This window comes from Dipteris shenzhenensis, chromosome 6 (genome assembly GCF_047967505.1).
Source record: "Dipteris shenzhenensis isolate YYH24624 ecotype China chromosome 6, Dip_SZ_1.0, whole genome shotgun sequence".
NCBI classification, from domain to species: Eukaryota; Viridiplantae; Streptophyta; class Polypodiopsida; order Gleicheniales; family Dipteridaceae; genus Dipteris; species Dipteris shenzhenensis.
This window is the reverse complement of record NC_141601.1, coordinates 25,667,102-25,739,190: the sequence shown is the minus strand read 5'-3', so window position 1 is coordinate 25,739,190 and position 72,089 is coordinate 25,667,102. Positions and strand designations below refer to the sequence as shown.

The window sequence follows — 72,089 nt, the reverse complement described above, 5'->3', positions numbered from 1 at the left end:
TTAAATTTAATTTCCTCCTATTCGGGTCATATACCACGATTTCTAAACCGAAATGGCTTGGACATAATGTGATTGTTGGAAACCAACCCAGTGCTAGTTCACAACAAACAACAAGTAGTTACTGACATAAATTGTGAAATTCAGAAATGAAAAGCAATATATTGTCATTTTCTAATTATGAAATGCAGAAACGAAAAGCAATATACTTGTTATTTTCTAATATGTGAAGTTGAGACGGTCATGCTAAACTAGCCCAGTAGTTGAAATTGTGACTGTGTCCTTAACCATCCCGATGGTTGAAATTGTGATTGTCCTAAACGTGTCCTAAACCAGCCCAGTGGTCAACTATCCTAAACAAGTCCTAAACCAGCCCGATGGTTGACTGTCCTAAACCAGCCCGATGAGGGCCCGATGATTAAAATTGTGATTAACCTAAACCAACGTAGTGGTTGAAAATCATTTTTCTTCATTATATACTTTAATTAGACTGTGTATTGTGTTATTTTAGTAGTGCAAAAACGGGGCTTAATGTTCTGTTGTTCTCGCATGTTGGGTCAGTAGAGATGGAGTTGTATCTTAAGTTTATGGATCAGAATCTAGACATTTCAATTGGGCAGAGGAGCTTTGAGCATTGTAAGCCCTAGTACGTCAGGAAACTCAAAGACAAGAATGTTTTTTGTTGTAAAACACACATAGACTTTGACCTGGCCCAGCAAGCTATGACTAACTTGAGATATGGTCGTGTTTGAGCATTTCTCCATGGGGATCGATGCCCATGCCTCCCTGACGAATGCGTAGTCTGTAGGCCAACTGGATCCTCATCGTGTGTTGCAGGGAGGGCAGGTTTTGTAGCCTAATGTCTCTGTGGGAGCCAGTGGTTTGTCCAAAGGGAGACCGTGAGTGGCACCGCATTGAATGCATTCTTGGCACATGCAAGCATTGCAGTTTGAAGCTGAAGAAGAAGACATTTAATGCCTGTCCAAACGAAATGAGGGAAGGCAACCATGTTGCTCTAAAATGGAGGAGATAAGGATCCGATAAAAAGAGATGGCTACTGTCATATAAGAGCACTCCGCCAACGGAGCTTATAGGTCACATGGTTCAATCCATCTCAAAATATGAGTTTCATAGTTTCATGGCCAGCTAGTAGGATAAGCGGTTCAGGATATGCCTTGCGAGTTTTTCCCATGATGCGATTGTCTTTGTCATAGATTTTGCTGAAAATCATTCATTTCAAGAACAAGATGAGATACAAAGTGCTCACTTATACAACAAGCAGATAACAATTCTTGTGCATATCACATACATTCATTTTCTTGATTCTTCCATGCCTGATGCCAATCTGCTTGCTGACTCATAGGAGTCCAAATCAATGCAATGCACATGCCATTTCTAAATTTCAGATGATAGGGAACATGACACCTTATTTGTGCAGCATGCTTTTCTACTGCATTAGGAATGGATGAAAAATGAAAATCCCCATGCAAAAAATATAAAACAACATTGGGTGTCATCAGATGGTGCTACCTCTCAATTTAAATCAGCCCGTGGATTCTACTTTGTCTTCATTGGAGTTGTTGAAGGGTTGGTTGTTGGCATTCACGGAAGCATGGCTTATGGCGTCGATAATGCATCTATGGCATTGCTAGGTGCTCAGTCTAAGGAGTCTTTGAGGTCTCGCTCATTTGTTTGGGCATTGAAGCACCATGGCTGAGTGTCGCTCCTATTGCTTGTGGCTTGTCGCCCATGTTGGATGAGATGCGCTACAAGTTGTGGGAGCCAGCATATGGAGCTTTGGTGCTGGTCATGTGAAGCTGGTGTTGCCCATGTACTAGCTCAGTGTTGGGTATAGAAGGAGACACCTCTTTGCCTGCAAGACTATCGTGATTGCAGCATTGGGCTTTACATCTACGTGAGATCTCTAGTCATTGAGCTAGTGTTGGAGGTTGTGTGCATGTCATTGGGACGCACTTGAGGCCGATATGCTTTGTAGCCAACTTGCTTCTAGGTCCCTATAGCTGTAGGTTCTATCTCCCATCGGTTGTTGCATAGGTGGAGTCGAGTAGGTTGTAGAAACTCATAGTTGCTTGATAGTCAAACACAACGGATTGAAACACACAAGATTGTGGCGTCATTGCTAGCTTTGAGGGAGCCAATGGAGCCATGGATGATTATTGTGGCATTATCCAGGATATTATTAAGATTGACTTTCAATGCTTCTTTGTGTATGTTTTGGATGTAAAGTGGTTTAAGGACATGGTGGAAAGAGGCCCTAATGCAACAATCAAACACCATGCAAGTGGCTTTGTAACTGTTGACTCCACAAAGTTTTGGCAAAGTAAGAAGGGCACACTAGAACTACCACAACAATGTGAACAGGTATTGTACAAACATATAAAAATACTCACTTTTAAATATTTGATATCTTTCATGCAAAGAAAATAACATGATTGTATTTGTGTTTGAATTAGGTTGTCTATCAACCAATGGTGGATAATAATAGGTGGTGGCATGTCATACCTATTACACCACATTCCAAAGTGATGTATAGTACATTTACTAATATGGAGCGTATGGAGGATGATCATGGCCATGGAGGTGATGATGACCGTGATACGAGAGAGGACGATGATCATGAGATAGGAGATACAGATATTGAGGCCATTACCCATGAGGACGAGCCTACCATTGGTGATGCTAATTTCGATGAGTACATGAGTAGCACAAGTAGTAGTGGGCTGTCTCCTCACCTCACTTAATTTTGTATATGTGGGTTTGCCAAAAAGCATTGACATTTTTATTAAAATTATGTGCTTTGGTAATCATGGGAAATGTTTGGAAAGCATTGATGTACATTTATCAGCCTGTACCAAAATCTCACTTTTTGTATTCTCTGTTTTGCATCTATAAAGGCGTCTAAATCCGCATCGAATTCACAGTGTAGACGCGCTAATAGACGTGCTATTAGATGCGCTATTAGATGCACAAATAGACGCGCTATTAGACGCACCCATATTTTTACTATTCTAGCAATGCCTATAGACGCGCCCGCTATTTTGCGCATCTATCAAGCGCGTCTATAGTTGCTTTGTCTTGTTGTGTAAGTCAAGGACTTAGAAAGGCAACTAATCAACATGAAGAAGGGAGACAATGATTCAATTACAATTCACTTTATCAAGTTTGTATCTACCTGAATCGTATGGGCACCAAACTGTAATGCTAAGTGCTGATATCATGGAACAGATAACCCACTCCATTGAAACAGTCAATAGGATGAAATTCCATTGATTCTATATGAGGCATTATCAATTCATGCAAAATACTCCACCACTCCCACAAAATATCAAGTGACATCACCCTTAGTAAAAATCAAACAATCATTCTTCATCCACCATTGTCAAACACCTTCATCCACTATTTGTCAAACACCTTCATCCCACTAATTTGTCTAGGCTCTTTGAAATCTCTCAACACTGTGTGAAGCTCAGGATCATTCGATGCACTCTAACGCCATGATGATTGCTCACCAAAGATTACATATGATCAAGCAAGGAGAAGCAAAACAAAGATGCATGAGTGCATAAGCAAAATCGAGTTTCAATTATTCCAAAATCTAACTTACATGAAAGCCCATGGGGCTGTCACAGTGTCTCGATCCACCATTAGACATGGTGTTTTGTATCTTTATTTAAATTAATTTGTTGTGCTTAACGTAAGCTATTCTAATAATATATTGAACAATGTTTAGCTCTTGAATTGAGCTCAAGGGGGAGACATACCCCATACCAAGTGCATAAGGTGCTTGAAAGACCCCTATCATAGAACACACATTCTAGGGCTGCAAATGTTTGAGATTGAGTAGGTGTTGGGTGGATTGTAATCTAGGGATTGGCAAACAACTCATGATTTTGGAAACGTGGGGGTTCATGTGTTGAGGCACAAGAGGGCATCCCATTGGGAGGCAATGGAGGCCTTTGCAAACCATGTAGAGCCTCTCTTCATCTTCTACTCCTCTTGGCAATTCTTCCTCTACTCCTCTGGGAGCTCCACTATCCAATAGCAAGTATTTGCTTAGATCCATGCCAAACCCACCTATGGTGCACTCTTCTGTGACCGTGCCCCCAAAAATGGTGTTACTTTGGTTACTTGGGACAATTAGAATTCCTATCTTATGGAGCTCCTCCTTGTTCTCCAAGCACACCATTATTAGGACCATTTTATCATCTTCGATGCACCCCAGCCACACCATACAAACATCCAAACATGCTAAAACTCTAGCCGCTTGCTTGTTTGCATCTTTAGGAAGCCTCTCAATAGCCACTGTCATGCTGAATCATGAAATTTTATAACAATATGTGCATGTGATATCACGAGAACATGGAGTTGGTGATTGACTTCATGAGGAGGATGGGCTTGATAGTTTAGTGCTAGAAGGTCTTTCTTGCCGAGACACATTCTTTTTGCCACGAAATGCTTAGGGTGATCGTGAGCTTTAGCATCATTGTCTTTCCATGTAGTAATGTTAGCTTGATTAGTAGGAGTTGAGCCTTGTGTTGCACCGGCAACAAAGATAGGTCGCAGAGATGGTGTGGTACCATCTACATACTTCCACAAACCTTCTCGAATGAGCAACATTTGCATACGCATGGACCATGTACGATAGTTAGTGTTGGTGAGACAGTTAATTTTATAAGATGAGAAGCCTCTAGATGTGGAGGCCATGGTGATGTGGACAAAAGTTCTCCACAACGAGTAGCCAAATGATATGGCAGTTTCATTGCCTTGGATAGCCTTAAAAGAGTAGGCAGTTCCAAGTAGAGAGTGGATAAATCTCGTAGTTGGACCTCGGGGTGGGGTGAGCGATCTTCCTCTTTTGGCGTGCACTGGTCGCTCCATTCTTTCTGTTGGGGACATGCTCTTGGCCTTAGTTGCCTAGGATGTGGATTTGGCAATCTTACTTTGAAAAAATTAGAGTGCTCAAAGCAAGCCTATGCTCTGAATACATATGGAATAACATGATAGGACTCTGGTCCTATTGTGTTGGTCTTCGAGACCGGAGTAATGATTAATGGGGGCATTCGTATTTCATTGTCAGAGGTAAAATTCTTGGATTAGATCACCGATCGCACCAATCGTGCCCAATCTCGCAAGATGGGCACACACAAAAACGGCCAAAACGTTCGGCGGAGAGAAGGGTTCACCCACCCATGGAGCCTTCGGTAGTCACAAGAGGGGTGGAGGACCAGACGCCTCACCACACCATGACCCTCATTCAACGGTCAGCCTTTGCCCACAAGCAAGAGAACCACTCCCCATAATATAGTTGCTGGCAACTAAGCAGGGTGGCAACTCCCCACTCGTCAAAGATTCCCCTAAACACTCACGGCAGGGGGGGCATGGAGTGCGGGGGTGGGGGGGATGTCGCGCAAGGGAGGGGGGGCATGGTGGGTTGGGGGGGGCGGGCATCAGGTGGGGGGTGGGGGGAGGGGGTATGCGACATGCACGCAAAGGGGGGGGGGCATGGGCATCTTCATCCATATGATGGCATAGATCTCAGTGAGTCTTGGAGTTTACTGGCATGGTCCAATCACGACCAGATACTGCATGTGACATTTTGATTTGCAATTGTTTCCAAAGTATGCGTATTCTTCCTTGAAGGTGATCCTCTTGCTGGAGGATTGCAACAAGTTCTTGGTATAATGTAGTGATGCCTTGTAGTAGAAGATCTTGTGCTGACCCCTCCGCATCGTCATCGGCTTGACCTAGTAGTTGAATTTCCAACTTTGAAATTATTACCTTTTGATTTTGCCACTCCATGCACTTGCCATTATACTTACCCAATGTGGAGGTGTATGTAAGCTTTAGACTATTGAATTGTTGAGCTACTTTTGTATGCCCTGGAAATTGATCATTAAGCACGCGGAGTTGGAGTATCTCTTGAACTTGATCATTAAGCACACAAATATCTCTCTTGATGCCATGCATTCCTTCTCTAGAGCTTGAATTTGACATTTACCTTCTTTGAGATTGTTCTGCATGTGGCCTTGGCAACTTCTTCTTTCCTAGCTTGTCGACACTACGACAGCTTCTTGCTTTTGCTCGTAGGCCATTGGTGGAGCATAGCACTTTCACTGTCTTCGGCTTCTGCAACTGGACTGCTCTCTTCTCTCTTTCGCTTTGCTTGATGACCAACTCTATTTGCTTACCCACCGGCTCGCTCTTGGGTTGGCTATGTCTAGGCATGCCTTTGGTCACGCTATCTTGGGTTTTTTTCTCATTATGTATACTTGTTTTATAGTGTTGATTTTTCCCCCTTTTTACTTATTACTTATGCTAATTTATTTCCCTTTATTTTCCTAAATTACCTCTCTTTTTTATGTATGTAATTACTCCACCTATAATTACTTTCCCATTACTCTAACTCCTCCTTATCCCTTGTATTGATTTGTATTCCCCCCCCCCCCCATTTTTTTGTATATTTAGACAGATATACTCACACTAGATTTTCTATTATTCTATTAATAATTTTTTAATTGTTCCTTATATAGATATAAACTTTATGTATTATTATATTTGTCTTTGTAGTCTATTTATATTTATGTGTTTAGGTGTAATTTGTTTATTTATTTATTTAAGTTTTCAGGTTTCTTACTCTTTTTTTCTTTTCATTAAATGTTTTTTCTTGCCTAAATATTTCTTCTAAAGCAAGAAAAATTTCCTAAAGCAATTCCTTATAAATCTCTTATTAAATGATAAATTTAGTTGACTTTAAAACTTAACCAATTTATCATACAAATTCCTTTTAAATTTCTTATGTAGCCTTAACTTTTTATTGAAATCTTTTTATATTTTCATTTATTTACACTCATATTAACATTTCACTATGCAAATAAGTTATGCCTCCTATGTTATGGTTTAAACCCTCATTGCTAGCTTAGAATAGGAGTTCATTTTTAGTCATTCATTTCTTTTGAAAATTCTTAGAAGTTTTTGACCATATACTTAGGCAAGCATTTTTTTCACTAAGAATTTGTTTTAAATGGTTTATGGTCTTCTAACTTTTCTATATCATTTTATAACTAGATATGATTTGCTTTTGAATTCAACATTAGAATCTTGATGGTTGTCTTAAGTCTCTAGGTAAAGCAATAACAAGCCAGGGTGCACATGCATTACCTGTCTACCCTTATCAAGCTATGTTGTTCTAACACATGGTTTGTTTGGATGGCGGTAGGTAAGTGAACCTTGACCTCGGAGCTTGGACTACCGGATGGATTCTACACTTTTGTAAACCTACCTTGTTTGGCTGTAATACCTTTGAAATAAAATTATATCTCATTTCTTTTAAATGCTTAAATCTCCATATTTGAATTATCTTTAAATTTTAATTGTTTAGTTTAAGGCCAATCTATGACTGAATCGATTGTATGGTTCAATTATTGAGGGGATAATGAATTCTAAATACACATTCTATTAACATTTTATGTTGGTTTGATGCAGCTTACATAATGGATATGATGGTAGTATTTCTTCATACGGAAGATGGTACAGTATTCAAGCATCGATGTAACTAGCAGCTTCTTTCAATTAACCCCCCCCCCTTTTTTTTGTATGTACCTTTAATTGATCAACCCCAATTCTATACATTTGGAACCTTGTAAATTCTATGAACTACAAGAATTTCTCTATTATGCAATTTTAATAATGATAATTATTCCAAGAACTCTACACTAACACACAATGATTGTCAATATGTGGTATGCCTTTGCCTACTGTAATAATATGTCTATCTTGCAAAGTTTCGAAGAATAAGGGGGTTCTTCATTACAACCGAAAAATATCCTATTTTACATTTTACTCCTAATATGTGACCATAGGAGTTCAATTGGCTCTACTTTCTCTAGTTAATTACGTGATAAGGTTGATGACCTACTGGCGGTGCCTTTACTTTGTGCAATAGCTAACTATCTAAAAACCCCTACTTTGACTAAATCCTCCTCTACCTACGTTGCCTATATCTGCCTCTGCTGTGACTTATGTAGCCACCTCTATGCTCTACCTTTCTTCCTAAGCATCGCCTCTAGTCTATCCCCCTATCATCCAAAGCTTCTTCTCCATCCCTTACCTTTCCTCCATTCGTTCCTCTTCTATGCATAACCAAAGCCTAGCTTACCTTTACGTGACCCAGGTACTTGGCTGCTTCGCTTGAACTTGCTGGTTCCCATGCTACCACTTTGCTTTGGGATTTGAGTAATAAGGGTCTCAATTGTCTTACCTCGGCTGACTTATTGGTTGCTCTTTCTTATTTCCATGTAATAGCCTTTGGTGCTTATCCCGTATTCTTTTAGACTAGTATTTGGCAATAAGTGGCAGTTTGTTGCATGGTGATTTGCTTCGGTGTTGTCTACGCTCCTCCCTTTAGCTCTATGCACATAGTCAACCCGTACCCTTAGCTTAGAGTATTACTACTTACTAGCTCTCAGCTTGGTCTCTTCGAAGGTATAGAGTTCGTAGCTATAGTGTCGTTGTCTTAGTGGTTGATTCAATGATGTTGCTTTGTTGTCAGTTGTTGCTTGTGGCCTTACCTTGGCGTAGGGTGCTACGTCCCTTTGGTTCTATATAATCCCATACTTACATGAGAGTCATGCTACATAAACTAAACCCTCTTGCTATGCAAAGCTCTTATGGTAGTGCTTACTCTCCTTGCCCGCTCTCCCGTGAGCTCTCCTTCTTCTAATCACATAAGTTTTCATAGGGAAATCTTTTAGGTTGTCTCTTTTCCAGTAGCTATGTTGCTTTTATATTCTACCAACTGTGAACCATTCTTGAAACAGCTGTGAACCATTTATAGGGATAGGAGGATGCCATTCATTGTGAATACATTGCTCTTCTATGCTTCCTCCATTACGTAGGCTTCTCTATAGTTACACATAGATGAGCTTATTTTATTGTTTCATAGTTATTGATCATTATACTATTACCTTCCTTGGATAATTGTCCCTGTCTTGCTTATTACATGGCCATTTCATTTTATGATTGTCTCCCTCTTTCTTATTTCATGGACATAATTGATTCTAGGTGATAAATTCCTAATAGTTGTATCCTTGTGTATTTTGTCAATAATTAATTCCTTGTCAGTCTTGCATCTCTATACACTTCCCACCACTTATTATATAATTAATCTCTAATTATTTGCTAACTTTCTAACTAACACTCTTATAAGATTTTTTTTCTTTTCACTAAATTATTTCTTGTCTTACAGGAAGAATTGGGCATGAAAACCCTTATGGACAAAAAAACTGCTAGAATTAATGCGAATCAAAAGCTTAGTTATATAGCTTTTGTCAATCATAAAATGCAGAAAGCCTGTGAAGAAGAAGCTAAATATAAGCTTCAGCCATATTTGGCAAGAAAAGCCAAGAAACATGTTGATGAACTCTGATTGGGAAGCACCTTTGTTAGAATACTTGTTTATTGAAAATTTTCCTTGAGTATATTTCTTTCTTCTTGTCTATTTTCCTAATAGTCTCACTCTCCATAAATGACAAGCAATATGGCAGAGCTTATGCAATGGACACCCATGTAATGAAATTCTAGCTTTGATCTATTTCTTTAATTTGTTTCCAACATTTATTGTGCCTCCTCTATGGAAGTCTTAGCAATTACATTATTTGTAATGCCTCCTTTATGGTAGGCTAGAAAATTATTTCACTTAACTCTAATTTATTGTGCCTCCTACACTCCTCTATGGAAGGCTTAGCATTACATTATCTGTAATGCCTCCTTTATGGTAGGCTAGAAAATTATTTCACTTAACTCTAATTTATTGTGCCTCCTACATGGTAGGCTTTTTTCCTTTATCTTGTATCATGCCTCCTCTATGGAAGGCTAGGAAATTCAGTAAGGATCGATTAAGGATTTTTTTTTATTTAACAGTTATTGTGGCTCCTCTATGGAAGACTTAATAATTACATGATCGGTAATGCCTCCTTTATGGTAGGCTAGGAAGTTATTTCACTAACCTCTAATATATTATGCCTCCTACATGGTAGGCTTCTTTCCTCTATCTTGTATCATGCCACCTTTATGGAAGGCTAGGAAATGTTTTTTCCATATAAGTCAACTTTGTTTTTTCTTGTACCTAATATGTTCTTACCCTTTCCTCTATATTTTTAGCTCATGGTCTACAACATTTACTAGCCTTGGTTCTTGTATATTTGATTTATATTATTCGTGAAAGAAATGACAAGCGAGGGAAGAATGCTTGGATACTTGGCACCCATTCAATAACCATTAAAGTTCTACTTTTGTTATTGTCTGGTTGGTTGGTAGGTATAGTTCTTCCTTCCTCGAATAATTGTTATCAAATACATGACTACCTTGGCTACCCCTTGAAGATACATTGTTATCTCCTTTGGATTTTATCAAAATTCAATAAATTTTCTTTTAATGTTTGAAGTATATGTATTTGTTTAAAGTCTTATTTCAATTATTGGTAATATTACTTGGAAATAAATATATGGTTAATTTATATGATGGGATACTGAATTATTTACATGCACACACACATGAATACTTCCCCAACTACGAATTATTCTTTTATGTACCCCCATGAAATCTTCCCTTTACACTTTCTTTTTAACCACACCACATACCAAGCCCACTAATACCTCCTCTAATCCCTTCTCAACCCATGCACTAATTTTCTCCTTACTCCACTTGTGACTTAAACTTCACTTGTGGCAATTTTTTTTAAATATAAATAAAATTATCTAAGAATCCATATGGTTGTCTATATTCCTAGGTAAAACGATAACAAGCCGGGGAAAACAAGCATTACCAGACTACCCAAACATAACTATGATGTTCAAACACCTAGTTCATTTTGATGGTGGCAAGTAAGTGGACCCCGGCCTGGACCCCGGCCTCGAAGCCTAGGCTACTAGATGGATTCGACAGTTTTTTATACTGATTGTACTCATACATTTTGAGCATCCATATAATAAAAATCTTTTTATCCACATTTATCTGAGCATTGTGTGCCGTGTTGTTAATAGGTTTCTATCTTTTAAACACACACACACACCCAAACCTTGTTAACCTTTGGCCAAGTTAACCATGGTTCATGTTGGTAACCCTTGGTGGGGCTGCCACATGTCACATGCCATGTGCCACGTTGCTCGTTAAACACTTATTGGGTTAGGTAAGAATGCTAGTTTTTGCATAACTCAGAATGGATTAAACTTTCCAGGTTTATGGATGTTCTCTCACTTTTCTAAGATGTGTACAGGAATCCTAGAATGATTTCCTATGGCATCTTGGTTTCAAGGATGACACTTGTTCCCCTCTGGCCCAAGGCATCCAAACTGTACTTGCATGTTTTCCAAACAATGGAGTTCATAGACACTGATCAAGTTAGAGGAAGAGGAAAAAGGAAAAGACACACCCTCAGCTATTGGCATTGCTTCTATCAATGATTGATTGCAGTTACTCTTGATCCTCCAAAAGTAACCCCACACCACCAATGCGGCCTTTGATTCTTTTCTTCGGTGTCTCATTGACGTCAACGCTTTTGATGAGCAAGATTTAGAGTTTTACCACAAGGCTCTCCTGGCCATTGTGAACAAACTCCTACTGGTGTAAAACAACTTACCCTTGATTCCATTGCCTGCATTCCCCTTAACCCTGTGGTGGACGTTGGTGTTCTTGATCCAGCCGAGAAAGAAGCCTTAGAAAGCCTAACCCAAGACTTTGCCTCCTTTGAGAATTCTTCTGACAACCTTCTTGCGGAGTTTGCCTCCTTCATCCCTCTTCTTCCCCCTAGACAACTTGAGTTGGATTCCATTGGCCTTGTTCACAAACTTTGGGCTTTTGAGACCATTAACCACTATGCCCCCTTCACTCTTGAGTCTCTCATAACCTTATGTAGTTTCTCTTCTGATGTGGTTGACCAATGTAGGGTATATGTTTGGCAAGGCAAGCATTTCCTCTCAGCTGACCTCAATTTTACCCTCCCTTTGTTTTCCCTCCAAACCTTTGACCAATCCAAATGTTCAAGCCATGGTGTATATTTCCGTACAAAAGCTGTCCCTACTGAGAATTCAGGTAAGAAGTACCTCAAGACCCTTTGGAACATACATAGGCCCTATATGCGAGTGTCACTGTTCTACTTGGGATGGTGGATCTGGTTGTACTATGGTTGGACCAAGTCCTCTGGTACATGATCCACAACCTTGAAAACCTCTTTAAAGTTGAGTCCCCTAAAGGTCAATTTTATGCTTTTATTGCTTGGGTTGCTTCTCTCCCCCTCGAAGCTAGGACGAGTCTGATTGCCTGCTACCTTTTCCAAGAACAACTACTTGAAGGTGCTCGTAATTTAAGTTGTTTTGCTCCTAGTTTCCCTCTCCTTCCAAAAATCAACCATACTCCTCTTGATTTCATTATTAAACAAATCCTAAAACCTAACCTCGCCATTGAGTCCTCCAAGGATCATTCAAGAAATCAAGGTTCTCCACTCCACATGGATCCTCATCATCCCACTCCTCCAAGCGCCCCATGCGTGGAGCCAAGAGATACAATGATGATTTAGACATTGCCAAACAAATCACTTTTGAGTAATGGGCCTTAACGATCATTGGTTACCCAGGTCAATGGTACGAGGACCCTTTTTATGGAAAGGAAGATCTCCAAAAGGTTTATCCATGTTTGTTTTTCCTCAAATTTTTTTGAGTTTATTACACCAAGATGGGTCTTTTGGAAGTTGTTAAGAGTTTTGATCTGTCTAAGATATATATATTTGAAAATATTGGCTTTGCATGGTCCAAATATCTCAAAATGGTTTTATCATCTTATGGACACATTTAGCACTTCTCAAAACACTTCATGCATATGTCGACAAATCAAATGCTTTGCTCCCTTTTTGAATGATGGATTCCTAATGAGTCACATATGCTTACTACAGACATATCTATATGTCATCACCCCAAGATAAAAGAATTTCTTTCTAAAGGTCTTAATCATATTCCCCCACTTCTACCTAACCCATTCATAGCAATTGAATAATTATTTAAGGTGTGGTGTGAGGTATGTAAGGTTTTGAATATCATGCCTAGCACCCATCATAAAGACAAGATTAGGATGCTGTCTTAAGATTATTGATAATTGGTGTCCGAACTAGAATGCTTCCCAACCATGGTATAGAGATAAATGCATAATGGATGAAGTCCATATCTCAACACACATTTGTTTGTAGTAGGATTGGATAAATCACCACAAACGTCTCCTTTCATCTACAAAAGTGTATACCAACTACTAGCTATTGGTAGGATATCTGGGAAAGAATTTTAGGCTACTTGTTAGAATGAGGATAGCATTACGACATGTATTAAAAAAAGACTAAGCTTATTTGAGTTAGGTGAAACATATGTTTTGACTTTACCTTACCTTATGTGTAGCTATAAATGTCACAAAAAGAAATTATGATGGATTACTAATGCTCATGCATGTATTTTCTCACATATTACTGCAAATATTAACTTTGGCCTCTCTAGTATGATTGATGGACTTAAGTGGTTGCTGACTGCATAATGATGCATGGAAATTTGGTCATAAGAAGATTCATGCCTTCTAATAGCTCTTGCAACTTCTTGATTAATCTCCCTCCATCCATTGTCCACTACAAGACATGGGCCTCTTTCTGACGCTCCTCGGTCTCGTCTCTCTCTTTGTCTCTCCTCTTTCTCTCTCTTTGTTGTCTCTCTCTCTCCCTCCCTCCCTTCCTCCCTCCCTCTCTCTCTCTCTCTCTCTCTCTCTCTGTGTGCCCCTATCCTCTACCTTGCCTCTCTCTCTCTCTCTCTTCTCTTTGTCTCTCTCACTCTCACTTTGTTCTCTCTCCGTCTCCCCCCCCCCCCCCCCCTTCTCTCTCTCTCTCTCTCTCTCTCTCTCTCTCTCTCTCTCGCTATATATATATATAATAATTATATATATTATTATAAATTAAATATTGTAATATATTATACGTATTATATAATAAAATATTATATGTACCATATCATATATAATATTATAATTGCGTCGTGCCACATTATCTCTATGCATTTGGCATTACGGCACGCTATGTCATCAAATGCTTAATCTACACTATGTAATGCCACATCCATTTCCCATTGCCATTTCTTGGAAATGTCCTGCGGTAGGCTGTGGTCATGTATTGTTAGGATTCTGGTTGGGACCAATCGTTCCGTCCTTCTTTCACCTTTGGCAACGACCAAGAAACCATGTTCTGCGTTGGATATTGTTGACAGACGTGGCGACGTGCGAAGCTACATATCATCTCGTCTTCCTTAAATGAAGAGCTCCTAATCGAACGGTTGAGATCAACCGCCGTGGGACCTTGACGTAATCTCTTTGGCGCGCTAGAAAATGTCCAAAATTTGGAAGAAGGCCCCCTCCTACTAGTGTATGAGGTTCTCACGTAAAAGAAAGTTTCTAGACGCGTCTCGAGAAAAAGTCACCGTTCCAAGAAGATTGCAGGCAATTTCGAGGAATGTGACTAGACCGTCTATAAATTAAGAACGCTTGACGAAGTAACAGAGTCCAGTTCTGAAAGCCATTCATCTGCTAGTGTTCATCACGTAGCGATTCGTGTTTCAACATCGTTTCTTTCTTGCAAGCTCACCCCAGGTACTCAAGTTTTCCGCACTTGCCTAGATTGCATTCCTCTTATATCTTTTCCAATATACTATACGTTCAAATTCAATCTTGCTGATACTCGTTCAAATCGATATATGGACTGTGGATTGATTCCTGGTGATTCGTGATCTGTACACGATAGTAGATTCCTGTCGATGTTTTAATCAGCCCAGATGTTGCGCGTGTAAGCCTGGTTTACATATGGTTCAGATCATGCAAGTGTAGGCTTGTGGGTGGTGGAGATATTGTAAATATCTCACAAATGCTGATCATGTCGTCCTTGTGAATGCGCAGCTCGAATATCTAAAGTTGTCGTTGTCTCTCCCCACACCTCCCAGTTTTTGACAAAATGGTGAGAACAATGGCTGTGCTGCCAATTCGAGTAATCGATATCCCTGCCACGCTCGCTACCACGGGAGGAATCCGCCTTGAAAAACCAATGGAATGGGATTTCCATGTACTGTCTCATACATGGAGCGCAGATATTCGCGCGTTGTCAGAGAAAGTCGGTAAGATGCTGACGAAGCGAATGGATTTAGATACTATCGAGAGTGCTCCGGCTTACAACCGTGCTTTTGAAAATGCTAATTTCAAATACGATCCTGAGTCCAGTGAAGCTTACGACCATCTGAGAGACCTTCTAATTGTGATCATGAAGGATGGAGTGAAAAGGCTATGGTTTGATGCCCTGTGTATTGATCAAACAAGTAAGGACGAGAAAAGTCGGGAGATCTCTCGCATGGCAGATTACTACAGCCGCAGTCAAGGTTGTTACGTTCTGACTTTTGGTGTTGGCCGAGGTTATAGGCTTTGGAGTGACATTGAGGAAGTGATGCCGAGGTGGTTTCAAAGGGTGTGGACGCTGCAGGAATTTATCCTCCCTAAGAAATTGACCTTCCTTGTGGAAGACTTGGATGCAAGACTGGTTCAAATGGTGGAAGGATTAAGCTGTACATCATGGGACTCCACTTTGGGCTTCTGTAAATGCTGCGTTCCTTCAGACTTGCTGGAGTTTGATCCTCCTTCCATTCGTGAATTTTCGCACCGAGAAAATAATGCTATGTACCGTGCTCCTAAAGATGTTGTCGATTCTGTAGATGGTGTTTGCCCAAAGTGTAAGACGGGTATGCTGGTGAGGGGGCCAAGTTATGTCAATGGAAAGCAGATTCACTACGTCGACAGGGAAGCCTACCTTTTCATAGTGCGAGCCGGTATCATTATAGGACAAGGATCAACAAACAAGAAGCACGAGGAAATGTTGTGCGGTCTATTTGGGCTGTTGCAGGAAGCTGGTAAGGGCGATCCACGGTTGACTATCCTAAAGATTGGCGAGCGGTTTTGTTCCCACCCGGAGGATAGAGTCTTGTCAATATTAGGGCTTCTAGGTGTGAACGTGGAAAGCAATGAGCAGTTGAGAACAAATAAGACCTTGGATGAACAGATCATTGAAGCAGCCCAGAAGTGTCATCCTGACACACTAGTTTTGCTCTTTGCCGCAGATGGGGTGGGCTACCCCACAATCGGAATGTCTTGGGCTCCCAATTTTCGGGACAGTTGGGAGTCACTAATTTGTGGGTGGAATGACAACTCACATTGTCATGTTGATCGTGATACCAAAAAGCCATGGATTGGCGGGATACAATGCTTTCGAAGAAAGGTGGAGGTACAAGGGGTAAGCGCAGCTGGGATTAAGCTAGCGTGCAAGAAGGTGAACGGTTACGTGAGAGCAATCTGCAAAGAGGAGGCAACTGATGCAGCTGGGAGTAGCGCAGCCACCCATGACCTCTTTTGTAGCAATGGCGAACGGATCATGTCACTGGAGGCCAGCACTTGGATGCCTGACTCGGTGCCCACCGAAAAAGGTGAGATTGATCACGTAAAGTGCAGGACAGTAGATGGCAAGTTTCAGATCATCTATCTAGTAAGCACAAGTGACAACCATTCACGATTCAGCATGACAGTGGCTACTAAGAAGCTTCCTAGGGATGCAAATAAGCAAGCGACTAGAGCTTTAGCATGTTTGGATGTTTGTATGGTGCGGCTGGGGTGCGTCGAAGATGATGGAACAGTCCTAATAATGGTGTGCTTGGAGGACAAGGAGGAGCTCCACAAGATAGGAATTATAGCTGTCCCAAGTAACCAAAGTAACACCATTTTTGGGGGCACGGTCACAGAAGAGTGCACCATAGGTGGGTTCGGCAGGGATCTAAGCAAATACGTGCTATTGGATAGTGGGGCTCCAGGAGGAGTAGAGGAAGAAGATGAAGAGAGGCTCTACATGGTTTGCAAAGGCCTCCTTTGCCCCCCTATGGGAGGCCCTCCTGTGCCTGAATGCATCAGCCCCCGTCTTTCAAAAATCATAAAAGGTCGTTTGCCAATCCCTGAATTCCAATCCATCCATCACCAGCTCAATCATTTGTAGCCCTAGAATGTGGCAAAATTCTACGAGAGAGCTCAAGGGGTTCACCATGAGAGAGGTCTCTCTCATGGTGAACCCCTTGAGCTCACTTCAAGAGCTAAACATTATTCAACATATCATTAGAATAATTTACATCAAGCACAACAAATTAATGTAAACAAAGATACAAAACAAACACATCTAATGGTGGATTCAGACACTGTAAAATGGCCCCATGGGCTTTCATGTAACTCGGTTTTGGAATAAATGGTCTTCTCACTATCCATATTATTTTGATTTGTCCTTATAGTTGTTCCACGAGATGGAGGAGTATAAAGTTTTTTGCTTTGTCATGGAACTCTGATTTAAAATGCATCCCCTAATAGTCCTAGAGTGTGGATATGTATAAATGTATGTATAATATTATATATATATTCTTTCACCCTCGACCATTGGGTGCAAGTTCCACAAGCATGGTCAACTCATGCACACATGACACAAACACATGTACACACACAACCACATGTACACAGGAGCGGGTCTCTAACCCATCGTAGACGAGTTATGCAACTTGTATATATAAGTGTGTGTGCATATATATATATTTCATACCCCCACTCGACACTCACCCAAGCTGGACCAGTGTGTTGAAAAATACAAGGGAATGAATCACTCAAACCTCCAGTCAAGATCTCTCCCACTCTTCTTGACACTCAACTCAGATAACTGATCACAGATGCAATAAACACTCACTCAGAGATAACTTAGACAGAGAGAGAGAGAATATATTCATCCACCAGATGGTGGGCAGAAAACTAGCTCCAGGGGAGCAATACAAAACTTAGCCAAGTGCTGAGGAGAACTGAAGGAACTCTCTCTGTCAGAAGAAACCAGCTCTGAGTGCACAGCACAGCCTATGACTGAGGCTTTCTGTCCTACACTGGATGATGGATTGGAGGCAAGTGTGGGCCTTTTATAGGCACTACCCAAGCCTTCTGGACTGGGGCCGACCAGCACGGTCGGTCCCCTAACTGGTGGCCGACCAGAATGTTCTGGAAATCCGACCAGGGTCGGCCCTGATCGGTGGTCCTGGTTGGGCCGACTGGCCCTGCCATAGGCCCCTATAAAAGGGTGCCCTGTGCAGCCAGTCCATGAGACCTTTGTTGCTTCCAGGGAGGCACAGGACCCCCCCCTTAATTTTCTGCTGTTTGCAGACAGCAACCAGCCCGTGTGCTGGTTGCCTATGATGTCTGTCTGGGTCTCTCTTTCCCATCCCTCCTACCTCTCACTGCCCCTTGTCCCCTCAAAACGGGGGCTCACAGGTGGGCACAGTGAGTCTCTAACACCCCCCCTCAATGTCACAACTGTGGGCCAATCCCCATGCGTTTGATGAGGTGCTCCATCTGTTCTCGAGGGAGTGCCTTTGTGAAGAGGTCGGATGAGTTGTCGGCAGTGGGGTAGTAGATAAGCTCGATCACGTCGTCGATGATGAGCTCTCGAACAAAATGGTAATGAACTTCGATGTGCTTGGTCCGCGCATGGTACACAAGATTCTTAGCAATAGCTATGCAACTCTGATTGTCACACATCATCAGCACTGTCGCATCCTCCTGACACACATCCATGTCCTCTAGAATCCACCTCAACCACAGTGTCTCACAAGCTGCTGTACAAGCAGCTCTGTATTCTGCCTCTGTAGATGAAAGGGCCACTGTGGGTTACTTAGCCAAGAGATGGCACCAGATGCAAGTAAGAAACAATATCCTGTTGTCGATCTTCTGGTGTCAGCATCACCTACCTAATCATTGTCACAGAACCTGCCTAGTTCGATGCTTTTGGTGTAGGTGATCCCATAGGTGCAAGTACCCTTTAGATACCTCAGCACCCGTAAACCTGCATCCCAATGACTCTTCCTGGGAGAAGTAGAGAACTAGCATAATAGCCCAACTGCATAACAAATATCAGGTCGTGTATTGGTAAGGTAAAGCAAACTTCCTACCAATCGTTGATACAAGGGAGTATCAACCGGCTGAGATGTGTCGTGAACACTTAGCTTGAGCCCGCCGACCTCCATGGGAGTTAATGCTATTCTACAATCCTCCATCTGAAATCTCTTCAGAATTTCTCTGCAATATTTCTCCTATGAAATGAAGATCCTGTCTTTGGCGTGCTTTACTTCAATCCCAAGGAAGTAATGTAATAACCCAAGGTCAATCATCTCAAACTCAAACATGAGTAGTTCCTTAACCTGTGAAATCTTCTTGACATGATCACCTGTCAAGATAAGATCATCAACATAGAGGATGAGTACCAGTCGCAATCCCTTCTCAATGAACAAGTAAAGGTTTGCCTCAGAAGGACTCCGACTGAAGCCCTATCTTCTAAAAGAATATATCAATCCTTTGGTGCCAAGCTCTGGGGGCCTGTTTCAGCCCGTATAATGCCTTCTTCAACCTGCAGACTTTTAATGGGGACCCTGGATCTTGAAAGCTCGGTGGCTGCTCCACGTATACCTCCTCCTCCAGGGTTCCATTAAGGAATGCGGACTTCACATCCATTTGAAAAATAGACCACTGGAAGTGGGCAGCAAGAGCAATCACTGTCTGGATAGTAACCATGCGGGCAGTGGGAGCAAAAGTTTCATCAAAATCCATACCTTCAGTTTGAGCAAAACCTTTCACCACCAACCTTGCTTTATACTTATCCAAGCTGCCGTCGGATTTGTATTTAAGTTTGTATACCCACTTAGTGCCCATAACTTTCCGTCGCAGGGGCCTGGCCACTAAGTCCCATGTATTGTTCTTCAGGATAGCATCCATCTTTGCCTTCATGGCAGCCTGCCATTCTGGATTGTCCTTCGCCTCCTCGAAGGTCCTTGGCTCATCAAGTTGAGCCACCAAAGCAAAATTCACGGATGGGGCCTTTTGAAGACGTTGAGACCGACGCAATCCGGAACTGCTACTCTCAGGGAATGCGGTGACTTGAGACTCTTCCAATGTCCGTAGGTACCATTGGGGCAATCTTTTCTGCTTCTCTGTGGGAGGAGGAGCGGGAACTTCTTCTAGAACATCCTGCTCTTCCTGAGTATCTTGTGGAACATCAGCTTTTGATTTTGTCACCTCTTGGATGGTCAACCTGGGACGGGGTGGGTTTGGGGGTTGAACAATCTCCTCCTCCTCAATCTGAGGCTCCTCCTGGGGTTCAGGTTCCTTTTCAACGAAGACAACATCCCGACTGATGAGTATTTGCTTCTTTACTGGGTCGAAGAGGCGGTAGGTCTTGGATTCTTCACTATACCCAACAAAGATACATTGTCTGCTTCGGGAATCAAGCTTGGTCCTGTCTTCCTTGTGCACATGCACCCATGCGTTAGAACCAAAAATGCAAAGATGAGAGATAGAGGGCTTCTTACCATAAAATGCCTCATATGGAGTCTTGTTCTTGACAGCCTTTGTCTTGGTCTGGTTGAGAATGTGTACGGCTGTATTGATAGCTTCACTCCAATAGGCTTTAGAAAGATTCCTTCCACGGAGCATAGCAAGCCCTATCTCTGTGGTAGTTCTATGCTTCCTCTCGGCTACCCCATTTTGTTGAGAAGTATGTGCCGTGGTGAGTTGTCGCTTGATCCCATGCTTGCGACAAAATGTGTTGAACTCACTTGAGGTGAATTCTCCCCCCCTGTCTGTGCGGAATGTCTTGACATCCTCCCCTGTCTCCTTTTCAACTCTGGCCTTCCAGTCTTTGAATTTCTCGAAAGCCTGAGACTTTTTAGCCAAACAATATACCCAGGTCATTCTACTGAAATCATCCACAAAGAGAAGTGAGTACCTGGATCCTGCCCATGATGCTGTAGACATTGGACCACAAATGTCGGTGTGAACCAACTCAAGTGGTTTGCTCGCCCGAAACGAGGCCTCTTGTGGGAACTTATCCCTGTGTTGCTTGCCTTCTAGACAAGCCCTACAGACATCATGCTTGCCTGTAATTGGTGGAAGTCCATCCACCATCTTCGACTTTGACATTTTAGCCAAGATTCCATAGCTGACATGACCGAAGCGCTCATGCCAAAGTTTGGACTTTCCATTGTCTTCATGAACCAACATTGCTTGAAGCAGGAGTGGACCAAGCTCTTCAAAGGTGATTGGCTTAGTCCGTTGACCTGCAGTGACCGTAGTCACAAAACTTTTGAAACTCCGTGGTAATTTGTGGAGTGTGAGCAATGCCAATTGACTCGTGTCCACCTTCTAACCAACCGCTACGAGCTGGTCTCGCACAACTTTCACCTTTGTCAGATGATCATGCACACTATCACCCTCATTCATATCAAGATTATAAAGCTGATGCTGAAGCGTAATGATACGAGCTGTATTATCGGTTTCATACAGCTCCTTCAGTATAGTCCACGCCTCTGAAGATGTCTCTGCCAACTGGATATGAGGAATCACAGCATCTGCTGTTGTGCCTATAAGCATTGCTAAGGCTTGAGCATCCCTCTCCTCCCATGCACAGAGTTCATCCGCATTTGCTTCAACTAAAACTTCACCTCTTTTGTCCACAAGGTCCACCGGCTTCTCTTCGGTCCCATTCACAATCTTCCACAACCTCTGTGCCAACAGATGGCTTCGGATCTTGACTTTCTAGATTGGAAAGTTCGTTCCATCGAGCTTTCCAGCTTCACCGAAATTGGGGATAAATGAAGGAGGAAGATGACTGGAGAAGGAGGAAGGACGAGCAATGGATGTAGAGGCTTCTGAACGCTAATCCATCTTAGTGAAGAGCAAAACTGAATAACTGAAACAGAAATAAATGAACTGACCTGAGCTGAAAACAGAGTCGCCTTATTGCCAAGGGACTCCTTCCTTCAGAGAGTGCTTTGATGAGGAAGAGTCGAGACCCTATAGCTCTGATACCATGTTGAAAAATAGAAGGGAATGAATCACTCAAACCTCCAATCAAGATCTCTCCCGCTCTTCTTGACACTCAACTCAGATAACTGATCACAGATGCAATAAACACTCACTCAGAGATAACTTAGACAGAGAGAGAGAATATATTCATCCACCAGATGGTGGGCAGAAAACTGGCTCCAGGGGAGCAATACAAAACTCAGCCAAGTGCTGAGGAGAACTGAAGGAACTCTCTCTGTCAGAAGAAACCAGCTCTGAGTGCACAGCACAGCCTATGACTGACCTGCACTGGATGATGGATTGTAGGCAAGTGTGGGCCTTTTATAGGCACTGCCCAGGCCTTCTGGACTGGCCGACCAGCAGGGTCGGTCCCCTGACTGGTGGCCGACCAGAATGTTCTGGAAATTCGACCAGGGTCGGCTCTTGTCGGTGGTCTTGGTTGGGCCGACTGGCCCTGCCATAGGCCCCTATAAAAGGGTGCCCTGTGCAGCCAGTCCATGAGACCTTTGTTGCTTCCAGGGAGGCACAGGGCCCCCCCCCTTAATTTTCTACTGTTTGCAGACAGCAACCAGCCCGTGTACTGGTTGCCTATGATGTCTGTCTGGGTCTCTCTTTCCCATCCCTCCTACCTCTCACTGCCCCTTGTCCCCTCAAAACGGGGGCTCACAGGTGGGCACAGTGAGTCTCTAACATAGTGGGCATAAGTTCCAAAGGCTAGTCAACTCATGCACACAACACACCAACACACACACACACACACACACACACACACACAAACACGCACACGCGCACACACACACACACACACACACACACACAAAAGCACAAGCAGAAGCTAGGAGAGAGGGCAGAGCCTCCAAGATTTTGAACTCGGGAAGTGGGGAAATGCTCGGACCACTTGGAGGGGTAAAGTGTGGAAAGACAAAGCTCTAACTGGGAGATGTATATGTATCCATGGACCTTCTTCTTCCTTAATTCAAGACCCTCTTCCCAAATGCCCTTCCCCCTCCAACCTCCAAACGCCCTCGTCCCCTTCTCCCATGGATTCCCTGCTCGAAGCCCTCCTCCTCTCATCAGACCCTTCTAACCCCTCCCATATTCCCCTCGCCCTCCACCAGATCCTCCTCCGCCAGCCCTCCGACCCCCTCAAACTTGCCCTCCTCGACCGCTCCCTCGCCCTCGCCTCCCACTTGCACGATGCCGCCACTCGCCTCCGTCGCCAGCACGATGCCTTCCACAACTCCGTCGCCTGGCCCCTCACTCATGATCTCACTATCAAGGTAATGCTCCCATCGGTTTCTCTCGAGTAGGAACGCTGTTCGGGGGACTCTTGTCCACTCTCCAGACGATGTAAAAATTGGGTATTTTGTGGGGCGGCAATACGTGCCTTGGCGATGTGCATTCCTGCTGCACTCGGGAGAAAGCGTGCAAGCTTTCCGGGGCAAATGCGAATGGTGTTAGTCAGGCCATCGATTTCAGGAAAAGTTGCAGGTGGAGTGCATTGTGTTGAAGCTCATGTGGGTTTCACGTTTAGCACGATTCTTGCTACTTACCATGACGCAACGTTATCATGGTCATACAATGGTTTTCTGTACTATTAAAATGTTCTGTGAGCTTACTGGTATGCCAATTACGTAGTTTCATTGACATAACGAGACTCATTTGCTGCATTCTCCATGTTTTTGTCTCGGATGATTATTCGTCAGCAAGGCTCAGTCCTATGCGGTAGACCTGATAGAGGGCTCTTAAATCATTCCCTTAGGTTCCTCCAATTGTTGTGTGTTAGAATGGGGTTGACCCACAATCCCCTCCTTCCAAACCGGCCGACTAGGGAGGTGGGCTGGCCAGCCTGTTTCCCTGATTGATTGTTTCTAGGGGCTCTTGCTGGTGACATGCGGCAAAGAGAGCCCTAAAAATTGAGTGGCTCTGTCATCTGTTTAAATGCTCTCTCGTGCGTTTAGTTTCTTCCCCAATGAGAGCTACGTCATCATGCAACCATCTATTGGCAGTTTCCAGAGACATTAGCCCATATCAGAATGGAAAAAAATACCCTATAGGCAGTTAACATATGGCGTCCATTGCATCTGGTTAGGATCTAACAATTACCGCTTTAAGAACGTGACCAGACTTTCCTTTCATCCCTTTGAATCAAGAGCCTCTTCATACTATACTAATGAAGTCTAAATGGTGCCTAACAGGCAGGTAACGTGTGCATTGCATCTTGGGCAGGATGGATGCATGTGTTATCTTCCTTAGCTCTAAGTCTACTAAGAATAAGGACAATGCCGAAGTACTACGCATGCTCTTGTTGAGTTAGAGTTATAGAGGCATTGTTGCTACCACCTACTAGCTCCCTGCTGAATGAAAGATGAAGCGTCGAGTTGGTTGGCTGCTTACAGTTGCTGATTGCTGGCTGGAGGCCCTCTGATAATTATTCTCTCTTGATCCTGACTGGTTCTCAAGTCGATGTGCCAGTGGTGGATCTTGGGTGAAGATGGTCAAGCCCGTCTACTCTCTGCTCGAGATTCTCTCTGAAAGGTCAAATAAATCAACTCGTGTAGGTGAAGGTAACTGATCATGGAGACTCAGCGTAAGTTACTTCTCTTGTTTGGAAATGGTGGAACCTGCTTGATCAAATGCTTTGGACAATTAGATTGATCTTGCTTAAGTGCCTTTTGCTAAACTGGTTGCTGGGGCCTGGATAACAATTGGAGATCTGAGGAAGCGTGGATAGATTGGAACCTAAAGAACGAGCTTTGCTTCTGTATTATTCAATGATGACTATGGACATAACACTATATGCGGACCCCATCTTTTGGTCCAGAAAAAGGATAACACAGGCAGCATGTGTGCGGAAAATGGTGTACTTAAAGCTTATAGGTAAAAAAATTCCACTCAACATGAACATCTCTGGCCCTCTAGCTTGTGAAGGGCATTCGATAATGCCAAGAAGACTAGTTTCTTTTTGGAAGAGGTGCACTACCTTTGGTACATTATCAGCCCTTTGGTATGCTGTTGGATCTTTCAAAGGTTAAGGACATTGTTGAGTGGAGGGGCTATAATACAACAAGAAGGAACTGCAATAGACCATGTAGCCCTTTGAGAAGGATGATATGTTTATAGACTAAGATCAGGCTTTGTCTTCTTTGGTAACAAGTCCTCTTAAGCACTTGGGAAAAATATTGAGAACTAGCAATCTAATTGATGTGTATCATATTTTCACCAACAGCTGCGAGGTGATCCTTGATAACCTTGACCTTTGTTAAAGGCTCACTTACTAGATCTCTCCTTCCTCCATCTTCATTGTAAACAATTGGTTTCGAAGCATTAGGATCCTACTAGTTTTGTTTGTCTTGTACAAGGCTTTCAGGATTGGGAAGGCCTCCAATGATGTATTTTCCTCAGTCCCATCTAGTTTTGCCAATGTCAAGTCGGGTTATGACATCTGTAAATCCATATGATCTTGAAGAAACTGCACATAGATCAATTTGCTACCCGTATATGTTTGAATCAGGAACCTATTTGGAGCTTGAGTTGCCAAGGCGCTCTTCCTCCATATGTCCCAGATCCAATCTTTTGCCAACCTCAGGGTATTCTTTCAAGCCAAACATCACCTTGTTGACTCTGATACCACGCTAAAGATCAACTTTGGATAAGCCTTGCTTTCTAGGCCAGGCATGTGCAGCGGAAATATACGAACTCACAAGATCACACACTGACACAGCTCCCACTTGACGGGCTCAAACAGGCATGAATAAACTCCATGCACAGATCTGGAAATAGACAGCAAGATATTGCAACCAAAACATGTATAGATGCGGTCACAAAGCAGGACCAAACTGAGTATAAGAGAGGATGTTAAGTGGCCGACCAGTCTTTGGGTCAGCTGACCCTACAGACCTGCTGTACTACTGACCTAAAGCAGCCCCACTGGCTGACCAGCAGCTGCCATGGGGATCTTTAAAAGGCCTCACCTGCCCATATGCAGGGTTTGGTGCAGTTTAATCTGCCCCACCAAAGGGGCCATATGATGGCTGCTCTCTGCACATATACCAGGGCCCTTCTGTGGTCCAAAGGATGGTTGACATCATGGCTCTTCAAAACAGAATTAAATCTGCTCTGATGGGTTGATCTAAATCAGAGACAAAAAGGATTATGTGCTGCCCATGCGGCAGCCTCACTTTTTCCCTGATCACCCCATTGTCGCTCCCCCTTTGCACTCCTCATTTGGGGCTTACATCATACATGTGGGGAGCTAACCCTTTCTTTCCAATAGGCTGACGTATTGTATGCCATTTAGCTCTTAATGGTGGCAAAAACCCTGATTTGCAAAATGGATATTCTCTCTAAGATTCGTGTTGATGGAAGTATTTGCAACACTAATTTTAATGGGCACATTATCCTCTATTTCTTCTAGATTATTATTCTGAAGTGTCTGTGTTTGAGATGCTCTTGTAATATGCTTTAGGTTCATGACACAGTGTCCTAGGGTTCTTATACAGTATCCTGTTCTACGCATGTGAAGGTTTTCTCCCTGTTGGGTATGCACAGTCTCTATCAGGTTGCCATTTCCTGTAGCCTGTTCAACAAGGTTGCCATGGAGCCAGCATGCTATGGAGATGTGGACTTGACAGGCCAGAACCTTAGAGTCAATAACAAGGCAGTTGCAAAAATAATTGAGCGTGCAGGTCAGCATTTGCGGTATGTCGGTCTTCAATGTGTTGATATATGTTCTACGCAACTATTACAAGGCTGAAAAGGACAGGCTTATTCCAAGTTTTGGATTTTGTGGGCACATTTGCAGTATATCGGTCTTCAATGTGTTACACAACTTATTACAAGGCTGAAAATGACAGGCTTATTCCAAGTTTTGAATTTCTGTGGGCACATTATGTTGTTTGTATTATCATGTATGTTTTCTCGAAAAACAACTTTCTTGAGCTTTACAGAATCCATGTAAATATTGCATCAGGTATTAGGACATGATGGAAAAGGTGTTTCTGCACATGTGATACTTATTAGAAAATACTTTTTTGGTAAATGGCTTGAATCCTTATTGGAAAGGTGCTATTCTGATGATACCATTTTTTAAATACACTGTTTTTAATGGGAGTACAATGCCTGTACTGTAGCGGACCTCTTATGTTTTAATGTCAACAAAAATGTTTCAGTACAGCGATGTTTGAGCTCATCTATAATCCACCAATAGAGATGGCAAATCTGAACAATGAGAGAGAGAGAGAGAGAGAGAGAGAGAGAGAGAGGTATTAACGTCTGCGGGAGGCCTCGCGGGCCTATGAGACAAAATGCCAAACCAAAAGGTAACTCATACAAGCCAGTAAGGGCTGAAGCAAAGGGCTCACTAAGGCCCTTGCTGAAAGCTAAAGTGCTAAGCTAGTGAACAAAGTAGTAGAGTTGCAAAATATCATAAGAGTATCAGGTGCTTAGATCTAACGCTCCTATTACATGCTTAGGTTCCATATATCCATGTAACTTGTCGGCTCTTTGATGAGATGTGAGGAGCTCTCGTATCTTTGTCTGTCGAGCTGTCTCTCGACGCAGTGGAGGGTGTGGTCTCCTCGATGAGAGAGAGAGAGAGAGAGAGATGTATTAACGTCTGCGGGAGGCCTCGCGGGCCTATGAGACAAAATGCCAAGGCAAAAGGTAACTCATACAAGCCACTAAGGTTTGAAGCAAAGGGCTCACTAAGGCCCTTGCTGAAAGCTAACATGCTCGTGTTCCATATATCCAGGTAACCTAGTGGCTCTTTGATGAGATGTGAGGAGCTCTCGTATATCTGTTTGTCGAGCTGTCTCTTGACGCGGTGGAGGGTTGTTACGTCAGCCATAATCCCGGTATCGTCTAGTGTGGTTACAGTGAAGCGGGAAACTAGAGGGCTCGATAGTGCTTGCATCAATATGGAGTGCAATGTTAAGGTCTAAAGGGTAGTGAGGTACTAAGGTCCTATATGGATATGTGGCACTCAGGTGGGCTCCAAGTGGCAAGCATTGGGTTTAGGGGAGATTCTAGAGAGAGGCTCCACAAAGGAAGAAAAGAGAAGGAACTCAAGGAGAGTTCACGTACAGTAGAGGAGGGAGCACTTTGGGAACCGTGACTAGGTGGAGAATTATTGATGAGCCCTTTTTGTGGTTCCATATCATTGGTATAAGAGCTGGAGGTATCGGAGTAATCGGGCGTGTTGTTGGAGTACCACCGAGGCGTGCTGTCGGGAGTTAGAGTACTTTGCAGTTAGTCACTCCAAAGTCTATAATTTTTATGCCTCCACAGTTTGACGATTTGCGCCGCGCGGGCTGCTACAAATTGATGAAGGTGGGGCGGCTATGAAGGTGGAGGTGGTGACTTAGAGAGACCGTGCACGTTGCCTTGATTGAGGTCTGGCAAAAACGGGTAACGGAGTTACAGATTGTCGCGGACAATATTTGCCGTTCGCACGATTTTTGAAGCCGCATTTAAGCCTATCTTTGGGCTTGGTGCTTTGACAAAGCCACTGTATCACAGTTGGGAGTACTGTGTTTGTGCAGAGCGATTTGATAGAGGTTTTTGACTCCTGAGGATCTGTTCATAGTAGTGTGTGTAGATTTATGTATACAGAGCTACAGAGAAACAAAGAGGCCGTCGCTACATTATACAAAGGTTTAAATATTTTTATTAAAAAAAGCCACATCATTCAAGGTCATAGACCCTTGCAAACCATAGCCTCTTTAACCCCTCTCATTGGGAAGCACCTTCATACGGGATGAACCTCAAAAGAGAAGTTTTGAAAAATTAAAAGTAGCTATAGTAGCAGCTCTTGGGGGGTACTTATACAAAAAGGTCGACCAGTGGCTTTTGAAAGCAAAAAGTTAGATCGTGCCTAACGGAATTACTCGGCATATGAAAAGGAACTATATGCTATAGTTTATGCTTTAAAAAAGTAGAGGCACTACTTATATGGTGCGAAATTTGAGATAATCTTTGATCAAGAGAGCATTAAGTGGATTTGTAATCAGCCTGAGCTTAAAGGTAGAAAAGTTAGATGAGCTGAGTTAATGCAAGAGTTTGATATACAATTGACATACAGGAAAGGAAAGTTCAATGTGGTAACAGACTCTCTTAGCCGAATGCCAATTGTTAATGAATTGAGTTTTACTCAATTTCAGAATGATTTCCTAGAGTCCTTAAAGGGGAAATGTGAGTTTGATCCTCACTTCTTTGAAATATGGAAAGCAATTAGAAATAGGGATCCAACTAACCGAGAGGTGTTCACTGAGGAGTCGCATGGAATTGGTGACACACCACAGGCTGGTGATAAAGGACTCAAGTGGAAAAAATATACTATTGAAGATGGCTCCCTGCTCTACAAGGGTAGAGTATGTGTCTCGAATAATAATTACATTAGGCGCCAAATCCTTTTTGAATGTCATGATAGTCAGAGTGTGGGACTCCCGGGAATTCAGAAGACATGTGCTTCTGAAAAGACAATTCTTTTGACTTGGAATAGGTAAGGACGTCCAAGATTATGTATTGAAGTGCAAAAAATGCTAGGTCAATAAGGTTGAACGCCTTAAGGTAAGAGGTCTCCTACATTGGAGATTCCATTTGGCAAAAGGGAAAGTATCTCCATGGATTTCGTTGTGGGATTACCTAGGACACAGAGGGGGCACAACTCAGTGGGTAATTGTGGATCGGTTGACCAAGATGGCTCATTTTGTTCCTGTCAGTGAAGATGTTAAAACTCTAGAATTAGCTAGACTATTTGTGGAGCATATCTATAGACTGTATGGGCTACCAGCCGGTATTGTTAGTGACCGGGATAGCAAATTTAACAGCCATTTTTGGAGGGCTATGTTTAAGAGGCTAGAAACTTCATTGAATATGAGCACCACGGATGATCCACAGAGTGCTGGTCAAACTGAAAGGGTCAATCAGATCATTGAGAATATGCTTCGAGCATATGTAAGTAAACGGCAAACTAATTGGGAACAGTATCTGCCCATATTAGAATTTGCATATAACAGTGCCAAACATTCAGCTACGGGTTTTAGTCCATTCATGATGATATATGGATTTCAACCAAGAGTCCCAATGACAGTGGGACTCGAAAAAGAGAAGGTTCAAGTGGCCAAAGGCTTTCTTGAGGATATGAATCAAACGCTTGAGTTAGCTAAAGATAGCATAAAAAGAGCTTAGGATAGAGCACGAAGTTATGCAAATCCCCACCGTAGAAAGTTGTAGTTTGAAGTAAATGAGAAATTCTACCTTAAGGTACCTGAATCTTCAGAATCTCTAAAGACAGGTAAATGTCCGAAGTCTCCTAGGTATTGTGGACCATTCACAATACTTAAGAGGATTGGAGAACTTGCTTACAAATTAGCCTCACTTGAGAGATGTAGAGTACATCCAGTTTTTCATATCAGTAGGCTAGAAAGAAAATTAGGAGATGATGATAATCTCATTGGAAATGAAGTCCTAGTTGAACTCATTGAACGTGCATGTCTACCACACGAACCAGAAAGAATTTAAGATAAACAAGAAAAAAGAACACGACATACTATATGGCAAGAATGTTTGGTTAAGTGGAAAGATAGATCTGAAGAGAGTTCAACATGGGAAAGGGTAAGCAGTCTCCAGAGGAGGTTTCCCAATTTTGTTTTCGAGGACGTAAACCGTTCTTAAGGGGAAGGGAATGTTACATCAGCCATAATCCCAGTATCGTCTGGTGTGGTCATGGTGAAGCGGGAAACCAGAGGGCTCGTGCTTGCATCAATATGGAGTGCAATGTTAAGGCCTAAAGGGCAGTAAGGTACTAAGGAAGAAAAGAGAAGGAACTCAGAGAGAGTTCACGTACAGTAGAGGAGGGAGCACTCTAGGAATCGTGGTTGGGTGGAGAATCATTGATGAGCCTTTTTGTGGTCCCGTATCAAGGGCGTGGTCTCGTCGATCTCTGTATCCGATGGGCTACGTCAAGGGTGACTCCTCGTCTCTGGCAGTCACCTCTAAGGAGGGCTGAAATAGACCTGTCCTCCATGCGTGCTCTGATCCCTCTTTGTGTCGCATGTGGAGTGCGTGTCTCTCGTTTGGTTGCAATGTGTCAGAGACTCCCATTGCTGATCCATGATGCTCTCATCTTGTCAAGCTCTTCTCCCTCAGCCTCACCGGCAGCTGACTTAGATGCATAGAAATTTGTAACAAGTGTCTGTGTTCTGTCGGTCTCGGTGACCTGTGGCATCAATCCCTGCTGCTTTTTGGTCTGTCAGACCAGTATATCTCTCAATCGTCGCATCTCAATGATGAGAGAGAGAGAGAGAGAGAGAGAGAGAGAGAGAGATTGATTGATTAATGTCTTTGAAAGCCTGAAGGGCAAGCGTTCCGACATTCGGAATGTTTGGAACGCCATTCCGAACAAAGGGTTGACAGGGAACGTCTGGAATGTCCTTGGACCTAATCCTGACCTAAATCTGGTGTTCCAATAGTGTTTCAGACCTAAATCTGGCATTCCGAACTTGAATTTGGGGTTCCTAAAGCTGATTGGAAAGTTTAGAGCTGCTAAAAGTAGTTTTCTTTTCATAATTTGGTATATTTTCATATGAATTGATGACTTGTCATATGACATGGCATTCTTGTTCTCGTTCCCCCATTCCCCCTTCTCGAAACGTTCCCGTTCCGGCACCTGAGTTTTCGGAACGCTCCCATTCCCTGGTAATGATGCTAAAGGGTCTTTGAGACTGAAAAAAACCAGGTACTATAAAAGCTAAGGGGTGAGGTCAGTAAAGTGGGCATCCAGCCAAGGCCGATGTCTGAAATGAGACTATCAATAGAGAAATACACTGCGTTGTTGCTACGGGGAATGAGACTATCAATAGAGATGAGACTCAATAGAGAAATACATCCCCCGTTCCTAGATACATCTAGATATTTGTTGTTGCCGTATTAGTGGACATGCAAATTTCACTTTGTGAAGTTTTCGTCCATGTCGCGGCCTGTTATAATTCTTTCTATCTGAAGTGGTGCGTTGCCCTATTAGCTAGATTAGATGTTGGTCAGGGAGAGACTAAAATGAAATCGTTTAGTCTTCACAAGAACTTGTAGCTTTAATGAAGAGATTTTGGATTGCTTTTTGATTAGCCTTCTCCTTTAGTGCTAGCCTTTGTTGTGGCTGATTTTGCCCTTCACCTCCAGAGTGTCGGCAGAAACCCAGTATGAAGACTTTGTATAAATGGATGCTCAAATATGTGTGGGTGTGTGGATTTGTATGTGTGAGTATATGTTTATACTCTGGTCTACACCCACTGTTGGGCGTTGATGACGTCAGTGGGAATGTCACAATAGCTAGTCCTTGTTATGCTTGATGGAGTGAATGGTTTTCAACCTTATGTGTGACTATCATGAGATTGAAACTGCACTATGTTGTGTTTGTAGAGGATGAGTTTGGGCTTGTTCTTGGATTCATCTAGATATATGCGCTGTTGTTGTGGGAGAGTACGTAAATGCAACGGACAGAAGCGGTCCGATCACCCGACCGCTTGAGTGACGGAACCTATGTATGTTGCTTGTGGGACCAGCTCTATAAATCGGCCGTGGAGAAGAGATGATCTTGGCCGACAGTGGATTTGGATATGGTGAGGATTGGTCCCATCAAGGAGATGATGCTCAGCTTGACTAGTCTTTATAGGCTCCTCTCTCTTTCTCTGTAGTCACCACGAGGTAGCTTGTCGTCTGATGAGAACGACCGGCCACTCTAGTGGTGTATTCCCGAAGTTGAGTAGTAAAGAGATGTCTGTGGTCCTTATGTGAGGGTCAACTTGAGGTCCAGTTTGTCATGTCGCGCTGTCTAGGTCCCGACTAAGTCACATCCCTTGCTACCTTTGGATCAAGTCACTAGGTGGTTGGACTCTGATGGGCGCTCGTGGTCTCTCCTTTGCACCCGCTGTCTCTATGTTATTGGGTCTTGAGGAGGAAAGTCACCACACGTCACTGATCAAGATGAGCCAAGAAATCTCCGAGTGGTCCAAATCCAATCTTGAATAGACAATGATGCCTCCATAGATGTCATAGTACACAAGGGATCTGAATGCAAAGTACTGCTTTGTCTTAACCTCCTGCATGTCACATAGTGTGCAAATTAGTCTCTCGCATGGGGTGCCCTTTGCTCATCCTATCTCAATACGTAGTCAATCAGAGGATACTCAAAACTGCCCAATTTAGATCCTTAATACATGTGGGAGATTAGATCCGAGTATTGGTGAACCCTTCCTCCGAAATCTACATAGGTAGTGATCTCTGTGGAAGATGAGATTACCAAAAGCTCATGGGGTGCTAGTCAAGTCGTGTACCTAGAGCTGTTTTGAGTATCCTGTGATGATCCAAGCCTGGCAACAACAAGCCCACCAACTATAAGTTGACCCGTCTATAGCACTAGACGCAGGGGGATCAAAGGAGTGGGTGCACTCAGACACGTAGATGGTTTGTAGGCATGGGGCTCCATATGGAGAGACATCCACCATTTTAGTAGTCTTGAGGCCCCATATACTCCGCTCACACTCACGTGGTGAACTACCCTTCCCTATGCCTTTGCTCTCGTCTTGCGATAAAGGCCTTCTCATGGGATCCGTTGTCACAAGTACGTGAAAAGAGATATAAAGTATCTTTGTAACTCAACCCACGCTTAACTCGAGGTTAACCATGGTTACGCCTAGTAATGGTTTGGCCGTGAGGGACTGGCTAGAGGAAGCGCACAGTCTAGGTGCACCACTAGGTCCTAGGGGCAAAGTCTAGGTGCACCACTAGGTCCTAGGGGCAAGGCATAAGCACTAGAGAGGGGTCTAAAAGTTGGGCCCAAGGACAACCAACGTTGTTCGTGGTTATGTGGGTTAGAGCTTTAATGAAGGGCCAAGTTTCATGCATGTAGGTGCATGCCCTTCTACCACCTACCATCTCTCGCCCCTCACCGTCCTGGAGCATTCCAGGCCTAGCAGAAGCTCCCTACACAGATTTCAACATCAGGCTCAGGTTTTCTCCTACTCTTTTTGCTGTTGGCTGCACTCCTCACGTTTTGGCTGGCTCCTCCCCCTTTTTTGCTGTTGCACACAGCCTGAGCAGCTGTACGGCTGCCATACAGGTTGTATGGACAGTCCTTACAGCTGTACAGACTGCTGGCGCGCTCTTCCAGACAGCTGTATGGGGCATTTCAGGGCGTGGGATTCTAGGAGGGCACTCTTCTGACATGAGTTTCTTGGCACAGATCCCGGTGCAGAGACTTCGGGGCAGATCTGGCAGCTTTTTGTCCTCCTTGCTACTGGTATTCTAGTGGTGCACTTGGATTAGAGCCCAGAAGACAGATAGAGGATTTGCAGAGAAGAACAGTGTAGGGGTGAACCCTTGGTGTAAAGCATTTCCATTCAGAATGGACAGAGGCATGAGCACTATACTCTCAAGGAGGGTTTTTTGATGATGCATGGCAGACTGTGTGTCACGAAACAGTTGAGGCTAAAAGTTTTGACAGAGATTCATGCCCCACCCTATGCAGGACACAGAGGCATTGATGCCCCCATCAGAGCTGTGGAGCATTATTTCTTTTGGCCAGCGTTGAGGAAGGATGTCGAGGCATATGTCAGGACATGCATCACCTGCCAGAAGGTGAAATACGACACATAGAAGACGGCTGGACTGCTGCAGCCCTTACCTATTCCTGGCAAAGCATTGCCATGGATTTTATCTTCGATCTTCCTCGTACACATCGGGACATGATGGGATATGGACCATTATTTGCAGATTCAGCAAGCAGGCCCATTTTATTCCCGTATGGAAGAATATTACAGCAGACCAGTTGGTGAGACTTTTTATGTCTCATGTGTTCAAACAGCACGGGATGCCTCAATCAATTGTTAGTGATCGAGAACCATGGATGACAAGTCTTTTCTGGAGAGGTATCTTTGAGAATATGGGTACCACGCTGAATTTCTCATCCTCTTTTCATCCTGAATCTGATGGCCAGTCAGAAGAAGCCAACTCCAGTGCCTTTGATCTTCTCAAGTGCTATGTTTCGGATCAGCAATTGAAATGGGAGCAATTTCTGCCACTTGTTGAGTTTGCGTACAACAACACTGTACACTCATCCACCCGGAAAGCACCCTTTGAAGTTGTGGCAGGAGAACGGAAGATACCTCCCATTGTGCATACGAAAGGGAAGATTTTTGAAGCGGACAGATTTGTGGAAAGTTTGGATGTTGCTTACTAGAAGAATGGAAAGAAAAGTAAAAGGTAGAGCTTCCCGTTGGTGAAGTTCAGGAACTATCCTGGACTGGATGCGAAGTGGATGGAGGAGGGTTATCTTGGCAGAGTCACCTCAGATTTTGTAGCTCTACCTGGACGCATTTCAGCTTGAGCCCATTGCGGTGCAGGCTTCTACAGGTTCAGCAGAGCAGAGATTTGGAGCATTTCCTGGTGCTCGAGAGGAGGGTAGCACCCCCCCTTCCTTGATTTAGACTGCTCATGTATCTGGAGATCGCTTGGTGGTAGCGATTGTCTCACCCGAGATAGTGCTTGCTGGCAGCATTTCTGCCTTGAGGTCTCCATGATGGGTGTTCTAGACACTTCCCACAGAGGATGCATTGATCTATGGGTGGACTCGCGCGCTCTCCTGTTCACTGCGAGGTTGTGTTTTACAAACGACGTATATTTTGATATGGGCTATTTCTGCCTTTTTACTTTACTTTCACTGTAAGTTTTCAGCAGCAACTTGGGTAGTTTCTTGTTTTAAGAGGAGGGTATGTCACGGGGACGTGAGAAGTGATGTAAAGTATCTTTGTAACTCAATCCACGCTTAACCTGTGGTAAACCATGGTTAAGTCTAGTAATGGTTTGGCCGTGAGGGATTGGCTAGAGGAAGTGCACACTTCCTAGAAGTTCCTAGGGGCAAAGTCTAGGGGCAAAGGCATAGGCACTATAGAGGGGTCTAAAAGTTGGGTCCAAGGACAACCAATGTTGTCCTTGGTCAGGTGGGTTAGAGCTTTAATGAAGGGCCAAGTGTCATGCATGTAGGTGCATGTCCTTCTACCACCTACCATCTCTCCCCTCACCCTCCTGGAGCATTCCAGGCCTCGTAGAAGCTCCCTACACAAATTTCAACGTCAGGCTCAGGTTTCTCCTACTCTTTTTGCTGTTGGCTGCACTCCTCACGTTTTGGCTGGCTCCTCCTCCTTTTTCATTGTTGCACATAGCCCGAGGTTGCAGGCTTGAGTCCTGAGGCAGCTGTACGGACAGCCCTTATAGTTGTACGAACTATTGGCACACTCTTCTAGGCAGTTGTACGTGCATTTCAGGGTGTGGGATTCGAGGAGGGCACTCCTCTAATGTGGGTGTCATGGCTCAGATCTCGGAGCAGAGACTTCGAGGTAGATCTGGCAGCTTTTTGTCCTCTACAACTATTTTTCTGCCCTCCTTCTGCCTTCTATCTGCTTTTACTCTCATCTCCCTGAAGCTGGAAGTCTCCTGCACCCTTCTGGGAGCCTGACAGGGAATAGGCACGAGGAACAGAGCTCGTCCCTCTGCCACAGGCAGCGGGTGTTTGGACTTGGACTTCCATTTGTTTGCATTTCTTGCTTTGAAGCATTGTTGGGTCAGTTTAGAAGTGGATGCCTAAGATTGCCTTGCTACTGGCTAGTGGTGCACTTGGATCAGAGCCTAGAAGACAGATAGAGGATTTGCAGAGAGTCTACATAAGCTCAGAAGAGAATGTGGGCTCAGAGATCTAGAGGTGCTAGGCAAATAGTACGACATTTTGGTAAGGTCAGAGGACCACGGTTTGGTGGGACTCCGCATCTCCTTTTGTATTGTGTTCAGTGTGTGGACGGACGGAAATATTCAAGCGATTCTTCTATATTTGTCTTGGATGCACTGTCTATTCTGGCTTGCACACACACATCAATGGTTGTGAAGTACATACATGTTAAGAAGTTTGATTCCGTAGTGAAACACTTCCGCGTGTAATTCCTTGGCTCATGTATCAATCTTCCGCTATGGGATACCCTTTGGTGGGATTCCATTTTCTAATCATTGCCTGAGACAAGTCGTCTCAAATACCTTCTCCTATTCTTGCACCACCTCTTTATTTTTTTCTTGCCCCTTCCCTTGAAATTCATGATCCAAAACAAAGGTTGTAGCCTCCAAAGGTGAATAATATTATGTCCACCAAGAGGTTGTCAGTGTCCTCAACTCCTCCTTCCTCCAAGCATACAAAGCATCTATACTTGAATGTTCTCAATCATCCTATCCATCCCTTCTTGCACCTTCCCAATACAAGGACTATCTCCATCAACAAGCGTCAACATCAAAAGAATAGGTTTTGTAACCTGAAGCAAGAGGTGAACATCGTCCCGAAAGAGGTCATCCTAGGCACTCTGAGCCCCTGTAGAGTCCCGTTCACGCCATGCATCCCACTCAGCAGAAACAACAAGCTGCCTCAATTGAAAAAAACTGCTTCAACATGATGAAACAATAAGCAAAGTGTATCATAATACTTCTAGAGATTCTTTTTTGGGTACATCTTGCGGAAAATAGCCAAAATGTAGTGATGGCGTGTGAAAAAAGACAACATGATTACCCATATCAATAGTTAGCATCCACCCAATCCAACTTACCAATATCCTTCAAGAGATTATTCAGCCATGTGCCATGCAAGGAGTTGAGGCAAGGTGAGGGTACTTCTCTTCAAGCATCCTCCCTGCTGCCCTTTTGGCATTCTCACCATTAGAAAGAAACTGAATGACCTGATCTGCCCCCACATACTCAAGGGACTCCATCCAAATGCTAGCCAACCTCTCGGCTGACTTTCCCTCATCCGAATTATCAATAGCTTTAATGAAAAAGCTGGCTCCTTTGGAGTATGCAATGATGCCGTGAACAGAGCGGCTCCTAGTGTCACTCCATCCATCTCCCATCAATGTGACCACACATTTCAACCATATGTCTTTGATGGGAGCCAAGGCTTGCTCTATGGCGGTCTTCTCTATTGCCAAAATTGTGGTACTTAGGGCCTCGCGTGAGGGAGGAGTGTAACTAGGTCCAAAGGCTGCAACCTCCTTCACCATATCAATGAAGTAAGGATTGCGGGCTTATGCCGTGGGTACTACTGCTCCATAAAGAATCGGCTCACTGTAGCATCTATTTGTGTCCTCATGAGGCCACAAGGCTAGCCTGCACGACTCTCGGGCTGGTGGCTGATGAAGTGGGAGTCCCCATATGTGCGTGAGGCTGTATTCTCATAGGAGCTAGAAATAGAAGCAGAAGGAGAAGCCGTTGCACATGGCTGCCGATGCTCGACCATGAGGATCAAGGACCTTTGCCGTGTTGCCTCAGTGTCTGGTATCTGAAGCTGGAATATTTGCAGGGCAACGATTAATGCCTCTGTTCTTTACTTTCAATAAAATCCGCACTCGGTCTGAGCCTCTAGATTTTTGAGCAAGGGATGGAGAGAAGGTGGTTGAGAGAGTAGAAGGGAGTGGAGAGAAGGGGTCTGAGAGATTAAAAGGGATTGGAGAGAAGGGGGCTGACGGAGAAGAAGGGAGTGGAGAAAGGGAGGCTGAAGCAAATGAGTAGATGGAGGAAGCTAGGCTGAAGTAAACCTAAGCAATGGAAGGAGGCCGAAGCAAAGGAGAAGATGGAGGGAGTAGCGATGCTGGAGTAGATGGAGGGGGGATGGAGTAGCAAAGGCATGGCAATGGAGTTGTGCGGGCAGTAGACATGCAAAAAAACGGCGAATCGCGGCCTGTTGGCATTTTCTACTAGGTCCAGACAGAACGTCGGGTTTAGGGCGGGAATGTGTTCCAAGAACACCGAAACGACGTTCCTTGAGTGTCTTCTTTTTGGAACGGCATTCCAGGCGTTCCAGATTCAGAACGCCGTTCCCTAGTAACAATGCATCTTTCTTCTCTTTATGCCATGCTCTCATGCTAGGAAAGTGTGGAAAGTTCTTCATATCCAAACATGAGAACCCATGAACTGGCTTGCTATCTTGCTTGGAGACGTTGCTAAAGTAAAAAGTGATCGTTGGACCTATCTGAGAGCCTATGTCTTAGTGGTTTATATGGATTCTCAGAAACAGCTTCCAGTGATCAAATAGCCTCTTTGTAAATATTGAGATGCCTTTTGTTCAATGGATGGATATGAACATCTTGTACACACTCTAAAGCCTTGATTGGTTCTCGATTTTGGCAAGAGGGTTTTAGGTTCTAGCAAGAGGGTTCTGGGTTTAGCAAAATGGGTTCTAGGAAGAGGGCTCTAGGTTCTAGTGGATGGGATTTGGGTTCTAACGTGTTCAAGAGGGGTCCGATTTTCAGCAAGAGGGTTCCGGGTTCTGATTTCTAGAAAAGGTGTTCTGGTTTTGTGGGTTTGGCTAGAATGCCCCTGCTCAACAAACATAGACAAGTGCACCCGATTGGCCCCAAACACTGTGGCGCCCCTTTCGGTATTTCTTTATATTTCACAGTGAAATGATTACAAGTTGCATCTAGGAGACCTTCCCTGCAACTGAGCACGCAGCCCCAATTCACTAAGCCTTCGCAAGGCTTTCAAGCATAGAACACCATCACATAAGTGCACTTAACCCATAGGCTCAATCCAAAGGCATTCTCTTTTTCGAGTGCAATTCCATTGGCTGTCCAGATGCAATCACACTGCACCCCAGCTGCACTCTCTTTGAGTGGTTTCCAGATGGCATTCACAAAGCTTTTCAAAGCTCCAAAATAAAATCAGCAAAGTATCCAACCAAAGAATGACTCATGTAGCACTGCCTAGGCACCTGCGAGCCAAGAAAGAGGCGGCACACGAGGCCAACCAATAGCTTATGGCAAAAAGAAATTGCAGCAGCAAAATAACAACTCACCAAGCCCTAAAAACTTGAACCAAGTCCTCAATCGCCAAGAGGACATAGTAGCCAATGCCCAATTGCATTCTCAGCCAAAGAGGAGTGCACAAGCATGAAGAAAGAGCATTTACAAGAGCCGACCAGCAAGAATTCCACTGAAAAATGCGAAAAGAAGCACTTCTGTCACGAAGAAATGGGAGTTCTTGGGCTCAAAAGAAGCGTGCTTCAGAGAGGAATGCATTGAGAAGGTTTTGGAGAAGTTTCATCGCTGGAAAGTCCTCCAAAACTGAGAATCACCAGTCAACCAGCGCGTGGGATCACTCGAAATTCAACAGAAAGTTGTAGCTTTGCAAAAGGAGAGGCCTAGGAGGCGGTAGAAGAAAAAAGGTCCAGAAAAAGCCACTTTTGCAAATTCGACCAGCAAAAGAAGTGCTCAGCTCTGCCCGTTCTACCACACACATGACTACGAAGGGGAGGCAGAGGGGAAGCCATCGGACCAAACGGAAGTCTAGGAATCCAAACAGGTGAGGAGTTATGAAGAAAAACGGAATTCAGCTGAAGGAGGCTGAAAAACCAGTCCAAAATCTCAACAAAGGGAGAAGATAGAGAGAGAAAACCACACATGTGAAGTTTAGAAGGCTCAGGAAGGTCCAGGAATGGCAAAGGAGCATGTAGAAGGCACTAGAGCCACCTGGAACTTTAGGGGGGCCACTGAAGGTACATGGCCCTCTAGGGGGCCCATTAAAAATGCCACATCATCATTTCCCAACAACCACTCTTTTAATTTTTTGGAATGCCTTTGGGCCTAGGGATTAATTACGCTTATGTCCTAGGCACCATGCCACGTTTAATTACACATTATTAAGCCCATGATTGGACTTTTAAAACCAAAGTTGTCATGGTCTTGTAGTACATTACAGTACTTAGAATTTCACGCCCTCGTGATACCTCTCTCTTGAAACAGCAAACCACAGTTTGTTGCCCCAAAACACAGGAGTGAGCATGAAATATAGCATAAAAGAGTATACAAGAAAGCCGCAACCATAGTATACAGAGATAGTGAAAATATGGCTAGGAGAGACATGCATCCATCCATATACACTGCTCAAAATCTATGTGATCCTCAGCGATCAATAGTCAAGATGCATCAATATCATGAAGTCTCACAGTAGAAATATTGTTAGCTCAGTATCTCGGATGAAACATACAGTGTCATCAAGCGACCTCATGAAATCACGGTGAGCCCGTCTGTACTGAGGGAGTGGAGGTGCTCTCTCAAACACCAGGTAATGCTCCAGACGCTCGCTCTGCTGAACTACCTATAGGAGCCTGGACCGCAGTCGGCTCTAATTGGAAAGCATCAAGGTAAAGCTGCAATATCCTAGGTGAATCTGCCAGTTCACCTTCCTCCATCCATTTCGCATCAAGTGATGGGTAATTTTGAAAATTTACCAAGTAGTGACGGATAACTTTACCCTTGAGCTTTCTATCTTTGTGTGCCAGAATTTGCTCTGGGACCAGAAGTTCATCCTGTTCTTCCACTTCAGGCTGCACCTCATCAGGTAAATCCTTGGGAATATCTCCATGATATTGCTTTAACAAGCTCACATGAAAGGCATTATGTATCTTCCAATGCGGAGGCAACTTCAGTCTATAAGCTACCTCGTTTATCTTTTCAAAAATTTGGAAAGGACCATAGTAACGCATGTTCAGCTTTGTGTACAACCTTTCCTTGCCTTTCTTATTTTTCATCCTTGCCTTCTGAAAACGCAGCAAAACCCAATCACCTTCTGTGAATACCAATTCCGTGCGGTGCTTATCTGTTGCTCTTTTCTGCTTGTCCTGACTTCTTTGCAAGGCATATTTGATCTTCTTGTAAGCCTCTTCAAGGCTTTCCACAAAACGATCAGCTTCGAAGATTTTCTCTTTTGTATGCAAAATGGGAGGTATCTTCCTGGCACCTTCCACTATTTCAAAAGGTGCTTTACCTGTGGATGTGTGCACCGTATTATTGTAAGCATATTCCAGCAAAGGCAAATAATGCTCCCATTTGCTTTTGTGGTCTGAGACATAGCATTTAAACATATCCAAGATGGTAGAGTTTTCCTGCTCCGATCATCCATCAGACTAAGGATGGAAAGATGACGAAAAATTCAGTGTAGTGCCCATATTTTCAAACAGCCCTCTCCAAAAGAGGCTGGTCATCCTCGGATCTCTGTCACTGATTATGGATTCAAGCATCCCATGATACTTGAAGACATGCTGCAGAAACAATTTGGCCATTTGATCTACTGTAATATCCTTTCTTATTGGCACAAAGTGGGCTTGTTTGTTGAACCTGAAATTAGTGTCCACAATCCATCATGTCCAGTAGGAGTACGTGGAAGATCAAACACAAAATCCATAGCTATGCTTTGCCATGGTCTATCCGGAATTGGCAAAGGGTGTAACAACCCAGGTGCCTTCTGCCTGTCAAACTTTACTTTTTGACAAACCATGCATGTTCTCACATATTCTTCCACATCTTTCCTCAAAGATGGCCAATAAAAGTATTGCTCCACTGCTGTGATTGTTGCTGTAATTCCCCTATGTCCTGCATATGGAGGAGCATGACTTTCCATTATGACTTCTGTTGCATCTGATCAGTGACACGGAGTCGTCCATGCATCAAAATGAAACCCTCTTTCAACATATAGTGATCATGCCTTTGACCATCAGAAGGCTGATCATAAATAGTTGAAAAATCAGCATCATTAACATATTGATCTTTCATCACATCTAACACATTGTTATAAGCAATGCTCACTGCTGAAACACTGGGTTTCTTGGAGACTGCTTCAGGCTGTGGTTTCCTGGAAAGTGCATCAGCCACGACATTTTTGTTACCCGGCACATGTACAATTTGAAAATGAAACATTGAGAGGAAGTTAGCCCATCTCATGTGGCTTTTCAGATAATTTTCTCTGCGTGAGAAAATATCTAAGTGACTGATGATCTGTTTGCACATAAAAATCAGCTCCAAGAAGGTAATGTTTCCATGTGGTCAAAGCATGTATCATTGCTAACATTTCCTTCTCGTATGTCTGCAAGTACAATTCAGCATCTTTGAGAACTCTACTCTCATATGCAACCACTCTGCCATCCTGCATCAAAGTGCCTCCTATGCTGTTCCCACATGCATCACAAGTTACAGCAAAGGGTTTTGCAAGATTTGGCAAGATAATAACGGGTTCAGAACACAACTTCTGCTTTAGCTCTTTAAAAGCTGCATTTTCCTTTGGTCCCCACAGAAACGGTACAGCTTTCTTTTGTAAAGCATGCAAGGGAGAAGCAATTTCTGCAAAGTACTTTATAAACCTCCGATAGTATGAACACAACCCAAGAAAGCTTTTGACTTCATGCAGATTTTTCAAAATTGGCCAACTCCTTATGGCCTCAACTTTTGCAGGATCCATCTTGACTCCATCCTTTGACACTATATGACCGAGAAAATGAATCTCCTGCATAAAGAACTCACTTTTCTTGGTATTTATTAGTAGCTTGTGTCTTTTCAACTCTTGAAACACAATAGTGAGGTGTTTCCTGTGCTCCTGCTCATTTTTAGAGAACACAATGATGTCATCGAAGAAAGTGCCCACAAACTTTCTGTGTGCTCTAAAAATTTTGTCCATCATTCTATTGAAAGTGGCAGGTGCATTAGTCAAACCAAAAGGCATTAGAAGGAACTCATATAAGCCAAATGATGTGCGGAAGGCGGTCTTGTAGACATCTTCAGGCCGTATCCTTATCTGATGGTATCCACTTTTAAGGTCAATACGACTGAACATTGAGGAACCTTCCAACCGATCCAATATATCATGAATGCGTGGAATTGGAAAACGGTTCTTAATTGTGACTTTATTCAAAGCCCTATAATCAATACACATTCTCCAACTGCCATCCTTCTTTTGCACAAGCAACACAGGGGAACAGTAAGGAGAATTACTTGGCTGTATTAATTCCTTTTCCAAGAGTTACTTCACTTGTGACATTATCTCTTCCTGTTGTGCCTTACTGACACGATAGGGAGGTATATTAGGCGGTGAGCTTCCTGGAATTATATCAATTTGATGATCCTCGGGCCTCTTGGGAGGTAATTCTTGAGGAAGTGCATCTGAGAAACAATCCTGAAAATCTGAAATAAAAGCAGCCCTTTCTCTATCTAAAGTAGAAAGAGTAGAGCCTTCCTGAACTGGTTGGCTGTCCTCTTCAACAAAAATCAAGTACGCTGAAATATGACGCTTTATTACATTGGAAATACAAGAAGCTGAAACTATAGGGATGGACTCCCCTTTCAACTTTACATCAAGTACATGATTTTTTCCTCTTGAGTTAAAGAAATCTTCTTGTTTCTCATCTGCATATCAGCCCCCACCTTGTACATGCAAGGCATCCCAAGCAAAGCATCACACTCTGGCAAAGGCATAATGTAGAAGTCCTCTGCATCCTGATATCCTTGGATATGCATCCTCAACTTGCCAATGATAGGAGTGACAGGTGTGTTGAGTTCAGGGTTGGCCATATCACACATGCCGGATGGCTCCATTTCCTCAGGCTTGATGCCAAACCTTCCTGCCATATCAGGAGTTATGAAATTCGCCTTTGCCCCAGAATCAAAGAAAAAGAAACAATTCTGATTTCTGATTTTTCCCCATGCTCTGCACATCTCAGTCTTTTCGTTTCCTCTTCATCACGTGCATGTGGCAAACTCCCAATCACATCTGGAAGAAGTCCTGCGGAAGGTTTAGGCCTTTTGCCCTTCTGATCAGCCTGTTTATCACCATTCTTATCATCATCTGACCTGTCTCTTTTCTTGGATGGGCAATCATAAGAGCGGTGTCCCTCTCCTTTGCATATAAAACATTTGTTTTGCTCCATGAGTGACTTTTTCTCTTCATCAGATAACTTGGTATGGGGCTATTTATTAGGCTGCCCATGCCTTTGACCAGCTTTGAATTGGGCTTTTCCTCCCTTTTGAAATGGTCGTTTGCCATAATTTTTATTTTCAGATTTGATGTCCTTATCTTGGTGTTTGGCAGCCCGTTTGTTGTCTTCTTTCTTGCTGTCCATAAAGCCCAAATTCTTCTCCTGCATCCATGCATATGCTGTCCTTGCATTCTCAATTAATTGAGTCATAGAACCCACCTTGGTTTTGATGCAATAATCATGTAGCTCACTAGGCAATCCACAACAGTACCTCTCTATTTGCTCTTTCAAAGAAACATGCATGTAAGAGCTCAATGGCAGCAAAACATCCCAAAACCTCTGGGTGTAATCATCAAGATTCTTGCAAAGTTTGTATGACAAGTCATGCCAGTGTGAAAGTACTTCAACTTCAAACGTTGAAGTAATCCAAGTAGAAGAGAACACTTGCTTAAATTCCAGCCAAGTAACAGGTGCATCTCCATGAAGCATAAGGTTGGTGTACTACTTAAGTGCATTGCCTTTCAAAAATGTGGCAACCTTCCTCATCTTGGATGCTTCTATAAACAAACCCCCAAGAAATGCAGCGTCAAACTGTTGAAGGAATGTGAGGGCTTTGTACCTGTCCTGTACTCCATTATATGTCTCAAACTTGACATGAGAACCACCTTCCTTAAATTCTTTATATACATTTGATATTGGCTGTCCCAAAGATGGCTGTATATTTGCAGCATTCCCTTCACTAGGGAGAGCCATGCTTGGCTGAACATTAGGCATGGGAGCATATGCTGTGGCTTGCATGCCTGGCTGCATTCCCACATTGTCATACATGGCTTGCTTTCTATGCCCAATTGGCGGTGAAATCAACATAGCATCAAAGATAGAATCTGTACCAAAATATTCAGGTTGCTGCCAAATATGGCTGAGGTGGTTGAGCCACATTTATGGACTGCACATTATTATTTTGAAGAGTAGAAGTACCCAAACCAAGGCCTTGTGCTAGCTGCTCATACTGTTGCACTGGCTGTACTTTTTGTACCTCTTTCTCAAGTGCTCTTTTGGGTGATTCCTCTCTCTTGGAAGTCACTTTTTGAGTCATTTTTGATGGCTGTCCCTCATGGAAAACTGATGCATAAGTGTGCAGTCCGCCATGAGAAGCTGATGCATGTGTGTACTCACTCTTTCCGTGCCTGTGCTTTCTTGATTCCTTCTTCTTCTTGGCATTTGTTTGCACAATTTGAGCCAAATTTTGAGCCAGCTGAGTCAAAGCAGTCACTGCAATTGCAAACTGTGCATTCGACATAGTAGCGTCATTTGACTCAGAACTAGTATCACCGTTGAGCTCAGTTGTAGCTTCATGTGTGGCCTGTTCAAAAGGCATTTGTTGTGCTCCCTGCAGCTGTACACTAGCTGGATCATTAAGGCTTGCCTGCCTTCTCCTTTGAGGAGTTGTGGAGCTCTCTTGCTCATGGGTACTCACCATGTTTATGGATGTAATATTCAGCTGTCAAAAAGTGCAGCAAAGATATCCTTCCACCAAACTACTGAGGCCCACCTCTTGAGAAAGAGTGTGGTATCCCGGCAATGGAACCAATGAAACCGGCCTCTAATCACTCTGAGGACAGTGGAACTAAACCTTTAATCACTTCAGCACTTGTTTACAGCTCACAAAGCATATATCACAACCATTAACCATTGCATGATCACCATTTGGCATTTACCCATTTGTTCACAAACAAAACCACTGAAAAAGGGATGGAGGCTAGAATGCCCCTGCTCAACAAACATAGACAAGTGCACCTGATTGGCCCCAAACACCGTGGCGCCCCTTTCGGTATTTCTTTATATTTCACAGTGAAATGATTACAAGTTGCATCTAGGAGACCTTCCCTGCAACTGAACACGCAGCCCCAATTCACTAAGCCTTCACAAGGCTTTCAAGCATAGAACACCATCACATAAGTGCACTTAACCCATAGGCTCAATCCAAAGGCATTCTCTTTTTCGAGTGCAATTCCATTGGCTGTCCAGATGCAATCACACTGCACCCCAGCTGCACTCTCTTTGAGTGGTTTCCAGATGGCATTCACAAAGCTTTTCAAAGCTCCAAAATAAAATCAGCAAAGTATCCAACCAAAGAATGACTCATGTAGCACTGCTTGGGCACCTGTGAGCCAAGAAAGAGGCGGCACACGAGGCCAACCAATAGCTTATGGCAAAAAGAAATTGCAGCAGCAAAATAACAACTCACCAAGCCTTGAAAACTTGAACCAAGTCCTCAATCGCCAAGAGACATAGTAGCCAGTGCCCAATTGCATTCTCAGCCAAAGAGGAGTGCAAAAGCATGAAGAAAGAGCATTTACAAGAGCCGACCAACAAGAATTCCACTGAAAAATGCGAAAAGAAGCACTTCTGTCACGAAGAAATGGGAGTTCTTGGGTTCAAAAGAAGCATGCTTCAGAGAGGAATGTATTGAGAAGGTTTTGGAGAAGTTTCATCGCTGGAAAGTCCTCCAAAACTGAGAAAAACCAGTCAACCAGCGCGTGGGATCACTCAAAATTTAACAAAAAGCTGTAGCTTTGCAAAAGGAGAGGCCTAGGAGGCGGTAGAAGCAAAAAGGTTAAGAAAAAGCCACTTTTGCAAATTCGACCAGCAAAAGAAGTGCTCAGCTCTGCCCGTTCTACCAAACGCATGGAGGGAAAAATATATCACTATGAAGGGGAGGCAGAGGGGAAGCCATTGGACCAAACGGAAGTCGAGGAATCCAAACGGGTGAGGAGTTATGAAGAAAAACGGAATTCAGCTGAAGGAGGCTGAAAAACCAGTCCAAAATCTCAACAAAGGGAGAAGATGAGAGAGAAAACCACACATGTGAAGTTTAGAAGGCTCAGGAAGGTCCAGGAATGGCAAAGGAGCATGTAGAAGGCACTAGAGCCACCTGGAACTCTAGGGGGGCCACTGAAGGTATATGGCCCTCTAGGGGGCCCATTAAAAATGCCACATCATCATTTTCCAACAACCACTCTTTTAATTTTTTGGAATGCCTTTGGGCCTAGGAATTAATTACGCTTATGTGCTAGGTACCATGCCGCGTTTAATTACACATTATTAAGCCCATGATTGGACTTTTAAAACCAAAGTTGTCACGGTCTTGTAGTACATTCAAGTACTTAGAATTTCACGCCCCCGTGACAAAGCCGGAGAAGGGCAGCCCGTACATTCTATGCAGTAAACAAGTGACATGTGGTGGGTCTAGGCATAGAGGACATATTAGGTGGTGCTTGTGTCGGGACATCATAAAGGGAGCATGACATCACAGAGCTCTCTAGATAGGGGGACACTCTCCTCCTTGGTGACTTCAATGCACGTACTGAAAACAGATAGGTTGGCTTGCTAGATTCTGAAGATGATTCCCTCATAGTAACGCAGATCGATGAAGCAGAGCTGGGGATTGTGAGGCAGTCGGGAGATGCAGATGCACTAGTGATAGCAGACGGGAGGTATCTACTCGAGTTGGGGGCTATCCGCAACTTGATCATATATAACGGTCTCCGGAGATGGCCATCATCTGGGAGGCTCACTTGTTTCCCACATGGCGGAGGGAGAAGCACAATGGACTACCTGTTGGGCCCACTAGCCTTCGCCTCATGGATACACGATTTTATTGTGCCTCCTCCACTCAGTGTCGACCACTTATACCTTTCTTTCTTTATCTCGGCTGCCATGCCAGTCATGAGAAGGGCCGCCTCGCCACCCACTCGCGTTCAGATCTGTTTTGATCGCATTCTTGACCCGGTGTATGTGAGCCACTTGGCCTCAAAGCTTCCAATCTTACTTGGAGATGATATGGACCACGCCCATGCCTCAGATACCCTTGTCTCAGTGATACAGGATGTTGTCGCCAGATCTTTTTCAAGGACTCGCTCTGCAACTGTCCGGATCGCAGCCATGCCTCCAAATATGAGTGGTTTCAGGTGTGCTTTGAAAAGGACAGCCATGCCTCCCGAACCTCGTATCCCACTGTCTCCTCTCATCTCCTTCCTATGGGCTGATTTGCAGATATATATCTCGTCATTGCCGGCAGCCCTCTTTCCGGGATTTCATGGGTCTTGGTGTAGAAGATCATGTCTCTGTCGGTGTATGTTTCCAAGAAACCTCCAGGATCAGACCAACGGGTACCATTGCAATTCCACACTGCTATGCTCGGCCCCTCTTGTGCCCTCATCTCTTGGGTTGGACACTGTCATGTGCTGTCCATCTCCCCGTCTTCTCTTTCTTCCCTTTCACCCCTTTCTGCTCTCTCTCTGATAATCACTTTTCCATCTCTGTAGGCAGGCCATTTACCTGCATCTCTTGCTGCCATAACACACACCATTCTCTCTCTCTGATGCTCCTGCTGTAATGTGAGGTCATCGTCCAAGTATATTCTTGTCCCTTTCAAGGTTGCCCCCATGTTCATGAGGGTAGACCTGTCCATTGCTGTTCGGAGTCTCATTATAAGGAGTCTTGTTGGTGCCTCAGCTTTGCCAACTCTCCATGCTGTCTCGCATGTGAACTTGACTCCCATCTTGGTGAACAAGGTTTTGGCTTCTGACATAGGGGTATCTCCAATTGTTAGGCCTCTAACCAAGACATTCAAAGCCTGCTGCTCCTCCTCTTTTCTTCCTCCAGAGCCTCAGAGATGATCTCTTTCTTGGGGGCTGCTGCACCTTTCTTAACCGCATTCTTCCATTCTAACATATCTGCGTTCCCTTTGGTGATTTGCTATGTAAGTTCAGCATGCTTTCCTTGGATGGTTGTCTACAAGGCTGCCATCTCCTTCTTGAGCTTCTCAATCTCAAATTTCAGTTCTTCCATTGGCTTGTGTGTCCCTTCCGGTGCTCCTTGCATGTCTTTTAGTTGCTGTAATTCTGTCCCCATAGCTTGCATTTTTCATTGAGGCTGGTCTTTTCAGTTTCCCACCCTGCCTTTTCCTTCTCCCACTCACCCTTCTTGTTTCTTTCGGGATGTCCATTCCTCTTCTATACGCCCTCCTTGCTTCTTGACTTCATTGAGTGTTTTGTCAATATGTGCTTTCTCTGCCATCAATGCCACATTGGTGGTCTTGAGGCTATCTACTTTCTCAATCAAGGGCCATACAAAATTTACTAAGATGAGTCAGAACTTCAGGGTATTTTTCGGTGGTGATCCTGCCATGTAAGCTGTCATTGCACTTTCAAGGGCTTTTGCATAGCCTTGTGTTGTCATTTCTAATGTATGGAGCTGTTCACTGTTTATTGCATATTCCAGAAATGAAGAAACAAGGTAGTTGCTGCTTTGGCGACCTTCAAGTGTACCTTGGATGATCTTTAGATATGCTGGTGCCTCTTCCCTGTCCTCTTGACCCTTTTCAGGATTTTCTTGTGTGAATTTGCTGTTGTCTTGCCCTTTCTTGCACTTTCTTGACTCAAATCTGTTCTTTTTTGATCGTTGAAGGTTTGGAGCTGGTTGGAGCAAGGATGTGGAGTTGGAGTAGGTGCAAAAGAGGCTGTGAACAGCCTCTTGAGTTGATGTGGACCTGGAGCAGCCCCTCGGGATGACGGCGCAGCCCACCCTGTCTGTGAGAAGAGGTGTGGGAGGGCCTAGAGGCCCTGGCAGCCTATGTGGGGCCTATATGGCCTGCGCTGCTGAGGCACTGCAGCTAAGGGTGGCACAACAGCCCCTTAGGTGGCAAGAGTGGCGCAAGAGGCGCCCAAGGTGGCAGGATGGTGCAGGGGGCACCGAGACCCCCTCGTGGCAGTAGGAGAGGCTGGCGAGACATCCAGCAGCCCGTACGGGAGCCATGGCATCCCACGGGGAGCTAGGACAGCGGGTGGGCTTGAGAGGAGGGGGCGGGGGGGGAGGGAGGGGTTGGGTTGGAGGAGAGAGAAAGAAAGAAAGAAAGAAAGAAAGATTATAAAAGTCTGTGGAAGACCGATGGGTCTATGAGACTATGAAAATTCTGGTACAAACAAGCTGTGAGGGTGGAGCTACTAAACGAGCATCCACGCCAATGCAGAATGCAAAAAATGCAAAATGATAGTACTACGTACAACTCAGCCATGTGAGTGGTCGACTACATATCATCATCATCATCATCATCATCATGACATCAGGGTGGATGAGGCAATGGAGGCATGAAATCGGTGATAGAGTGCTGTCGGCTGCTCATGGGTGTGGCCCTGTGACGTCTCTTGGTCATAGCTCTGCACCTAACAAGGGCTACAGTAACCCTTGTCGGCTAGGCTCCGACTCTAAACATAGAGGGGATATCCCCAAGTGTAATCGGCGCGTCAACCCTCTGTCTGAGCTGTCGAGTTACTGGCTCTGGGTCACGATCATGTCGAGGCCTCGTATCATGGGGGTCCGTGTGATTTGGCTGGAAGAACTCTATGATAGAGCTTTGAGAGGGATCTGCCGAGGAAGAACTCTGCTCTTGTCTCCGTGATCGAAGTAGCCTCTTGTTTCTGACTGCCTCATGAATGAAAGCCGCCAAGCATCTCTGGTCTGGACAAGAGAGGAATCGGGACAAAACCCTAGAGCTATCTTTGAAAAGGCAGTAGAATCTCTCGGATCTCATAGTAAACATGACACCTGAAGATGAAGTGCTCCTCTGTCTCAACCTCCTGTATGTCATATAATGCGCATATGTGCCTCTCCTTGGGTAGGCCCTCTGCTCTGTTGCTCTTGATACGAAGTCTATGTGAAGAGACCCGAAATTGCCCAATAGAGATCCTCAGTGAGTGGGGTAAGTGGATGTGCGCGCGCGTGTGTGTGTGTGAGAGAGAGAGAGAGAGAGAGAGAGAGAGAGAGAGAGATGTATGTATGTATGTATGTTATAAATATACATGGATTGGGATTTGTAAGCTTAGTAAGCACTACATTTTGGCCGAGAGATCCTGAAATCTTTTGAAACCCTGATGGCAGCTTATGCTTGGGTACTGATGAAATCATAAACTTAGCTTTGCTTCCTAAATTATTATTCATATTTCATTTTTATTGTCTCACTTTCTCTTAGTTTTGTTTTATGTGTCTCCCAATCCCCTTCTGCCCTTGTCTTGTTTTTACTTTCCTTGTTCTTTTGCTTGTTCTACAAAAAGTTTTAATTTGTAAGATAGGATATATTCCAGTGTTATGAAGGTATCTTTTATAGCTCCTTGTTTAGCTGTTCAGGGTACTCACATGCAGCTTGTTGCCAATGCAGCTCCTTAAAGTTAGGCGTAGTGTCACGTCGCAACAGGGTTGAGGCAGCTTCAAGGCTTTATATTGTGAAACCTGAAGTTTTCCTGGGGGATCCCCTTATGAGGAGTGCAGATAAAGCTCCATGTTCCAAAATTTTTTATAATGAGAGAGGGATGGACTGCTTATCAAAGACTTGTCTTGAGCCACTGATTGCAAACAATGGAGCAGTGGGGTGAGTGTTTCATGGGTTCAATGCTGTATCATATGTTTAGACTTTGCAATAAACCAGGCTGACTGAGATTTTCTTTTGTACATAACAGTGCAATGTTGAAGACCCTTCATCTATTTAATATAGATGAAATGGACTCAAAGAATCTTTGTAAAGTAATAGCCGTGTGTCCAGGCTTAACAGATCTGGAAGTTGTTGGACTGTAAGTGAGCTACAGGCCGCTCTTTTCTCAATTTTGAAGTCTGACACTGCATGAAAATAAACGGCATGTTTAAATGAATTGAATTTACTAATGCCACATATGTTCATTGTAGCAGCTATATTAATGTCAGGACCGTTTTGGAGAGTGTAACCTCATATTGTCACAGCTTGAAGCGCCTTTCCTTTCAACCTCTAAAGAAGGCAGCTCAAAATTGCTGGCGTTCATGTGAGGAATGAATCAAACAAAATTGCATTTACACATTAGAAGCTGTAGGCCTCTTCACCTTGATGACTCCTCTTTCTGCCCATTGACAATGTTGTGTACTATTTGTGCAGGTGAGGCAGAAAGCATAAGGACTTTGTCTTGCAATCAAATGGTGCAGGGGTGTCCAAATATTTCATCCTTGTCACTGCGCGGATTCAAGCTGCCAGATCAAAAAGTAAAGTTATTGTTGAAAGTAAGCATTTCCCCTGTTATCATCATTCTTATTACATTTGTTATGGTAGGTGGGAGGAATGACAAGAACCATTAATAGCATCTTGGGATTGTTTTTCTGAGCAGGGGTTGCACCATCTGATGGAGGTTGATTTTTCTGGAGCAGATTTGTTGACAGGCTCATTTCTAAGGTAATCCCAAAACTGTAATCTAGATAAGAGCTTTACCTCCTTATGTCTCTTTTAAATTTAAGCTAGTTGTGTATTAGCCTATTGCGCCAAAGAACAGAAATGTCATGCTGATTCAGGAAATGTCTTGATTTTTTTGTAATCTGGTTTCATAGAGACCTGATTGGTTCCAAAACACAACAACTACAATCACTAAACTTGCGTGATTGTGTTCGACTCAAGGAGGTAATCTTAGGGCAACCTTTTTTTGTTGCCTTTGTCACATCCGACGTTTTTACAAGCTGTGAATTTATAGTTTTTTAAAATTTCCAAATTTTCATCTAGAATTTTAGAGAATGTTGCCCGGTAATATATGACCTGTTTACAGTCTAAGAGGCCCCCTGTGCGGCTACATCGGCTTCACAGTCATTTGCATAGCGGGAGGAACTTTCGTGTCTCTCAATCCTCTTTTGCCACTCCACATTGTTTCCCCATATCTTATTGTCTGAATGATTTTCCATCTTTGTTCTAGGTGGAAGTAAAGCGATTGTTGTTTTTCTTGAGCCTTGGAGAGTGCAAAAGCCTTCGCCGTCTTGTAAGGATTTTGTAAGCATATTGAAAAGTTTAGCTCTTTGTTAGCTCTTTGCTGCTGTCAACTTTTTTGTTTGGAGGGCTATGGTGCCATGGTTTTCTTTGCAATGACCTTTTATGCTAACTGTGATGAAGGATGTCTCTAATAAAGATGGGCTAGCAGCATTGGATTGGCTTGCTCAAAGGTTGAGCCTAAGGTACCATCTGTTTGTGGTCTCCTGAGTATTGATATAATTGATATTATGCTTTGGTACGGTATTTTGCCTAAGGGATTCAGTCAGGGAAATGGAAGATAACGAGTTTCATTGGATCTCAACAGTGCAGAGGACATTTCACGTGTTCACAAAGATAGGCCTGATCTTGAGCTAGTTGCTGAATTTCCAGATGAGAAAAGGTATTTTCGGCCTGGTTATTTTGTTGTCAATCATACTTCTCTCATGGTAGTTGTGTTAGAAGAATACTCACTAAAACATTTTTAGAAACACATTTCAGGAGTTTCGAAGAGAAACGTGTCGAAAATCTTAGAGAAGTTTCACCTACCAACGTGCATAATTAATATATGTAAAATATAAAATGTACACGTAATCTGAAATACTAATACACATGTTAGACTTATATGCTAAAGATTTTATTGTCCAGATTGAGTCTAAACCTCAGAAACATACGCTAATAGGGATGCGATCTTTTACACAGAGACTCATGAGAGCCCGAAAAGGGCATTGCCCATAGTGGCAGGATATATATGGTAGTCAGCCCACAGAAAGGAGCTGTGGAGAGACAGGTAGTATACGAGGAGTGGCAGTCCTCTTTAGGTCACATATGAGACCCTAGATATCTGTGATGAGGAAGGAGGAGCATGCATGCCACATGTGGATACGAATTCAGCCACCTGACACACACCCGATTTTTATTGCAATCTGCTACTCCTGTGGACAAATCGTCATATGAACATAGCTGAAAGGGATGAAGTGATGAACACGAAATGCAATAGATAATCTCATTCAGAAAGAGAAGCCTCTAAATAGGCTCAATACAAAGGTAGATGACATCACACATGAGCTCAAGAGAGCATCTCGTGATCCATAAATCACTCCTAGATTATCTCCATCATACCTACCAAATGAGTCGAGCTCAATCCACTCCAAACACACATCTAACAGTGCTTATGGGCACCTAACTGTGCTTCTAGTAGACACACATAGAAACATAAGGTGTGCCTGAGGCATACACCTTGAGATATCCCAACAAACCCCCCCTCAAGGAAATGCCTCAGGCTATGTCATGGATACATCTAGTCTCATAGTTTCTCATGCCATCTCATGGTGGTCAAGGATTAATCTATGGCTAGGTTCTCATGCTAGCAAGGGTTCCCTTGGGTGTAAGGTAAACAAAAAGGGATACAAACAGACCTTCCAATGGTTATCTCCCCTACATGTACATGCACACAATGTCTGTAGGAGGTACCATGGAACAAAACATACACATGGCCTACATCATAAGGTGACCAGAGGTGTTTACAAAACACACAAAACACAATAGTTTATTTGCATTCATTTTGGAGGACTATCCAGGCTGAGTACCTTGACATAAAAAGAGAGATCTGGAGCATACATAGAGATGATTTAAAATGCATAATCTTCATAGGAGGCCTCATCTTGTGGAGGCACATCAACTGAAAGTAAATTGGCAGTGGCAGTTTCTGGTTTTGCTTCCTTTTTGGAAACATGATCTGAGCAGGGCAACATAACATGATTTTTGGTGCAGCTCAGAGATGATAAGCTGATGTTGGGCACAACAACAAAATGGGTTTTCTTGCTTGGCTGGTCGAACACAACCATGACCAATAAAAGAAGACGAAACTTCCAAATCATTAGAGAGTAGCAGTGGCTAGCAACCCTCATCTGCTCCTTTTAACTGTGCAGAGAAACACTGGTGTCAACTATGGGTTGTGTGAGCCAAACCTTCACAATCGGAACTCTGAGAAACCATTCATTAATGCCTCTGATTGCTAAAAAAACTCTCGACTGCAAAGAGAAACCAAGCAGCTGCACTTGAAATAGGTAGGCTTTATACTTTTGGGAAGACTCCAAAAATACACAGAAGTGCCGTAGAGTTTTCCAATCGATCATGCAGCATGAGTGAGCAGCTTTGAGTCTGCTTCTTAAGATCACACTTTTTGCGATTAAATGAAGCTATCAACTTCAAAACTTCCTTGTTATCAGGTCTCGTGGAATGAAGGAAGGATGCCAAACCTCAGATTCACAAAAGTAGTCGCATGTGAAACATATGTGGTTGCTGAGAAAGAGCCGAAAACGAACTACAGCAGCTGGTTGCTGAAAGCTAGATGACAAGCCGCTCAGGACCATAGAAGCAACGTAGAATGTGGACAGATCAATGTACGATATCAGCACAAAAGTTTGAAGCAGGCCCAAATATTCCGCATCACGAGCGCTTTGGAACTAAGAGAGAGGTTGCATTGATTCGAGAGAAGACGCGAAAGGGTGAAAAACTGTCATAAGCTAGAAATGCTTGTAGATAGCAGACGTCACTCAGCATAATTAACCTTGCAAAAATCTGTCGACATACTCCAGAGTACAGACGCATGAAAAATCTTGAAGATAGACGACTCCAACACAAAAGAACGTCGTGACAAAAATGAGGATTCCAATGTGCTTAATGAATAAGACAGCATGCTCGAGTAGAGTCAATACTACTTCTGAGTCAATACTACTTCTGTCGATCAAAGCTGCTTGTACATAAAATTGCAATAAACTGCTATGTTGCTTCGCCAATTTCCGTTGAAGATCAAACCCATGATGACTAATTTGAGATTATCAAAAACAACAACAGGACAACAACTATGCACCCCCTTATTGAGTCAAATCATCTCAACTCAGCTTTCGACACCTTCCTGCTGTAGGACTCCGATCAATAGCTTCAAATCCACGGTGTTCTCTTCAGCAAATCCTCATAGGCTGTTCAAGCACGGACCCTTGCTCTGATACCAAATGTAACAAATTGAGAGTAGCTATGGAGGGTTGAAGATAAACATAGCTGAAAGGGATGAAGTGATGAACACGAAATGCAATAGATAATCTCATTCAGAAAGAGAAGCCTCTAAATAGGCTCAATACAAAGGTAGATGACATCACACATGAGCTCAAGAGAGCATCTCGTGATCCATAAATCACTCCTAGATTATCTCCATCATACCTACCAAATGAGTCGAGCTCAATCCACTCCAAATACACATCTAACAGTGCTTATGGGCACCTAACTGTGCCTCTAGTAGACACACATAGAAACATAAGGTGTGCCTGAGGCATACACCTTGAGATATCCCAACAATATGCGCATGAGGTTACCACAGAGGGTCATAGCTTGTACGAGACTATATTTGATGAGACTTTGGAGTTCTCCAAACAGAGAGAGATTCTACTTCTGGGTGACTTCAATGCGCATATGGGGCACAGACAAGTAGTCCTATTTGACTTCGAGGCTGATCCTTTGAGATAGATCCAACAAAGCTTGGGATGGTGAGACGCTCAAAGGATGCACAACACATCACTGGATATGGCCGACACTTATTGGATATGGGAGCAGTTCACAATTTGATCATATACAACTATCTTCTTAGATGGCCGTTATTAGGAGCGGGAGTTGTTGGATCTCGTCTTGTGGCTGGGATGGAGGCCGTGGTGCTGAAAGTCAGATAGGAGTGGTCAGCGCCTAGTGGGAGGGGAGCAATTGGAGATTCCAATAAGTAATCTACTGTACTCGTTCCCCTCCATGTGGGAAGCAAGTGAGCAGGTGCACTTTGACCGTGCCCTCGATGCAGTATACATGAGTCACCTATCACGTAAGCTACCAGACTCTCTCGGAGACTACGTAGATCTCGCCCATGCATCAGACACTCTGGTATCAGTGGTTCAAGATGCTATGATCAAATCCTTCCCTATGACTCGCTCTACATCCCGCTGGGAAGACGTCCCAGAATCTATGGTTCGATGATGAGTGTTAAGAGATGAGATTCCATTTTATATGTGAGCAGTCCTTGGGGCACTTTATGAGGATCGAGGCACAATAGATATCGTGCCGCATGACTCGACGGAAGAGACGAGCTTTCCTCTCACATCGGATGGACGAGGTGATTAGATCTTTTCAAGGGGGAGATCCCACCTTTGCATGGGGGCTCCTCTCTAAGGGCAAGTCACCCATCTCCATCATCGATCCAGGAGTTTGGCTCACATATGCGACCTCGCTCTATGATGTCCCGATAAAGGCACCATCAGACTTGTCCTCCTCGTTCACTGCAGAGAATGTGCGGGTCCTCCTTGTTCACTGCTGAGAATGTGCGGGTTGCCCTACGCCGGCTCCACAATCGGAAAGTCTTGGATCATGAGGGGTTGAGGATGGAATACTTGGCACATGGGCAAGAGATATTGGCTATGATCCTTGCACAGATGTTCAATCATGCAGTTGTCATGCTTCCCTCTTGCTTGGAGCACCACTACTGTTGTATCGATACACAAAGCAGGTGATCCTATGAATACAGGGAACTACTGGGGGAGAGTAGACTTGAGGACCATTGCTTGGCAGGACTCCTAGTGCAGCCGGCAAGGGGGGCTCTTTCAGTTGAGACAGCTTATGCAGGTACTCTTCTTGATGAAGAAGAACCTAACTCTTTTGAAGAAGCAAAGGTGCAGTCCATTGAGAAAAATCAGACTTGGGATGTTGTGGATTTGCCACCAGGTAAGCATGCCATTGCTACCAAGTGGGTTTTCAAAGTGAAATAGAAGTCAGATGGGTCCATTGACATGTACAAGGCAAAGCTGGTTGCTAAAGGCTATGCACAGATGAAGGGCATAGATTATGAGGAGACTTTTGCTCCTACATCCTGCCAAGTGGGTTTTCAAAGTGAAACAGAAGCCAGATGGATCCATTGACAAGTACAAGGCAAGACTGGTTGCTAAAGGCTATGCATAGATGAAGGGCATAGATTATGAGGAGACTTTTGCTCCTACATTCCAGATGACCACCATATGGTCAGTTATTGCCATGGCTGCAAATTTTGTTTGGAATGTCCATCAGTTGGACGTAAAAACAGCTTTCCTTAATGGGGACTTGCAAGAAGAGATTTATGTCAAACAACCTTTTGGATTTGAACTTTCTGGCAATGCACTTCAGGTTTGCAAGCTAAACAAAGCTTTATATGGGCTGAAACAAGCTCCACGTGCATGGTATGCCAAGATTGATGCATTCTTGGCAAGTAAGCAGCTACATAATAGTCCCACGGAAAGCACCCTCTACATCAAGAAGGATGGGGGGGATATTTTGGTCATCATTCTTTATGTAGATGACATGCTGCTCACAGGGTGAAATGAGGAAATAATTGCAGATTTCAAAGCTGAGTTGAAAGGTGAATTTGACATGACAGATTTGGGCATGTTAAATTTTTATTTGGGGATCCAGTTTATACAAGATAAGCGTGGCATCGTTATGTCTCAATCCAAGTATGTGCACAAGCTCTTGGATGGGTTTAACATGCATGATTGTAAGCCTATAGCCACTCCCATGGAGTCGGGGTTGAAGCTTAGTATTTATGATGCAGGTGAATTGGTGGATGTCACACTTTACAGCCAGGCTGTTGGATGCCTCATCTATTTGTGCAATACTAGGCTCGATATTCAGTATGCAATATCTCAGGTGAGCAAGTATATGCACAGCCCAAAGACAACACATTGGCAGGCTGGAGGTTCATTATCATTATGTCAGTGAGAAGTTGCATGCATGGGCGATCAATATGTTCTATGTGTCAATACATGACAATGTTGCAGAAATCTTCACCAAAGCACTTCCACGTGAGAAGTTTGAGGCATTTCGCAATGCCCTAAACTTATCTCCTTTTGGTGATTGATCACTACCTTGTACACTACATTCGCACTGCAGGGGGGTGTTAGAATTATTATCATATTCTAAGCAGTGGCCAATGCATTGTAATAAGTAGGTTAGGGACACTTTTCCCTCTTGGAGGTTTTTCTCTCTAATCACAGTCCAATCCCTAACTATGGTTAGTGGATAGGATAGGGTTTTGTCACTTAGACAAAACCCCTCACTCTTTCTTTGTACTCACTTCATTCCACTATTCTATTAAGTACACTTACGTTTGCTCACTCTCACTCTTGCTCTCCATTTTGCTCATAGATATTGTGGTCACTTTACTCCTAGACCCACTTTTGGAGATGAGTTTGGAGTTCTTAATGGCAAAGACAAACTTCCATGTTCTTTTATTCTTCCGCACAATGGACTCCCAAGCGACACTTGTAGACATACTTTTGAGGGAGCTTCTAGATGCTCGATATGCTATACAAACTTGGAGTTCGTTCATCATTATATTTGGGGGATGCAAAGAGGCCTAGAGGATGTAGAAAGGCATTTTCTTGGCAAGATGACGAGGGGCTCCAATGCGCTATCTAAGTGGCTATAATCTTTAAACTTTGGCACTGTCCTCATTTTGCATTCTTGACTGTGTCGTCGAAGAAAGGAAACGTTTTCTTCTTTTAGAGTTACTACTTAAAAAGATCTACAAAGCAGAGATACTTTAGAGCTGACCTTCCATCCCCTACACACCGAGACAATAGTGTAATAGAGGAAAAATGAAGTGGAGAAGAAAACTCACATTTGAATCTAGCAGGGTGTAGGCCTAATTCGCCTAATTCAAGTGACAAAGTCCCAACCCACTTAGAGAATATTTGCATGATAAGATAGACGCCACACGTTTCGTATGAACGCATTATGATTCAGTTTCTCGCACAATGTCCTAAGTAGCAATCCTCATCACATTTCCTTGACTGTTAGAGTGGGAAAAGCATGCCACCTAACCATGCATGCACCCTGCAGTTCTAGTGAATGTTTGCAGTGTCTTGATTTGTGTTTGGCAAGGTTGCCAGCTTAATATGATCCTTGAGTTAGAGCTTACTTGCGAAAAGACATTCTGACACCTATGCTTAATAGACCTACCTAGATGCAAAAAGACATTTTGACACCAATGCTTAATAGATCTACCTAGATAGTATAAGCTGGTGGTATGGGATGCCAAGATATATGGTCTGTGAGGGGTACATCCATTACAGTAACATCAGTTATGAGATTATGTTCATCCATCTATGATGCGTAAATTTCATACTTAATGATGTGTTATATGATGCACTTAGGTAACAGTGTACTCTCTTGAGAAACACTTGAGTATTCTCTATTGACATTGGGCAAAGTCTTTTGAGATTATTTTGAGTTGTAATTGACTCAGGATTGGGGAAAAAAGAATTGATAGAGGTTTAAAACACATTTGTCATGGTTTGGTAGAGAAGAAAAACAGTGGCGATAGTGGAGAGCTACTTTATTATAGCCTCTTGGTTTACTAAAGCATGAGTCAGTAAATACCCATGTCTTGGACAACACTTACGGAATAGTTGTTGTTGTGAGCATAGTGGTTGAAAGTTCCATATTTGAAATATGGAGATTAAGCAATGGCTGGTTGTTTCATGTTGCGAACATGGAAATTAACCAGAATCACCTATTGGGGGTGGTTTCTGGCATTGGATGATGTGATACTTTCACTCTGTAATTCAGCAAAGTATCGCTGAGCAGATTGAGTTAGCAGTCTCAAGAGTATTCGTACAATTGACTAATGATCACTAAGATGGGATACTTATTTGAGGACTGATGATAGGATCTTCTTGAACTGTACTTCAGCAGTTATTGCTGAGTAGTATTGATGTAAGATTATTGTATGCTAGACATCTTGGGTAGAATACATTTTGGAGATCATTATTAATCTGTGCAGGATCTTCCCTCATGCTCCCCATGGATGATCCTACAGAAAGGAGTAGAGGATGTCAGCAGCAGTTTTCAGTCAGTTTTCCCATGGGACTTGGAAATCTTTTGAAACTTGGCAGCTCATTAGTGTTTCTTTTTCTTCTAATAAATCTTTATTTCTCGTACAGAGCTATCCAATCTGGCCAGTGCATGTTCTAGTGCACCCTGATATCTCTCCTCATTTTGGTTTGATTCTACTTGGACGTGTATGTTATTCCCAATATTTGTGACCTGTGGCACTTATAATTGAATGTCAGGAGACTTGCCTGCAAGCATTGTTTAACTCTTTCCCGTATCGAGGAATCTGTGTGATATATAGTCCTCAACAATGGCTGTTCGCACCCTAGGCAGTGAGCTGGTCAGCGCCTCATAGATAGCCTGACCTGTTGTAATGTTCTCATACTTTTAATAGAAGTTAATTTTCTGTGGAAATATAATCATAATAATTGGATGTCAGGATGTTTGACTCTGAAATCGCTCTCAAAATGTGAATAAGGTTATATCCTTGCTCATTTAAATTTTATTTTCTCTCCTGTTCAACCTCTCGCAGGCTATAATGTGCATATCTGAGTAGGACACATGTCAACAAAGCCTTAATACCCCCGTGTGTGTGTGTGTGTGTTTGTTGCTAATACCTGGAAATAATGCTGCTCTCTTTTGCACTTTCAGCTACAGTGATTGTGAGTCACTGTCGATGATTTCCAGCTTTGATGATAGTGACGACAGTGGGCCTTTACAAAGAAGCTTTCCTTCATCAGATTATCTTTCTGAAGACACACCAAGTTCCAGCAGTGCTAGTGGCAGTAACACTGATAATGATGATGCAGATGAGGATGAGGATGAGGATGATGAAGCACAATTCATGAGCCCAGATGATTATTCTGATGGTGAAAATATAGCATTATATATGGAGAGTGACAGTTTAAGTAATCAGAGTGAGGCAGCAGAAACTGGGGCATTTCCTCCCTTGGATTAGTTTGGGTTTACCTTATATATACAGAGTAATCTGGAAATGGAGTAATGGTTCATTTAAATTTCCGAGGGAGGCCACTCCAATGCATCATGGCAGGTTTCTCTGTATGACCTTGTATTAATTTATCTATTCATTCTTCTGACTGCTATAGTTATGCATCTGTGCATATAAGGAACTGTTGTGCCTATATGGCATGAGAATCAAAGCTTAACTTCTCCTAGGGAAGTCTCAACGGATTTGGACCAGCTTAAGGAATGATAATAGGTATGTTTCATGGGGACTTACACATCAAAATAGAAGATTGGTGAGGGTCAGAAAGGTTGCCTTAAAATTCATATTGTTGTCTGATGACCTTGGATTTTTGGTCATTCTTGTGTATTGGTCGATCTCCTTGGTTGTGCTGAATTGCCTTTGCAAGATAGGCAACTAAGCTTGGGTTCAACTGATGCCTAAACCTCAAGTCCAATTGTTTTAGCCACCTACACTTTGTTTCATGTGATTGGAAGGTTATATTAGTAATTTCTGTACAACTCTCAAGATTTAGTACAAGGTGGTGGACTGTTGGAGTTCTTTCAAACCTAAGGAAGTGAAAACTCAGCTAAGATAGTTTCAGAGAAACAATTCGAAAGAAGTCAGTCCACGGAATACTCTTTAAATTAAAACTATTAAACATGGTTAATTGCAGATGCATGCACCTTTTCATTAGTGTAACCAGCATGGGACATCAAACTCTCGAAAATACTATTCAAAGTAAATTTTGATAAATGTACCATGAATTTAAGTTGTAGAAATGCACATTGCTCCTTCATTAAAATATGTGCAAGGATTCTCGTTGGAATTTTCTGGGCACTTAATTAAGTCATTGTTTTCCATAGTTTCCATGGATTTTTGTGGACGTTAAAAGGTAAAACGAGAACATTTCAGAGTGGAGAATGTGGAGTCAAATCAAGGATGCTATGACATATGATGTCAAATCACATGGAAATATACTAGCATATGAAAAAAGCCACTTTAACAACTTTTTAACTTTCCTTTTTGGAAAGCACATGCTTGTAGCCTCGAGTCTTAAGCCCTTCATACAATCATGAAGGTTCTGACGGAGTCTCTACGGAGCTCAATACCAAGACAATAATGCGAAGCATAAAATTTTTCATATCGAACTCTATAGATAAGTATTGTTTCTACTTGATGTTTTCATTGCTTCCTATCACATTCAGATCATCTACATAAAAAGATGCAATAGTAATGTCTTCCCCTTGAACTTTGTAGGAGAGTGTATGATTTACATTTGACTTGATGTACTTCAGATCAGCAAAATACTTGTCAATTTTGATGTACCAACTTTTGGGTTTCTTAAGATGTTAAATTTCATTCTCTTTTGCTCGATTAACATAACACTGATGGTTGCATGTAGACTTCCTCATTTAGGTATTCATTATGAAAAGCATTTTTGATATCTAATTGGTATACATTCGATTTGTTAAGTGTGACTAGTGATATCGAAAATCTTATGGAAGCTGTCTTATTATTGCTAGATTGACCTCCTTGGTCTTATTGATTCTTGTGGTAATCTCTCTTGTAATGTCCATAATTGTGATAGCAGTTGCACCCTATGTTGGCATGTTGGTGGATGCACTCTCTCTTTCTTGAAATTCTCCTTTGTTGGAATGATTTTTTGTTGGATGCTAATGTTAATGCTGCTCTGAATGCCGATGCTAATTTTGATGTTGAGATGCACTTCTCTGAGATTCTCTACTTCTACCTCTGCCTTTGTTTGAGGCTTTGAATGTTTGCTCATTGGATTGGCCTTTTCTTACATGAATAGCATGAGTCCTTAGTTCCTCACCAAGTAACATTGATTGTATTTCTTCAAGTGATGGGACTTGTCTTGGAATGACAGTACTCTAAGTTGATTATTTTTTAAGTGTCAGAATTCTAGAAGTGTTTGTGGATTCATAAAGAGTTGAGAATATATCCCATGCTTCCTTAGACGTATTCAATGTGTTCAGTTGTGCAAGCATAACATCTTTGAACATTCTGCTTGATCAAGTGATAGGCATACTGGTCTTTCTTGTCCCATTCTACCTGTGCTTGGGCAATGGTAGAATTTGTTGTGAGGTCGTCAGATGCTCTAATTGTAGACCCATCTGCATACTCCACTTATCTTTTAATACAAGGATGGTCTCCATTTGGTACTTCCATGTCTATAATTAGAGTTATCTAGCCTAGCAAATGCCTCCAGATTGAGGTTGCTAAACGTAGACATGTAAAAACTATACTCAAAGATCTTATGAAACTGTTGTTTGTATCAACTGTAATGTGCAAACTGCTAGTGCAGATAGAAACTGCAATATGTCCAATCTGTTACAAGGCTTGATATGGCATTTAATGCCGAGAAGAGCCTAGAAGGCAAGAAGGCTTTACAGTCCTCAAATATGTGCCCAAATGCTACAAAACTAGTCGATAAGCCTTTACAATGAAGGCATGTGAAGTTCCAAGTAAAAGAATGTGTAATCTGCTCATCGATACCATGCCAATATCTTTGAAAAATATGAATTTTGCTATGGTGGGATTCAATATATGTAATGAATGTGAGACTACATGTGAGCGAAGGGACTGACTCCAATAGGAACTAGTCGGTTGAGTTTTAGCAATGTCTTAATTGGATTTTGTGGAGTTGAATCTCCTTTGAGATGAACTAAGCTATGCTAATCTATGCTACACCAACCTTTATAGCAATAAAAGAAAACAAGTTTCTTTTCTTTGTTTGTTTTAATGTGCTGGGCTCAAATGTGTCCGTGAAGAGACCTCAGTGTGAAAAGAAGTGGTTTTGATTTAAAGGCTTAAAATTGTCGAATGCAAGTATCAAACTTGCATTTGAGGGAACGAGTGCATAGAGCTCCAAAAACCAATTGATTTACCTTTTTGGACCATGTTGAAATTCTTCCGTAATAAAGGGATATGGCTTAATCAAGAAGAGGGGTAAAAAAGGTGACGTGGTAGTAAGGTGCGCATGATATGTGTGGCTATGAAGAGATGTACTTCTAGAGAACAAGGGTCATGTGGCAAGTGTATGCACATTGGGTGCATAGTGTGCCTATCACTGTGTAATTGTGCCTAGATGGCTGTGTATGTGCCACATGGCATTGATGGTGTAGTACGATGATGTGGCCTTGTTGATATGGTAAGTGATGACATGACAGGTGATGTGGCTAAGGTGACGTGGTTGTGTTATGTGGCAAGAACAAAGATGAAGAGGAAGAGGAGGAAAGTGGAGATGAGGAGAGAGGGCACAGCTAGAGAACACACCACAAATTACTAATTCTACTCTATATTAGTTGAAAATGCCAGCCAACCTCTTGGCTCAATTTCTCTCCTTTTTCCAATCTCTTTGCAAGTGCCTTCAAATGTGCGAGGTCTGGTGTTGGAACTAAAGGGCAAGGGAAAGCGTCTTGTGCCGTCACTCCTTGGTCTATGCCTCCATTGTTTATTGCTTTACAAAATGATAGTTTCACTTCCGTGCTTCTCGTTTTACTTCATCGTATTTGGCGAGGAGATCAACCTCCAACCACCAGGGAGACTTATGTCTGATCTCAATACCACATGGAGGGGTCATTGTAATAGAGGATGAAAGAGAGGTAGAGAGGGGTAGGGAGCTATAACAAAATGTATTATAAGGGTTGTAGAATTTGTTTTAGCTTTCAACATTCAAAACAAGGGGGAAAATCTGAGAGGGACTTGGGACTTGTGACTCAAGAGAGAGAAGAGGCTGAGAAGAGGGAGATTTGAGCTCTTTGTTAAGAGCATGCGGATCAATGGGTATAGGAGGAAATAGGGATTGAGAGGGGGAGGGGGTTGATAGTAGTGGCTAACTAGAGCAGGGGGTGTCAAAGTGAGGGATCAAGGAGGATCAAAGCACCACAAGAGAGACATAGGGTAGCAAACACTCAATCTATTGCAATGTGTGTACTCAACAATACATGATAGGCTTCTTATATAGAGAGAGCCTTTAGAATAGTCAAACCATGCGGGATCCTCTCATCCACATCTCTCCTTGTGGATATCCTCAATCCACATCTCCACATCATGTAGTCCACATCCTAGGGTGGCTACTTTAATTCTTTCCTATACCATACCTTAGCCCTTTAATCTATGTGCTCATGGCACCACAACTCTCAACACCTCCCCTTGGTGCCATGATCCTTTGGCTACTGTAAGGTGGTCAGATGTGAGTTACAAGATCAAATCCTCCCCTGGGTGCTTACATAGCTACTCTCAGGTGGTCAGGTTTGATATACAAAATATAGGCGAGGTTGGCAAGGTTTTTGTTTCTCAATACATTCCATTGATGTCACCTTTTGGCTCATGGCTTGATGAGATGCTGTGTAGTTGACCTGTTGGTTCTTGACTCTGCAATCTTCTTCCTTGTGTCTCAGCTTCTTGCAATGGTGACACTTTGGTTTGTTCTTCTGTCTATAGTCACTTTATAGTGACCCATCCTTCTGCAATGGTAGCACTTCGTTGATGTTTTACTGAATAGTGCTTATTCTTCATTATGGCTGTTGTGTGTAGATGTCGATGTCGATGTCGATGTCGATGTCAATGCCTTCAACTCTGTTTCTTTTTCAAGAAGAGAGGATACACATTCCTCAAACTTTGGATCTGGCAAATTCTTCAAAGTGGTTGTCAGTGCACTGTACTCTGTAGGCATGCTTTTAAGAAGAATTGCAAGTGCATCTTTCTCTCCTACTTTTGCATTTATGCCCTGTAGTTGGGTTATAATGCTTTTGATTTTGTTGACAAATTGTGCCATGGATTCATTGAAGCCCATGTGCATACCATAGAATTCAATCTTAAGATGAATTTCTTGGTTTTTGGCTTTTGCACCAAACACTATGTTCAACTCATCCCATGCATCCTTGGCATGATCCTTGGAGTCTATATGATGAATTATGTTTGGACCCAAGTGCAAACCAATGAGTAATAGTGCCGCTTCATCTTTTTCCTTCTAGGCATCATTTTGTGCAGTGGGTATTTCTTCTTTTATAGTCTTCCAAAGCTTTTGATGCATCAGGAGATATCTCATTTGTGTAGACCACGTGTGGAATCCTTCCCCAGTGAACTTCTCAACAATTGGGGTGCGTATTGCCGTTGAAAAGGTCTTACCAGTTAAAGATACTTTCAAATCTGGCAGTGTCTAATTGCATACAAAAAATCTCAGTTGACAGGTGCGTAGAGCTCAAAAAATAGGTTATTTTCCCTTTTTGGAGTGTGTGCAAATTCTTTCTGGATTAAGAGTTATGCCTTGTCGAAGATTTTGTGGAGAAGAGGGGGCCTTTGCTAATGTGGCATAGGGATGATTCACATGCAGAATTCCATACTGTGCTTAGCAAGTGTTACTGTGTGCTTAGGTGGCATGATGATGTGGCATTAACCTAACCTTAAGACTTTAACCATGGTTTAACTTAACCACGGTGCATTTGACCCTAACCATGGTGAACCTTTACCATAGTTATTTTGACCACAGTTACTTGACCAATGAGTTAACTCAACTCAACCAAGGTTACTTGTGATCTGCCACGTGTTAAAATTGTAGGAACCTTAGGCTTGTGGAAAGAATTCTAAGCAGAGACGGCGTCGCGATTTCGAAAGGTCGTAGGGAGCTCGGAGGCATGCTGGAAGGTCACAGTAGGGAGTTCGTTGACAACGAGGTCGATGAGCCACTGTGCATAGCTACAGCCAAGAGACTAGGCAGAGGGACTTGGGGCTGGTGATGCTCGGCTGAGCGAGAGGTTGGAGCCAGTGTATGGAGTTTGTTGGGCTGTGCCTCAGGTAGATCTCTCAGCGCCTATGGATAGTCAAAGATGCAGCAGGAGGCGTGTTGAGGTCATTGTGGGCGTAGTGGGCTGGAGGCTCTATAGAGCTTTGTCGTGAGTAGCTGGTCGTTGGAGGCGGCACATGTGCTGAAGTTGGAGTCACTGCTGCTGCTGCTGCAGATTCGAGCTTTGCTTATGATAGGAGCCTCTTGTCGGTGAGCAACGTAGGATGCAAGGATAGTTCTACTAGTTTGTCTACACGGAGGTGAAGCAAGAAAGACGTCATGGATTCTGCAACTCAACAACAAAGAGATTTCAGTTAGCTGTAGCTTGTTGTCGACTGCTGGCATGAGTAGAGGCCCAAGGGGCAGGGACGGTATATGTTAGTTGGACTTAGAGCATTCTTTCACTGGAAGAGATAGAATGAATGGATATATCTTTCAATCAAATGGACAGAAATCTCTCAATGGAAATGAACTCTCAAACTCTCGATCACTCTCACTCTCTCGAGAATCGCAATGCCTTAGCGGAAGGCAAGGGAGCTCTGATACCATGTCAAAGTGAGGGATCAAGGAGGATCAAAGCACCACAAGAGAGACATAGGGTAGCAAACACTCAATCTATTGCAATGTGTGTACTCAACAAATACATGATAGGCTTCTTATATAGAGAGAGCCTTTAGAATAGTCAAACCATGTGGGATCCTCTCATCCACATCTCTCCTTGTGGATATCCTCAATCCACATCTCCACATCATGTAGTCCACATCCTAGGGTGGCTACTTTAATTCTTTCCTATACCATACCTTAGCCCTTTAATCTATGTGCTCATGGCACCACAACTCTCAACAGGGGGGTGAGAACTTTAAAAACAAGGAAGCTAGGATAGAGAGTAGGGGATGAGAGGAAGGTCTTAAAAGAAGAGAAGCAGCTAAGAGGATGAAAGAGAGACTAAGAGGAGGAGGGGTTGAGTGTAGGGGCTGAGGGGAGGGGTTGAGAGGAAGAGGAAGTTGAGAGTAGGGTCTAAGTGGAGAGAGCTAAGAAGAGGAGGAGATTGAGAAGGGTGGGTTCAAAGAGAGTTGAGAGTATTTAAAATGGTGTAAATTGTACCATAGAGATAGGATTCATGGGGTAAATCCTAACGTTAAGGGGACCAGTGTGTATATATTTTAATTTCTTTGGAATATGACATAGTGTATAATCAATCATCTCTTGTCCAATTCTCTCTCTCTCTCTCTCTCTCTCTCTCTTCTTGGTCCTCCACATGGCGTCAAATCCTATGGTGCTCTATCCTTTGTAGAGAGATTGAAAAGCCCTTTCTCTCGTCAAGGAACAAACCTTTTTCTTCCATCAAGGACAAGCCCCCCCTTTGAGTCATCTTTATATTGTGTAGAGGTCATTTGGTAGAGCCTCTTCTACCCTCATTTTGCTTCGAAAAGCTCTAGATTTAGAGTTATGGAGCTCTAACTATGCCTCCTAAGTGTTTCTCTTATTTCTATGCTTTGTGAGATTCCTTTGTGAGTGTTTTGTGAGAAAAATGTGAGACCTTTCTAAGTGAGTTTTGAGAGAAATCTCATATTGACGGACGTAAAAGTTTTTTTGACATCTACATCAAGCAATATCTATTGGCTACTAAAGCAACCGTGGATTGTGAAACATAGCCTTCTTTAACAACTTCTCTCCTCCTTTCTCTTCTCATTGTAGCTGCTCTCTTCTTTGCCTATGTACGAGCTGCTAGCACTCTACTCATTGCAACAGATCTCCTTAAGAGCTTGGAGGCATCCTCATAGTTCAAATGAAATTTGTAGATAATGCTATGGGACTCAATAGCTCATAAAAAGTTCTACAATGAGCTTCTCAGCCATTCTTCTTATACACATTGGTAACAACACACTTTGTAACAAAGTAGCTACTCCTCATGTCTCCTTGAAGGCAATCCATGTGTAGTTTTTCATCAGATCAACTAGACTTGGTGGAAACTCGACATCTCCTTGAAGGCCCAATTGAGATTTGTGGTGCCATGACCACAAAATAGAGGGAGGGTATGAGGATGAATCAAGAGCATGTTGCCACATGGCAAGGAGTCTTTATCCCACATGTGAACATGTAGTGCAAGTATGTACTTCAGCCCTATAAAAGGGCAGCCAGTTTCATGAAATAAGGTATACAAGCTCTCAAGTTTCTTTAAGATCACAAGTATCAATCTTATAACCTAAATTAGATTGAGGATATGCTTATTTAATCTAGCTCTTAATCATGTGTGTACTTAGGATTCATCCAACTTAGATTGGTTAAGCACATCATTAGGTCTAAGGCTCTCATGTTTTCACATGGTATCAAAGCATAGTAATGTCTTCCGTTGTTGAGGCATATTGTTTATGGAGAGATATTGAGTTTTTGAAGCTACCTTGAGAGAATTTATGAGAGTTTGAGTGAATATTTTCTTCATATTTGTGAAGGATTTAGAGGAGATCAATTGTCAACATGGAGGAAGGTTCCTCCTTCTTCACTTTGGCTAGGCTCCTTGCTCTTTCTCTTCCTTCCTTGCCATAGTAGCTGGCTTCTTAGACAACTTCGCTTTCTTCTCCTTGTTGTTCATGTTGCAAAGCCAATGTTGTAGCTCTCTCATAGTCTTTTTGATTGCTTTCCTTATCTATTTTATTGATGGTTGGCTTGTGATTGGTCAAATGCAAAAGACCTAACAAAATGATGACCTCAAATATTGAACACTAGTAGTTACCAAATAGACTTTCATGCAATAGAAACCATCACACAAGTAGCGCTAGCAAGCCACAAACTAATAACCAACAAGATACATATAGCAACAATGAAGAGGTTTGACTAGTAGCCACATGATATTAATGAGCGATAGATTCTTTTGTGACTCCTATAAGAATGCATTCAGCCTATGACCTAGCATAAACAAAGAAACCATGAGGCAAGAAAAGTCTCCACTAACGCGACCTACAGTACACAAACTACAAGCACGATGGATGGCCCAACAATGTGAGACCGATTGGATCGATAGCCAAGGGAAACAAGCAACACCTATGCAAGAATGACAACACCTATGGTTGAATAACTCAATATCAATGATAAAAAGTAGCACCTATGTAAGGATGACTAACCTAAGGTAGGTAGAGACCTTAATGACCAAGCTTTGACGTAGAACAACAAGGTCAAGCCAACAAGAGGACACCACAAGGAGGCTCAATGCTCAGTGGAAAGCTCCGCAATGACCATCTCCATCGCCTTCCTTTTGAAAGCCACCTCCTTGAGCAATTTATGTGCCTCCTATCCTCAGCTTCACAATGTTCCTCTATACAAACCTAGGCCAGTTGGCACAATTGCCACATCATAGATAGGGATGGAGGCTCAGTCAAATTTTGACATGTGGCATATGCCACATCATTACCACTTGCACAATCAACAATGCACATAGTATGATACCTCACCATAGTTTCACATGGCATTATTACCATTATTGCTGCAATGCCACCTAAGCCCTGTTTCACACATGTGCACCTGACTCCTCATCATCATATTTTTACCCTTCTTCTTGACAAAAGTTTTGAAAGCCATAAATTTTGATCCAAGAGGAGTTTGGACGTATTCTAGAAGGGGAAAAGTGATTTTTTTTTAATCCCTACATGGTCCTCACATTCATGCCATTGTACACAATTAGAAACTACCAATATTGAAGGAATTCAATTGAGAAGGAGCCTTCGCAACAAATGGCATCGAGCACCTCAACGGTTGCAAAGTCCATTGGGAAACGGTT

At 43.1% G+C, this 72,089-nt stretch overlaps 2 protein-coding genes across 2 annotated transcripts; both read left to right on the top strand.

Annotated features, from left to right (window-relative positions):
• The first annotated feature begins 14,598 nt into the window (after positions 1-14,598).
• On the top strand, positions 14,599-17,113 carry LOC147900974 (uncharacterized). The gene is made up of 2 exons (XM_087376408.1): positions 14,599-14,682; positions 14,986-17,113. The coding sequence occupies exon 2, from the start codon at positions 15,041-15,043 to the stop codon at positions 17,111-17,113; it is 2,073 nt and encodes a 690-aa protein (XP_087232534.1). The 5' UTR covers positions 14,599-14,682; positions 14,986-15,040.
• Positions 17,114-22,934: 5,821 nt separating this feature from the next.
• Positions 22,935-63,089, top strand: LOC147900973 (F-box protein SKIP17-like). Its single transcript, XM_087376198.1, has 12 exons — positions 22,935-23,276; positions 26,522-26,697; positions 52,044-52,253; positions 52,342-52,452; positions 52,568-52,677; positions 52,788-52,909; positions 53,014-53,078; positions 53,231-53,300; positions 53,587-53,649; positions 53,781-53,842; positions 53,965-54,039; positions 62,190-63,089. The coding sequence occupies exons 1-12, from the start codon at positions 23,037-23,039 to the stop codon at positions 62,494-62,496; spliced, it is 1,611 nt and encodes a 536-aa protein (XP_087232324.1). The 5' UTR covers positions 22,935-23,036; the 3' UTR covers positions 62,497-63,089.
• The last annotated feature ends 9,000 nt before the right edge of the window (positions 63,090-72,089 follow it).

What these genes read in the sequence shown, in the direction of transcription:
- LOC147900973 (XM_087376198.1), top strand. Translation starts at nt 23,037, where the DNA reads ATGGATTCCCTGCTCGAAGCCCTCCTCCTCTCATCAGACCCTTCTAAC. An exon ending in TCAAAATTGCTGGCGTTCAT is followed by an intron (nt 52,678 to 52,787) that starts GTGAGGAATGAA and finishes CTATTTGTGCAG; the next exon opens with GTGAGGCAGAAAGCATAAGG. An exon ending in ATTGTGTTCGACTCAAGGAG is followed by an intron (nt 53,301 to 53,586) that starts GTAATCTTAGGG and finishes TCTTTGTTCTAG; the next exon opens with GTGGAAGTAAAGCGATTGTT.
- LOC147900974 (XM_087376408.1), top strand. Translation starts at nt 15,041, where the DNA reads ATGGTGAGAACAATGGCTGTGCTGCCAATTCGAGTAATCGATATCCCT.